Below are 72089 nucleotides of genomic sequence, written 5' to 3'. Positions count from 1 at the left end.
CAAAAACCTCCCTACCAAAAAAAGCCCAGGACCAGATGGTTTCAATGCAGAATTCTACCAGAACTTCCAAGAAGACCTAATACCTATACTCCTTAATGTATTTCACAATATAGAAACAGAAGGGTCATTACCAAATTCCTTTTATGAAGCTACAGTTACTCTGATACCAAAACCACACAAAGACTCAACCAGGAAAGAGAATTACAGGCCGATCTCACTCATGAATATCGATGCAAAAATCCTCAACAAAATACTGGCAAACCGAATCCAAGAACACATCCGAAAAATTATCCATTATGATCAAGTAGGCTTCATTCCTGAGATGCAGGGCTGGTTCAACATACGAAAATCTATCAATGTAATCCAGCATATAAATAAACTGAAAGAAAAAAACCATATGATCATTTCATTAGATGCTGAAAAAGCATTCGACAAAATTCAACATCCATTTATGTTAAAAGTCTTGGAGAGATTAGGGATACAAGGGTCATACCTAAATATAATAAAAGCTATATACAGCAAGCCGACAGCTAACATCAAATTAAACGGAGAGAAACTCAAAGCCATCCCATTAAACTCAGGAACACGACAAGGCTGTCCACTTTCGCCATACCTCTTCAATATAGTGCTGGAAGTTCTAGCAATAGCAATAAGACAACATAATGGGATCAAGGGGATTCGAATTGGAAAGGAAGAAGTTAAACTTTCGTTATATGCAGATGATATGATAGTGTACATAAGCGACCCCCATAACTCCACCAAAGAACTTTTACAGCTGATAAACAGCTTTAGTAATGTGGCAGGATACAAGATCAACTCCAAAAAATCAGTCGCCCTCTTATACACAAAGGATATGGAAGCAGAGAGGGAAATCAGAGAAGCTTCTCCATTCACAATAGCCACAAACAGCATAAAATATCTTGGGGTAAATCTAACCAAGGAAGTGAAAGATCTATTTGACAAGAACTTTAAGGCATTGAAGAAAGAAATTGATGAGGATACCAAAAAATGGATGGACATCCCTTGCTCTTGGATTGGGAGGATCAACATAGTAAAAATGGCAATTCTACCTAAGGCAATTTATAGATTCAATGCAATCCCCATCAAGATCCTATCAAAATTCTTCACAGATCCGGAGAGGACAATAATCAACTTTATATGGAAAAACAAAAAACCCAGGATAGCCAAAACAATCCTATACAATAAAGGATCTTCTGGAGGCATTACCATCCCTGACTTCAAACTCTATTACAGAGCTACAGTAATGAAAACAGGGTGGTACTGGCATAAAAACAGAGAAGTCGACCAATGGAATCGTATAGAAGACCCGGATTTTACCCCACAAACCTATGAACACCTCATTTTCGATAAAGGAGCTAAAAGTATACAATGGAAGAAAGAAAGCATCTTCAACAAATGGTGCTGGCACAACTGGATGTCAACCTGTAGGAGAATGAAAATAGACCCATATCTATCACCGTGCACAAAACTCAAGTCCAAATGGGTTAAAGACCTCATTATCAGCCCGAAAACACTGAACCTGATAGAAGAGAAAGTGGGAAATACCCTACAACAGATGGGCACAGGTGATCGCTTCTTAGGTATAACCCCAGAAGCACAGGCATTAAGGGCAACATTGAATAAATGGGACCTACTAAAACTGAGAAGCTTCTGTAAAGCAAAGGACACTGTCACTAAGACACAAAGGCAACCTACTGACTGGGAGAAGATCTTCACCAACCCCGCAACAGACAAAGGTCTGATCTCCAAAATATATAGAGAACTCAAGAAACTAGACTTTAAAATGCTAATTAACCCAATTAAAAAATGGGGCACTGAACTGAACAGAGAATTCTCAACAGAAGAAGTTCAAATGGCCAAAAGATACTTAAGGTCGTGCTCAATTTCCTTAGCAATCAGGGAAATGAAATCAAAACAACTTTGAGATACCATCTTACACCTGTCAGAATGGCTAAAGTCAAAAACATCAAGGATAGCCTTTGCTGGAGAGGCTGTGGAGGAAGGGGTACCCTCATCCATTGCTGGTGGGAATGCAATCTTGTGCAACCACTGTGGAAGTCAGTGTTTCGGTTTCTCAGGAAATTCGGGATCAACCTACCCCTGGACCCAGCAATACCACTCTTGGGAATTTACCCAAGAGATGCTCTATCACATGTCAAAAGCATTTGTTCAACTATGTTCATAGCAGTATTATTTGTAATAGCCAGAACCTGGAAACAACCTAGATGCCCTTCAATGGAAGAATGGATGAAGAAAGTATGGAATATATACACACTAGAGTACTACGCTGCGGTAAAAAACAATGACTTCTCGAATTTTGCATGCAAATGGATGGAAATAGAAAACACTATCCTGAGTGAGGTATCCCAGACCCAAAAAGAAGAACATGGGATGTACTCACTCATAATTGGTTTCTAGCCATAAATAGGGGTCACAGAATCTACAATTGGCGAACCTAAAGAAGCTAAGTAAGAAGGTGAACACAAGGAAAAACATATCGTTATCCTCTTGGATAAGGGAAGTAGACAAAATTGCCGGGGAGAAAAGTGGGATCTTGGGGGTGGGGTGGGAAGGGGGTAAGGGGAGATGGGGAGAGAAAAGGTAGAAGGGAAGGAGGGGGGACTTGAGGAAACAGGAGGATCGGGATAAAGGAAGGTTGGATAAGGGAGCACGGAACCACAGTTCTTAGTTAAGGGACCCACTTTAGGGTGGGCAGGAGAATTGACCCTAGAGGGGCTCCCAGGTGCCCAAGCTGAGGTCCCCAGTTAGTTCCTTGGGCAGCTGACGATAGGGAACCTGAAATGACCCCATCCTAGCGCAATACTGACGAATATCTTGCATATCATCTTAGAACTTTCATCTGGCGATGGATGGAGATAGAGACAGAGACCCACACTGGAGCACTGGACTGAGCTCCCAAGGTCCCAAGGAGGAGCAGAAGGAGGGAGAACATGAGCAAAGAAGTCGGGACCACGAGGGGTGCACCCACCCACTGAGACAGTGGAGCTGATCTACTGGGAGCTCACCAAGGCCAGCTGGACTATTACCAAAAAAAGCATGGGATAAAACTGAACTCTCTGATCATGACGAACAATGAGGGCTGATGAGACACCAAGGACAATGGCACGCGGTTTTGATCCTACGCAATCTGCTGGCTTGGTGGGAGCCTAGCCAGTTTGGATGTTCACCTTCCTAGATATGGACGGAGGGGGGAGGACCTAGGACTTACCACAGGGCAGGGAACCCTGACTGCTCTTTGGACTGGAGAGGGAGGGGGAGAGGAGTGGGGGGATGGGGAGAGGGGTGGGAGGAGGGGGAGAAGAGTGGGAGGAGGGGGAGGGAAAGGGGAGGCTGGGAGGAGGTGGAAATTTGTTTTTTTTTCTTTATTCTTCTTTTATCAATAAAAAAAGTAAAAAAAAAACCTAAAAAAAAATAATGCTTTTCTCTACAGAAGGAGGCTTTGAATTAGTTAGTCCTTATTGCTGATTATTCTAAGGTTATAAACTTTGACCTGCGGAGTAATTACAGAAGATAACTGGGTAGTTTGCTATTATATTAGCTATGATTGCTTAAATTGATCAGTTAAACTAACAAAGGGTCAATGTCTAGTTCTTAATAACAAACTCAATGTAGATAATTACAATGGAATTCCTAATCACACAGAAATACCCAGTCAACCTTTGTCAATTAATTTAATTTGCTTAGTATAATTTAGGTGACCTTCATCAAATAACCTGTGGTTTCATCTAGATAAATTAAAAATGAAATGCTTAATCAAGTTGCAATACAATGAAAAATTAGTTCTCTTTTATAGAATTTAACATAATTATGCATGGTAAAAAGACACACAAATGCATGTATTAGAGAACTGCTGCTTTCACTTCCTTTAGGGATATATACTATGCTAAATTTATATATAGTGCTGATTTGATTTGTTTGTACACAAAATCTATGAATCAGCATACATGTAAATGAATCACAGAATTTTCAATTAAATCTAAAGTTATCCAGTAAAATGGCTTTCCTGCTTACATAAATTTTACACATTTATGTATGTATGCAAGACATTAAATTATACAATCTCAAAAATTAAATAAAATTTCCAGTTGCTGAAAAAAAAAAAGGAAGAGCCCTGACATGACATAATGAGAAAAGAAACCTCCAAATATGCTGTTGAGTGAGTTTTCTGTTAGCCATCTACTGCTGGGCATACATTCTATCCTTAAGAGTAGTTTATTTCCCCCAGTGAGGAGGAAACTAAGTTTTCATTTGTATGTGGTTATCAATTAGTGATTGATTATGGTTTAGGAATGGAAGCATATGTTCTTTAAGGTGTAGGACCCCAACTGGTACAGACCCATGCAGGCCCTGTGCATGCTACTTCTACCTGAGTTCCTATGTACATCGATCATGTTGTTTAAAGGCCTTATCCTGCTGATATCCTCTATCCCCTCTTGTAGTAAAGAGGCTGCTTGTTGGTTCCTGGATGCTCGACACCTCAGACCTGGAATAGTCACACAGAAACTGTATTAATTAAATCATTGCTTGGCCCATTAGCTCTAGCTTCTTATTGGCTAACTCTTATATCCTAATTTAACCCATCTCTATTAATCTGTGTATCACCACGTGGCTGTGGCTTACCGGGTAAAGTTCCGTCTGGCTCCAGTGAGGGCTACATAGCTTCTCTTTCACTCTGCCTCCTTTCTCCCAACCCTCAGCTTATTTTTTCCCACCTAGCTCTGTTCCCTATAGCTCTGCTATAGGCCAAAAGCAGTTTCTTTATTCATTAACGAATAAAAGCAATACATAGACAGAAGGACCTCCCACACCACCCTCTGGTTCTTACTCTTTTTCCACCGCCTCTTTCTCAAGGTTCATTCAGTTTGCTTTCTCATAGTGCCCAGGGCCTGCCAGATTAGGTGTGGAACTAGCCACAGTGAGTTGGTCCCTCCCACATCAACCGTCAATCATCAAGAAAATGCACCACAGGTATATCCATAGGCCAATCCGTTGTGGGCATTTTCTCACTTGAGATGCCCCTCTTCCCACCTGACTGTAGTAAGTGTCAAACTGACAGAAGACTAGCTGGCACACAACAAATGGCAAAGTATACCTGATGTAAAGCTACAGAGGGTATGAAGACCCAAAAATGTGAGTTTATTCCACCTTGTCTGAAGGCCAGAGAGTTTGAGTTTATTTTGTTTGCTCAAAGATGTTGACAAGTGTAGCTACATATCCTGACCTAGGGTGTAGTCACTTGGTGTTTTGGACATTAAGATGGCCTCTAGAGGTATATCTACTCCACCGTGACCAAAGGTAAGAAAATTCAAGCATACTTCTGCTCCTTCTTTTGAAATAGGAGGTTTGATGCAGGTAATGGCTGCCTTCAGTATACTTGGTCTAGGGTGTGTTTGCTGCCTAGACAACAGAATGCTTAACTCAGGATATAGTTTGAGGCACGATTAATTAAAAACGCAGAGACAGATATTGCAGTACAACCTGAAGATCAGAAAAACAAAGAAACCAGCCATTGCCTCTTACCTCATCCTCAGTCCTGAAATGGTGATCCTGCCACCAGGAAACCTCAAAATGAGACTGAAACTGAGAGCTGTCTCCTTCAGTTTTATAATCCTCTCTAGTTCTTGGATTAAAGGAGTGCACCCCTACTGGCTGGTTTCTATGGCAAAGTAGTGTGGCTACTGGGATTAAAGGTGTGTCATTGCTGCCTGGTCTGTAAGGCTTGCCAGTGTTTCTGTTTTACTTTTTTGATCCTCATTAAAATACAAATGAAATGTCACTACAATTGTTGCTTGATGTCTCAAATATCAGGGCAAGTAACTGTTCTGGTTGTTCTTTGTATTTTCTTAAAACAGTCTTTTGCCTTCTTCCCCCCTTTGTATTAGGGTATAAAAGTGTATGGAAAATTAAACACGGGTGAACTCAGAAGTCAGAACTCAGTAGGCAGCAGGCACTGAGTTGCCTTCACATACTATCCTATGTCTCTGTGTTTCTTTCTTATCTTTCTTCCTCCTACATAACATTTTCTAATTATCATGCCCCTACACTGGAACATACAAACCTGCTGTGGCTAGGACCATGGTAGAAGTCACCCCCAAAAGGTGGCTCCCACCAAGAGGGTTCACTTTTGTGGGAGTGGAGTACTTACAGAATCAGTGCTTCATCAAACTTCTGCAACTTGGTTTGATAGCAATCACCTGTAGTTTTGCACAGACCTGAAGGTTCCAGACATAAAGTAGCAGATTTCTAGGTTTCCACAAGATTTCTTCCCTTTTGGATGGAGTTTGGTTCAATTCCCTCCCCAAACACCACCACTATCACCGAAAAAATATAAGGATCCACTATGTGCTTAGGCAGTTATCATATCCTGGCTACACAGAAAAAAAAATGCTTTCAGAATATTCTGTCTAGATCTAGTGACTTAAAGGTCCCCCTTTAACTCTGTTGTAGAGATTGCAAAATCAAAATCTGCTGTACATATTGCATAAAACTTCCGCTTGGCGCATGTTTGGTGAAAAATGCCTGGCTCAACCTGCATTCCATTCCTCAGCTTGAGAAGAATGGACAGGAATTTTAAGAGTGTAGCTTTGAGCAACTCACCCCCTCCCATACCTGGGAGAGTCCACCCTTCACACTAACAGGATCCACCAGCCCTTGAACTTTAGTGTTCCCCCTCTTCCTGTCTGAGCTTTTATAAACATACTTTTTTCTTGCTCCTAAAATCAATTCTTTTTGTTCTTTCTCTGTTTTTTCCATTTTGGTTTCTTTCTTTCTTTCTTTTTTTTTTTTTTTTTTTACATTTTTGGGTTTTTTCCCCCTCTTTCTTCTCGTTTTATTTTATCCCCATTTTCTGGCCCTGAAGTTTGAACCCAAGATCTCACACACATTAGGCAGATGCTCTGCATCTGTTCAATACTCATCTTCCAGTTCAGCTCAAAGAAATGTGTGGGGGCTGTGCACCCCCAGACCCTGAATTTCCTGTAAAAACTTGTTTTCCTGTGTTTGCAGCTGCTCTGAGCATGAGACCTTCAGGAGTTCCTGATGGCAGGGGAGTGGTTTTTGGTGGGTTTGGCTGGGGTGTGGCTATCAATTAAGGATACCTATATAAGCTGCCCTGGAACACAATAAAGAGGGTATTCTTGGGGAATTCAAGGATGACCTGTGTCCCCGTGTCTCTGTCTGTGGCTGCGTGTGTGTGTTTCTATCTCCAGGCCCTTGCCCGAGATTCGCAAACCATCACGTAGTACAGGCACATACCGTTTGGTAACGCATAGCGAATAGCGCAAAGAGCAGGCGTGGCATTGTGCTTTACAGAAATGAAACCTAACTCTGGTCAAAACCCAGTACTACTGAGCCCTGGCACATATTTCTACCTAAAGGAATGGGAGACTATGGGCTTCCTGGTGTGTTGCCATTCACAGGTCATGTTCCTATTCCCCGATTCCCAGGTCCTGTTCCTGTTCCCAGGCAGTGTTCCCATTCCTAGGTCTTGTTCCTGGTCCCAGCAGTGTTTCCATTCCCAGGCAGTCTCCAATAGCAATTCTACTTCTTAACAATTCCCTCCAAAAATACAGGAAGAAAAAAAAAAGGGTGCTGATGCCACCTCTAATTGGACTATCTATATTGCCTGCAATCTTACCTAACTGGGTCTCATAGGACTGTTAAGACTGTAGGCGACTCCTCTAGATTCCCGCCATCACCCTTCCCTATAAAGCACCCAGATCTGAGCCAGGCTTTATTTACAGGACAAACACATCAGGTCCTTCAGTGGGCAAGGAGCAACCTCCACCAGAATCACTTTCAAGAGTCAGAGCTACTATTAGCAGTGACAGTAGAAATTCCCCCAAGGATACAGAGGATTCATTCTATGCACTCTGTTGCCTATAACACATGTACCTAAAGTACCAGAAAAGACTCTCAGTCCTTTTCAAAAAATTACTCTGTGCACAGTTATCCATGTGTGTATGCCATGCGTGCGTGGGTACCCACAGTACACAGAAGAGGGTGTCAGATGCCCTGGAACTGGAGTGACAGGCAGTTGCGAGGTGACTGACATATGTCCTGAGGACAAAACTTGGGTCCTCTGGAAGAGAATAAAGTGCTCTTAACCACTAAGCCAGCTCTCCAGCCCCTCAGTAATTCAATATTATAAAACTTAGAGGGATAGTAGGTCTCTCTGACTTTGAGATGATACATTCTATGTCCAACACACAAATAACAGTAAGGAAGAAACTACAGGGAAATTACAACATGGAGTCCAGTTGGAGGTAATCTAAGCATTGCTCGACAAGTTGACCTGTGAAGATATGTTGGTAAAATACCTCACCTCACCTGAAAGCAACAACTAAGAAGTGGATGATTTATCTATGCCAATGGATGTGCCAATCACATGAATAGAGGTCAGTAGTAGAGCGTAGGCCTAGCATGCAGGAAACACAGGATTAAAATTTCAGTACTGTGGAAAACCACACTACCAAAAAGGATTGTGCAGCTCACAACACAAAAATAAATACAAAATAAATAAAAATGAAAAAAGATAACATGATGTCTCTCATGATTCATAATTCCATAATAACCAGAAATACCAGAAATATTGGAATGGATAAAATGGCACCAAATAATCTGAAAAATAATGTTTTTTAGATACAAATAACAATTGAGTAAATTAAAGAAGGCAATTCACAACCCAAATGAGCAATTCAGTAAAGACACATAAAGTCTAAAAGATAATAAAATGGAAATCTTGCAATAAGCCAGATTTAAGACACAATTGAATGCCTCAACAATAGGCTTGATAAAGCAAAAGAATTTCAGAGTTTGAAGAAATTTGCCAAAATATTACATTTAGATGGCAATAAGAAAAAAAAAACATTGCTATTTGGCCATAAAAAGGAAATCCTATTCTTTTTAAGAAAATAAGTGGAATTGAAAGACAATTTGCATGAAATAAAGCCATAAAAATAAACTTTAGCATCACAGACTTTCCTTCACATATGGTGGAGTTAAAATCAATGATCTAAAAGTAGAAGAGGGACTACTAGAAGGACTATTGGAAATTGGTGATTCCAGAGGATGTGGAAGTATGCAGGGGGGTGAAGAGACAGTAGATACAAACGCATTATAGATACATATATGGAAATGTCTAAGGCAACCAGATTAATTTGTACAACTAGAATATACTAAGACATAATAAAAAAGAAACATATCCTTGTATGCAATTGTTATGAAGTCCACTTGTATGTTAACAACCATTTCATCTTTCATTTGTCTACTGATTACATAGCATATAAATGTCCATGAATAGTGTCTTCAGAAATATTGTCTTATGTTCAAGTTCTCTGAGACAATTAAGGGCAACAGCAGTAACCTATAATTGGGGGAGGGATGGTTTCGAGACTTCTCTAATCAACAGCTCAAGGGGGAGAAGGATTTCCCATACCTGGCACTGGGAACTTTATTATATAGTTTATGGTTCTTAGGGGAGTATTAACATTCCAAAAGATGTAACTAACATTGTGTGTGTGTGTGTGTGTGTGTGTGTGTGTGTGTGTGTGTGTGTGTGTGTGTGTATGTGTGTGTAAAGCTATATACTCACATCTAATGGTCTCTCACTGAACCCAGAGCTCACCAATTCAACTAATCCAGCTGGCCAGCTTGCCACAGGGAGACCCTGCTTCTATTTCTCAAGTCCTAGGATTACAGGCAGGCTGCTAGAAATACAGCTTTTATATGCATGCTGGTGATCCAAAATCTGTTTTCACACTTGTACAGTAAAAGCTTTATGCATTGAGCCACCTCTTCAACCCCCATTTGTCTAAGTTTTTGGCATAAACACTCCTAGCTTTTCTAGCAGCTCCCTGAGTTGTAGTCCAGAGGTTCCGGTATGACGGGATTTAATTTTTATTTGATGCTATGGAGCTCTAAATTACTACTCGGACTTTTTCAATAGACCCCCATCCACTGTATGTACTCTTCATTCTTCAAATACTTCTGTAACGTCTATTACTATTGATTTCCAAACTTATATCACTATGACCTTATAAAACATTCAACATTATTTCAGTCTTGTGTTTATTAAGACCTGCCTCGTTAGCAAGTATGTGTTCTGTTTTAGGGATTTTGTAGGCTACTTAGATGAACATGTATTTAGTATCTGGAATATTCTGGATCCATTAAGTCCATTCCTTCTATATTGTACTTTAACTTTGCTAAGTCTAGATTTTTAGATTGGTTGAATGGAGTGGATGTTTTCTGGTTCATTGAATTACGTGTTATAGATTCACACCTGTTCATCTTTCCTTTTAATTAAATTTCTTCTTTCCTGGGTTGTTGTGATTGTTTCCACTCTGGATAAGGCTTTAATATCATCTTAAGAATAATTCATCTTAATTTGTACTTGTCTTTAAACATTTCCATTTTTGATAGTTTTATTTTTTAACAAAATAAAACATAATATAGTTATATAAAATGAAAACTATCATATCAAAATTGGACAAGACAAGCCAACAGAAAAATAAGAGTTCCAAGAGAAGGCACAAGAATCAGAGAACCACTTGTTTACACATTCAGGAGTCCTATACTAACTGTAAGCTATTGTATAAATGAAGAGGACCTGGTTTTGCTAGTTTTAAAAGATAGTCTTGTTGGGGGTATAGCAATCTTGGTTGACAGCTACTTGCTTTTAGAGTTTAGTATGTATTTTTCCGTATCTTACTGGCTTTTATTGAGATACCTGATGCTACTCTAATGTCTTTTTAAACATTTTTTTAAGTTTTCCATTAAAGTTTTGGTATTGTTATTTAAACTGTGTTCAGTATTGACATCTTGACTATGATGTGTTGTGGAGAGGTTCTTTTCTGATCTTGTGTAGTTGAAGGTCAAAATGTTTCCTGTGATTAAATGTCCAACTCTTTTTTTAGATTTTGGAAATTTCCAGTATTATTTCTCCTTTTTTCATAATTTTGCCAAATAGCATCCCTAGATCAGGACCAAATGTTCAAACAAATGAATCTTTAGTGGATATTTCACCATTAAAAACACAATACAACTTCAGTGGTAGTTGCCAGAGATGGAATGAATCTTCCTGAGTACTGGCACTATAGAAACAGCAATCCAGAGAGAGACTGAGTAGGATGTAGACTTGTGACCAAGAACTCTATACAACAATGAAGAAGAGATGTTTTGGGGCAATGTGGAGACTGTAACAAAATGTAGTATAGCAGCTTAATGCTGAGATTCTCCATGTGTGCCTCCAAACTAGTTAGATTGAAGAATGATAGAAGGCACCACTGCCATCGACTAGGTGAGCAGTAAGCCTAAGTTGAGAAATGTGCTGAACGTGGAACAATCTCTCTGGTACATGCAAGTATATTCTCAGACAAGAACCATGGAACATTGGTGAAAATATCCAGGATCCAGCTGGGTTTGAACATACAGTGACAAAGGTAAATATAAATATGGGCACACCTTCCACACCCTATCAGAGCACCAAGCACAGGAATCCCCAACATGGAAAGTGTGATGACCAGTACACCAAAGAGAAGGCTCTAACAGCTAAGTTCAGACTTAAGAACTAACTACCATTAGTTCTCAAAAATGCGCGCGCGCGCACGCGCACACACACACACACACACACACCCCACTATAAATTACATTCCTCCCCCAAAGTACCTTAGTGCATCTGTCTGTGTAAGTCTCTCTCTCTCTCTCTCTCTCTCTCTCTCTCTCTCTCTCTCTCTCTCTCTCTCTCTCTCTGTGTGTGTGTGTGTGTGTGTGTGTGTGTGTTGGAATCTTTGTGTATGCACAAGGCAAGTGCAGAACTCAACATTGAGTGTCCTAGTTGAAGAGCTCTCACTGAAACCAGAGCTCACTGATGTCGGTGAATTTCATTGGCCAGCTTTTCCTAGTGAAATAAGTGACATACACAAGTAACATTTTCTGTATGTTAGTGCCAAGATTGCTGTCAAACTGATGATTCTGTTTTCATGGATTCAGATTCCCTCCTAAATAGTAGTGAGAGCCATAAACTCAAAGAATGATAAAGTCATAGAAAGACACATAAAATGAAACAAACAGTGGACAGGAGGGAGGAAATTAAGAACTGGAGGACATATCCATCTCAACAGCTGTGTAAGACACATGAAAGAAGCACACTCACAAAATGAGAAAAGAAGCTGCTATGAGGGCCTCATAAACTTACAGTTCCTCAGTACCAGAAACTAAAGATGAGATAGTTAAATACAAGAGAAAATTAAGAGAAAATTTCAGGATCCTACTTTTATTAAATTTTCAAAGTAATTTATGCAGACAAAACACTCATTCACATAATATAAGATAAATTACTTTGAAAATTTAATAAAACATGTATGAAAAGATTGGCATTGTGGGAGAACAAATTTAAAACAAGGAAGATAAATTAACAAGGAAATCAAGACTCTGAAAAAGACCCAAACAGAAGTGCTGGAAATGAAAAAGTTAATCAACACACACACACACACACACACACACACACACACACACTGTAGAGAGCACCACCAACAGACAAGACCAAGCAGAGGAATGTCAGGAATGGAGGGCAAAATTAAGTTGAATAGGACAAGGTTGAGTAATGCATTCTGACTTATATAAACAAAAGAATAATAAAGTTCCATGTCCAAAACTTTTAAGAAGTCTGGCATGCATTCTGATTGTTATTCTAAGAATACATGGGGTAGAAGGAGATAAGATAAAAATCAAAAGGTATAAACAATCTAGTTAATGTAACTTTATTGGAAACTTCCCCAACTCTACAAAAAGAAATGGTGACCTAGAGGAAAGAGACATGTAAGGTTTAAACCTCTGCATAAGTACAATTAGAAAAACACCTCTCCATACAAATAGTAAGAAAGCACAGCTTAAGGCAATTCATACTCAAAGATATAGGGGGAAAGAACAAAGACAGCTTTAATTATGATAGCACAAGGAAAAACATTCTTCATGAGAGTTATGAATGAACAAAGGAGAGATGGTAAGAAATCCATACTGCTCAAATGTTAAGCCAACAAACTATTAATAGTAGAAGAAAAGAATAATGAATAAGAATGCAACCAACCAGAAAAAATGATCAATAAAACTATAAAGACAGACAACCCTCTTTTAAGAAAATACTAAAATATAAAATCAAATCATTTCTTCTTCATGCTTTCTCCCTTAAACCCCTCCCATGTATACCCCCTTCACTCTCCAAATCATAACAGCCTCTTAAAAATAACCTTAGTTTCAACTTGTCAATTAAAAGATGCATCAGATTAGATTAAAACCTAGAATCAGGCCAGCAAGATGGCTCAAAGTGCAAAAGTTCAATCATCAGAACCAATATTAAAGAGCCAGATGTAATGGCATATCTCTATAATTCTATCACTCCTATGGCTAGATGGGAGGTCAAAACAGGAGAATCACCCAGAAGATCATGAGCCAGTTCTCCTGGAGAATGTAGTGTGGCAGAAAGAACTAAGTAAAACCTGCCCCAAAAAAGATGAAAGGAAAGATTCAACTCCTGTTTTTATTATTCTTTATTGTAAATAATTACATATGTGTATAGAATTAATATAATCATACCCTCCAATGTTCCCAATGTACCCCTGACAAATCTCCCTCACAACTTGATGTTCCCCTCCTGTTGGAAATCCATTAAGTCCTACATGAGCATGGCTGTGGGGCCAATCACTGACTCATGGGAAGCCTCCATACATGGGATCCCCAACGCACATCATGTACATACATAATAATAATAAAGAAAGAATTAAAGGAAAAGAAATGTCTGGAAAGAAATGTTATACTCAGCTATCTCACCTTCTGGTGAAGTGAGAATTTCCAATAATACACTCTATTTTGTGGTCATAATCTCAAATAGGATTTACTATTTTTATTTATTATTTATTTATTATTTCAGATGATTTTAATATAAAAAGACAAAGTGATTAAACAATTCCAAGGAGTGGATGAATCTTAAAGACTTCTACACATGAAACGAACTAACTACCTGAATGAAAGAAACCCCTATTTTTTCAACTATACCTCGGACAGGAGATTAACACCTCGAATGCACAATATAAATATAAAAATCCAAATCATTCAATTAATGACTAAGCCATTTAAAGACTAAATAGTTCAGTGAAAAATATAAATGTTTAATATTTTTAAGAGTCTTCATCATCCTTAGGCATCAGGAAAATGCTGATTAAAATATATTAATATTCCACCTTACCCTAGTCAGAATGGGTATTATCAAGAAAACAAGTGACAACTGGGGTTACAAAGGATGTAGGGAATATGAATGCAAACTTGTTCATCTGCTATGAAAATTATTTTAAAAAAACTACATGACCCAGAAATTCCACTGTTGGGTGTGTGTGTAAAGGGTTGGAAGTCAACATTCCCTATCCATGTTTATTTCTGTGCTATTCATAGTACATAGGAAATGGAACCAGCCTGGATGTCCAACAATAGATAAATGAATTTTAAAAATGTGGCACACAATGAAATTTTATTTAGCAATAAAAAATGAAATTTGCCACTTGCATGAAAATAGATGGAAGTAGAAATCATTATGAAAGTGTAACAAGCCAGGTTCATAAAAAAACAGGTGGTGCGTATTCTCAATCAAACATAGAATCTAGATTTAAATGTGTGTTAATACATTTTCTGAAAGTATCACTTGCCTTCAAAGAAGACGAACTTTTTCTAAACATTGCAACTAGGTTAATAATATGCTTCTGAATTATTTAAGATTATATGCTTACTTACCCTGCTATGCTACTGTGTTCTCAGCCTGTTTAAGTTTAGCCTGCATTTAAAACTATGTAACAAACCTTAGTATGTCTTAGATTTCCCATACAATCAGTTTATAAATCCTAAGCTAAATCTAAAGCATTAACCTTAAGTTATATACTCTTCCATGCACTTAACCCAGAATAATATATGTGAGTATGTGTGCATGTTGTAGTAATCATTTGCTCAAAGCAACCAACAGAATGAAAGCAACCTTAAACAAAACCCATTATGTTGGAGGCACCATGTGCATACATAGGCTGATAACATCTGTTTGCAGTTCTGATTGCTATTCTGGGTCATTTGAGGGTCAGAAAATAATCTCTTCCCTTGAAAAATTCAGTTAAAAATTTCTGGTTTGTTTATTTTTTTTAAATCCTTCATTCCTTTCCTGAATCATGTTTTCTGTGCTGTTCAATAAATACAAAGCAAAGCCCTTTGTTGGGCACAGGCACAACACAAAGGCACTACAGACAAACAATAGGGACAGATAAGATAAAACACAATAGATAGATTACAAACAGGCCAGTAACCACAAACTACAGACAAATGGCACACAGGGAGAGAAGTGCAGAATTCAAATTTGGGGTCACTCTTAGTCAAATCACCTTAAAAGGAAGTTTCTGGCTTCATTCCTTAAGGCAAACTAGATACATGTGTAGAGGTAATGAAACTATGCAGGTGTAGAATTGATTTGGAGAGAAAACTAGGGCTAGGGGAAGCCAAGAGGGTAAGGACACACATGCGACACGAAAACAGAAGAGCATGGAAAAAGTCTGCCAAGTGTGGGGACATTAGAGACGGTAGAGGACACTGGAGGGATGGGACCAATAGAAACAATTGTTATACAATATCTGTATGAAAATAGTATCATAAAGTTCACTACTTTGCTAATTTCAAATAAAAAAGAGTTTGCTTCCAATATGGTCTTGTCTGTGCAGTGGAGCAGGTTGGAAATCAGTCTGCAGATAACACCAATGTCACCTAGGCCTCCTTTTGATGGTAGTAAAACCAGAGAAGTATATTCTTTCTAATATCCTTGATTTCCCTAGACTTCTTTAAGTGGGCGATTAGAAAAGCTTTTAATTTGAACCCTGAATATATCTGCTAAAAGTAGTATTACATAGACTTGACTACCTTAAACTTTGACCCTGTCTTAGACTCTTGGTAAATGTAAATGCTTCACATACATGATTCTATGATAAAATCAATTTATCAGCATATGGAAATCATGATGTCTTTTGGAGAATTAAAACAATCTATGACTTTTTGTAACTGTGTATGCATGTGAAGGATAAGCATCCCCACTCGTTTTTTAACATTACCAAAGTCTTCCTTATCCTGAATAGTCAATAGGCAAGGAACATGGCTACTGTATCTAGTCTTTATTCCATTGACAAGTAAATTTTCCATATCATGATATAACCTGGCCTTCTTCTTTATCACCACAATGAACTGAACTGATGTTGCTCACAACTGTACCGCATCCCAGCTTTGCTCCTATTCCTTGAATATGAATGGAATTCTTAATTGAGAAAGTCCTAACACCTGAACTTTAACTGGATGTTCTAGTTTCTTTTCTGTAGCTGTGATCAAATATTTTGACCTCTTATTCCTCTACCAGAAGAAAGATTTATACAGCTACATGACCAGGTCAAAGTCCATCACTGAAACAAGGCACAGGTGAATAGAACTTCAAGATCCCAGGAAAGATGTTTCTTATGATAACGCTGTGGTCAAATGATTGTAATCAAGTCAATTCAGGGTTCAAGATATTTTTTTTCTGTGAAAGAAGCACGTTTTTATATAAACTGTTCTCATTATTGTTTGCAAAATCATGAGTTTTCTTGAAAAAAACGCATGCTGGTGTTTTTACAAAGGAGCACAGTTTCTATAAACTAAGCCGATCATTGTTAGGGGAATTGTGAGTTTTCATGCAAAGATCACATACTGCATTCCGTGTTAAAAAGCACGTTTTCATGAAAACATTTTAGCTCTCTTAGTAGAATCCTGAATTTTCTTGTAAGAAACTCATGATGTTTTCTGCTTAAGAAGCACAGTTTTTTAACTTTTCTAAGCTTTGTTAGCAAAATTTTAAGATTTCTTGAGAAACGCACATGTGTTTCTCTCTGAAAAGAAGCAGGGTTCAAGCTATTTCTGTGTCTGCAACTAACACCATTGTTGGATTCCCTGCCACCTACGTGAAAGCTGCCTTCTCAAAGCAGCCACCCTCAGCTGTTGACTGCATCATTGGTCTCGGCCTTTTACCTGAACCTACAACACAGAAATCCACTTTGATGTTTTGATAGCTACCAAATTCTCATCGTTGTTGAGGGAAGCTATTGGCAGAGCTGTTCTACCCTCCTGCTGACACCACTGCTACATATGTAACGTTCTAACAGACATTGTGTCCCACTCTTTAAGGAATCTTCTGTCCCTCATTCATAAAGCAATCAATCAAAATGATATTTCCCCCACCAGGCCCCATAATGATGGAAACACAACCATTGAACTGTATAGTCAGAACATTCAGTGTAGTGTAATAGATAGTTGACATAGTCACAATGCAGGTAGAGTCAACATTAATACTTCTTAAGTATATGTATTTCTGACCTTGACTAAGGTATTGTGATTGTGTGGTTCATTTAAAATGTAATGTATAATTATGAAATATAGGTTGTTAATGGATAATCATCAATAATAGTCAAGCTTGTAATCATGTTAGTTGAATTTTCTGGATATATAGAGATATATTTCAATTAGATAGGCATTCTTCATATCTTTCAAAGACTACAGAATATGGCATTTTAAATGTTTTAATAACTTAGGGCTTTTCATGACAATGAGATACTTCTGCTCCTGGCAGCACCAATCTACTTCAAGAGGAAGATGGGCATCAAAGAGGCTCCTAATGGAGTTTGTTAGCAATTTGGGCAAGAAACAGCAGAAAGTGACTGAACTGTCTTTGAAATTTCCTGCTTCATAAAAATGTCTACTAGATACTATGGGCCTGTAGGCTGAAGATGGATACCCCAAGGGTACAGAGGAACTTTGGGTGACTGTCCAGGCAGCAAGATGTCTCTGACATTTCTAGAGTTTGGAAGTTGCTTACTTCTTGTTTAATTAGGTAATATTATATCCTTCTGGAGTCTTTGATGGAGTTGAAGAATGGATAGTTATAGTTTTCCTTAGTTATGATAAAAGATAAAGTAGATATAAATATTGTAACTGTAATTCTTGTTTGATAACTGTTTTGTTATATGTAATTTTACTAAGTTAAAGTTAAAGTCTTTCTTTTTTGTTTAAACAAAAAAAGGGGAAATGATGGAGGAGGGTCATCTGTCTATGTGTTACTTTCATTAGTTAATAAAGAAACTACCTTAGCCCTTTGATAGGACAGAAAATTAGGTAGGCAGAGTAGACAGAACAGAATGCTGGGAGGAAGAAGGGAAGTGAGGCTGATGCCATGCCTCTCCTCTCTGAGACAGACACAGGTTAAGATCTTTCCCGGTAAGCCACCACCTCGTGGTGCTACACAGATTACTAAATATGGTTTAAAGCAAGATATGAGAATTAGCCAATAAGAGGATGAAACTAATGGGCCAAGCAGTGTTTAAATGAATTCAGTTTCCGTGCAATTATTTTGGGTAAAGCTAGCCCGTGGCCAGGAGCCGGGTGGCAGGAAGTGGCCCGCAGCTCCTTCTACACTTAAGCTAACTAATATGATAATTTTAGAAAGATTGACTCTTCTTTTTTTACAACTTGTTTATTTAGTGTGTGGGGCACATGTGCCATGTTACACTTACGAAGGTCAAAGGACAACTTTACAGGAATCAGTTCTCTCCTCTCCCTCTCCTCTTTACCTCTCCTCTCCTCTCTCCTCTCCCTCTCCTTTCTTCTCTCCCTCTCCTCTCCTCTTTACCTCTCCTCTCCTCTACTCTTGTCTCCCTCTCCTCTCCCTCTCATTTCCTCTCCTCTCTCCTCTCCCTCTCTTCTCTTCTTTCCCTCTCCTCTCCTCTTCTCTCCCTCTCCCCTCACTCTCTCTCCTCTCCTCCCCAGTCTTCTCTCTTCTCCCTCTCCTCTCCCTCTCCTCTCCTCAACTCTCCTCTTCCCTCCTTTCTTTCCTATCTATTCCTCTATTTGCCCTCCTCTCTCCTTTCCTCTCCCTCTCCTCTCCCTCTCCCCCTCCTCTCCCTCTCCTCACTTCTCATGTCCTGTCCTCTCCTCTCTCTCTTGTAACACAAGGGCCAGGCTGCTTGTTTGTTGTTGGGGTTTTTGTCCCACCCGGTACCCCACAACTGTTTAGCCCCAAAGAAAATCACACACAGGTCTCCATAAATTATAAGCTGATTGGCCCATTAGCTCTAGCCTCTCATTGGCTAACTCTCACATCTTGATTAATCAATTTTTTTAAATCTATGTTAGCCATGTGGCTCAGTACGTTTTTTAGTGGGGGCAGATCACATCCTGCTGCTTCAGTGGTCTGGACAGGAGTGGGAGAATCAGCTTCCTCCTTTCCAGAATTTTTCTGTGCTCCTTGCATCATTTTTACTTCCTGTTTTTTTTCCTATACTTCCTGCCTGGCCAATCAGCATTTATTTAAAACATGATTGACATAATACAGACAATTCTCCCACACCACTCTCTCCTCTCCTCTCTTCTTTTCTCCATCTCTTCTCCTCTCTTTTCTTATCTTCTCTCCCCTCTGCTCTTCTTACTCCCCTATACTCTCTGCTCCTCTCCCTCTCCTCTCTTCTCCTCTCCTTTCCTCTTCTCTTCCTCTGTTCTCGCTTCTCCTTTACCTCTCCTCTCCTCCTCTCCTCTCTGCCCTCTCTTCTACACTCATCTCCATCTACTCTTCCTCTCTTCTCCTCTTGCTTTCCTCTCCCTCTCCTCCCTCCCTTTCTTCTTCTCCCCTCTCCTCTCTTCTTCTATCCTCTTCCCTCTTCTTCCCCTCCCCTCCCCTCTCCTCTTCTATCCTCCCACTCTCCTCTCCCCTCTTCTCCTCTCTTCTCAGTCCCCTCTCCTTTCCTTTCCTCTTCAGTCTTCTCTCCTCTCCCTTTCTTCTCTCCCCTCCTTTCCTTTCCTCTTTCTTTCTTCTCTTCTCTTTTCTCCCTCAACTCTCTACTCCCCTCTCTTCTTCTTTCCGCTCACATCTCCCTCTCCTCCCCTTTCCTTTCCCTCTGTTCTCCTTTCCTGTCCTCTCTTCTCCTCCCTCTCTGCTCTCCTCTCATTTCCCTCCGCTCACACCTCCCTGTCCTCTCATCTCCCTCTCCTCTCCCCTCTTCTCCTCTCCCTCTCCTCTGTTCTTCCTCTCCTCTTCTATCCTCTTCCTCCTCTCCTCTCCTCCCCTCTCCTATCCTCTTCCTCCCCTCTTCCTTCTCTCCCCTCTTCTCCTCTCCCCTCTTCTCCTCTCCCCTCTTCTCCTCTCCCCTCCTGTCCTCTCCTATCTTCTTTCTCTCCTCTTCCTCCTCTCCCCTAATCTCCTCTTTCTCTCTTATCCTCTTCTCTCCTCTTCCTCTCCTCTCCTCTCCCCTCCTTTCCTCTTCCTCTCTTCTCCTCTCTACTCCATCTCCTCTCTTCTTTTCTCTCCCTCTCCTCCCCTTCGCCAACAATACAGACTATTGGCAATGCTCTTGAGTACCTTACAGAACTTAGTCTTAAGACCCTTACCTTGATGTGAACCCTGAGAACTGTGGTAGAACCCATGCTTTAACAGATAGTCCTATACCTGTATGCATACAAGCATCACTGAGGGTAAGTTGCTTAGGTAGAGGAGGAACTGGAGGGAAGGACTGAGGATATATTTGATCAAAACAGTTGACATACCTATCTGGAATTCTTAGACAATAAAAATAAGAAATAAAATAAAAAATTTAATTCCATATGCATTAAGTGCTCCCTTTTAAAAATAAATGTTGAAAGAATTAATATCTATGTAATATTAAGCCTTCCAATAAAAACTTTGAGAATCTCCCTAACTTATTTTCTTCTTTGTGCTCATAATTATTTGTGCAAATATGCACTCATATAGTCTCGCATTTCTCTTCTAAACTATTTTCTGATGTGTATATTGTTGATTTATTTCAAGTTTATTCTCTAACTAACAAAGGTCATAGAATTTGTCTGACAGGAAGGACCCTTTGTCTAGAAAAGAGCAATGGGTCTTTTAATTCTACAATGACAAGGCTTCAGACACAGCATAGAAAGGAAAGATTACAATAAATAGACAATTTGTCTGGAGTAGAAGTACTGCTGCCACATTTCCAAATTTTCTGCTTCTTCCCATGGATTCCTGAAACTACAAGAAAGAAAATAAGATTTCCTTGTAGACAGTGACCCTTGGCAAATGGCAATTGAGTAACATGTAAAGATGGTCATAGCCAATAGTGAGAAATGCTGCGCCATGGTTAATTTTAGATGTCAGCTCAATTGGTTTTAGGAATACACAACCAGCAGATAAATCACTAAATCTGCTTACCTCTGTGAGAATTCTTTCAGTAAACAAAGACTGACCTTTGATTTAATGTACTAAATACAGATGATTTTCCCTAATCCAATATCATTTCAGGGTCCAGAGAGAACAAAAATATCAAAGAAAAACAAGCTTTCTGTCCTCTGGAGCTAAGGTATGGTTGACTTTGGACAGATATCTGACTTTGGACAGATGAGCTCTAGATTTTCTAGCCTACATGTAATTCCATCCTCTTGGTTCATTCCTATGGAGAATATTAATTGGTACCAAGCATGGTCCCAGAGAAACATAATTTTAAGGATATCCTGAGGTAGCCAGCAGTCATCTAATTGGACTTAAGACCTGCTCAATAGAAGGAAATTTATGCCTGACACTGTAAGCTACCTATAGCTGGTGAAGTTGTGGAACCTAGAGAAGAATCTCCTTCTTCTTCTGTACTGGCTAGTTTTATGTCAACTGATACAGGCTATAGTCATCTGAGAGGAGGGAGCCTCAACTGAGAAAATGACTCCCTAAGATCTGGATAGAAGCCTGTAAGACATTTTCTTAATTACTTATTGATGTGGAAAGCCCATCCCATTGTGGGTGGTGCCATTCCTGGTCTAGTGGTCCTAGGTTCTATAAGAAAGCAGACTGAGCAAGCCCTGAGGAGCAAACCAATAAGCAACATCCCAGTATGGCCTCTGCATCAACTCCTACTTCCAAGTACTCAACCTAGTTTGAGTTCCTAACTTGACAGAATGGAGTGTGATTCAGGATATATAGTCAATAAGCCCTTTCCTCCCCATTTTGCTTTTGGTCATAGTGTTTCATCTAAGACAGCTATAATTTCATTTTTATTGATTTTATTGAGCTCTACATTTGTCTTTGCTTCCCTCCCTGCCTTTTCCCTCCCCTTCAACCCTTTCCCATGTTCCCCATGCTCCCAATTTACTCAGGAGATCTTGTCTTTTTCTATTTCCCATGTAGATTAGATCTATGTAAGTCTCTCTTAGTGTTCTCATTGTTGTCCAAGTTCTCTGGGATTGTGATTTGTAGGCTGGTTTTCTTTGCTTTATGTTTAAAAACCACTTATGAGTGAGTACATATAATAATTGCCTTTTCAATATAATGTTTTCTAGCTCCATCCAGAATATCTAACCGCATTCTAAATATTTATCCTTATATTTACTAATAAATGTAGCTTTTACCCCTCATCAAGGAAGCTTTATTAGAGATTAGAGATTAGAGAAAGCCATAACTGGTCAAAATGCAGAAATCAGCCGACCAGGGAGGGCCTGCCTCCAATTAATGCACATACAACACAACTCAGGGAATGTTGAGGAAGAGGGAGTGGATAAGTTTGAAAATCCAGAGGACCAAGAGAGCTGTTGAGAGATACTACATTCTAAAAAAGCGGGGATGGGGCAAGAAGGATGGGAAAAAGAGGGTAGGTGTTGGAATAATTGAGGGGAGGAGTGGGGATAATTATAGTCAAGATACATTGCATTCTCTATAAATTAACAGAAATATAAAAGACATGAAATTGGGAGGGAGACATATTGGGGTAGTTAGAGCATGGAGTGATTGGTGTGATTCAAAAATACATTGAATGTGTGTGAAATTTTCAAAGAACAAATTTAAATTATTATTTAAAGTAAAATTATGTACATAAAAAGATGAGCATCTTGAATTGGCTTCTATAATTCACTTTCCAACTTGATTAGATTTTAAATGTTAGACACTCCAAGTAGATTAAAGTCCTCAACAAAAATCCAGTTACACCGAACCTGATAGAAGAGAAAGTAAGGAATAGAATTGAATGCATTGGCATGGGAGACAACTTCCTGAACAGAACACCAATAGCACAAACACTAAAACTGACAATAAATAAATGGGACCTCATGAAACCAAAAAGCTTCGGTAAGGCAAAGGACGCAGTCAATAAAAGAAAACAGCAGCCTACAAAATGGGAAAACATCTTCAACAATCTCACATCTCACAGTCAGCTGGTCTCCAAAATCTATAAAGAACTCAAAAAACTAGACATCAACATACCAAATTATTGAGTTAAAAATGGGGTACAGAGCTAAACAAAGCTTTTTTTTTGATATTTCAAGACATGGTTTTTCTGTAGCTTTGGAGAGCCTGTCCTGGAACTAGCTCTTGTAGACCAGGCTGGCCTCGAACCTTATACCAAATTACATCAAGACTGGATAAACAAATTAAATAGACTCATAACTCATAAGAAAGTAGAAACAGTCATCAAAAGCCTCCCAACCAAAAAGCAGCCTGGTCCAGATGGCTTCAGCACAGAATTCTACCAGATTTTCAAAGACAAGATAATACCAATCAATACTCCTCAAATTATTCCACAAAACAGAAGCAGAAGGAACACTGTGAAACTCTTTTTATGAGGCTACAGTTATCCTGATATTGAAACCACACAAAGATGCAACTAAGAAAAAGAATTATGGACCAATCAGCCTCAAGAATATTTATGCAAAAAAATTCAATAAAATACTGACAAACCAAATCCAAGAACACATTAGAAACATCATCCACCATGATCAAGTAGGCTTCATCCCAGAGATGCAGGGATGGTTCAACATACAAAAATCCATCAATGTATTCCACCATATAAACAAACTGAAAAAAAAACCACATGATTATCTCATTAGATGTTGAAAAAGCCTCAACAAAATCCAACCACCCTTTCATGTTAAAGGTCTTGGAGAGATCAAGAATACCAGAAACATTTCTAAACATAATAAAGGCAATATACAGCAAACTTACAGCCAACATCAAACTTAATGGAGGGAAACTCAAAGTGATTCTACTAAAATTAGGAACAAGACAAAGCTGTTCACTCTCCCCATACCTATTCAACATAGTACTTGTTCTAGCTAAAGCAATAAGACAACAAAAGGAGATCAAGGGGATACAAATTGGAAAAGAAGTCAAAAATTTTCCATTTGCTGATGATACGATAGTATACAAAAGTGACACCAAAAAGTCTACCAGAGAACTCCTACAATTGATAAACACCTTGAATAATGTGTCAGGATACAAGATTTACTAAAAAAAAATCAGTAGCCCTTTTATATACAGATAATAATTGGGCTGAGAAAGAAGTCAGAGAAACATCACCATTTACAATAGCCACAAGCAACATAAAATATCTTGGGGAAACTCTAACCAAACAAGTGAAAGACCTATGACAAGAACTTTAAGTCTTTGAAGAAAGAAATTGAAGAGGATATCAGAAAATGGAGAGATCTCCCATGCTCATGAATACTTAGGATTAATATAGTAAAAATGGCAATTTTACCAAAAGCAATCTGTAATTTCAATGCAATACCCAACAAAATCCTGGCCCAATTCTTCACAGACATCAAAAGAACAATACTAAATTTCATATGGAAAAACAAAAAAACCTAGAACAGCCAGAACAACCCTGTACAATAAAGGAATATCTGGATTCATCACCATTCCTGACTTGAAGCTCTATTATATAACCACAGTAAAGAAAACAGCTTGGTATTGGCATAAAAACAGACAGAAGGACCAGTGGAATTGAATTGAAGACCCTGATATTTAATCACTTACTTATGAACACCTGATTTTTGACAAAGAAGTTAAAATACAAAATGAAAAAAGAAAGCATCTTCAACAAATGGTGCTGACATAATTGGATATCAACATGTAGAATAATGAAAATAGATCCATATCTATTGCTATGCACAAAACTCAACTACAAATGGATCAAAGATCTCAGCATAAATCCAACCACACTGTACCTCATAGAAGGAAAAGTGGAAAGTAAATTTGAACACATTAGCACAGGAAATCACTTCCTAAACGTAACACCAGTAGCACACACACTGAGAAAAACAATTAATAAATGGGACTTCCTGAAACTGAGACGCTTCTGTAAAGGATACAGTCAATAAGATAAAATGGTCTTCACCAACCCCACATCTGACATAGAGATGATCTCCAAAATATATAAAGAACTCAAGAAACTAGACATAAAACTCCCAAATAATCCAATTAAAAATGGGGTACAGATCTAAAGAGAGAATTCTCAACAGATGAATCTCAAATAACCAAAAGACACCTAAGGAAATGCTTAACATCCTTAGCCATTAGAGAAATGAAAATCAAAACAACCCTGATATACCATCTTATATGGATCAGAATGGCTAAGATTAAAAAAAAACACTGATGATAACTTATGCTGGAGAGGATGTGGAATGAGGAACACTCCTCCATTGCTGGTGGGAATGCAAAGTGGCACAGCTGTTGTGGAAATCAGTATGTCAATTTCTTGGAAAATTAGAAATCAACCTACCTCAGGATCCAGCAATACCACTTTTGGGCATATATCCAAAGGATGCTCAACCATACCACAAGGACATGTGCTCAAATATGTTCATAGCAGCTTTATTCATAACAGTCAGAAACTGGAAACAACCTAGATGCCCCTCAACCAAATAATGGATAAAGAAAAGATGGTACATTTAAATAATGGAGTACTACTCAGAGGTAAAACAAATGATGACATCTTGAAAATCGAAGGCAAATGGATGGAACTAGAAAAAAAAACTATCTTCAGTGAGGTAACCCAGACCCAGAAAGACAAAAATAGTATGTACTAACTCATAAGTTCCTATCAGACATAAAGCAAAGAATAACCATCCTACAGTCCGCAACCCCAGAGAAGCAAGAATCCTCATCCAGAAACAGATGGAAGCAGATGCAGAAATCCACAGCTAAGCATGGGCCAAGCTCCCTGAGTTCAATTGAAGAGACGGAGGAGTGATAATATGAACAAGGGGGTAAAAACCATGATGCGGAACCCCACAGAATCAACTGACCAGAGCTAGTGGGAGCTCACTGACTTCAAAATGACAACTGGGGAACCTGCATAGAAATGAACTAGGCCCCCTGAATGCAGGTGACAATGGTATGGCTTGGGTAATATATGGGGCCATTGGCAGGGAGACCAGGATCTAACCCTCATGCATGAACTGACTTTGTGGAGCACATGTTTTTCTCTATGGAGAGATGCATCTCTTCCTGAGTCTAGACATGTGAGGGAAAGGTCCTTGGCTCTGCTTCAATGAGCTGATGGGAGAAACTTAGTTGACATGGAGAGTCCATACCTTCTCTGAGGAGTGGATGGGGGTGGGGCAAAAGGAAGTTTGGGGGAGCAGAAGGAGAGGAGGGAGGGGAAACTGGATTGGTATGTAAAAATAAATAAATAAATAAATAAATAAATAAATAAATAAATAAATAGAAAAGTATTAAAATAAAATGGCCTTATTACCAAGGGTAGTATTGATATTTCCACTTATTTCTAAGGGAAATGTTTTATAATTTATTCAGAAAATGGTGGAAAAGGAATGATGCCATAAAACAGAGATCACATGGAAGGATTATTGGAAGAGGAGAAAGGGGGCAGTAGAAAAGAGCACAGAGAAGAAGACAGAAACAGCGCTGTGAGACTGTTCCCTGTGGACGAGAGTGGCAAAAGAGAGAGACAGGAAAGGGGAGGAGAGGAAGAGGAGGGGGAGAGGAGAGGAAAGGAGAGGGAGATGAGAAGAGAGGGAGAGATGATAGAGGGGGGAGGGTAGGGAAAGAGAGGAGAGGTGAAGAGAGGAGAGGGAGAGAGAGGAGAGGGGAGGGAGGGGAGGAGAGGAAAGGAGAGGAGAGGTTAGGAGAGGAGAGGGGAGGGAGGGGAGGAGAGGAAAGGAGAGGAGAAGGGAGGGAAAGAAAGGAGAGGGGAGGGAGGGGAGGAGAGAAGAAGAAAAGGAAAGGAAGACTAGAACAGAGAAAAGGAAGAGGAGAGGGAGAGAAGAGGAGAAAAAGAAAAGAAAAGAGGAGAGGAGAGGAGAGGGAGATGAAAGGAGAAGAGAGGAGAGGAAAGAAGAGGGAGAGGAGATGAAAGGAGAGGGAGAAGAAAGGGAGAGGGAAATGAGAGGAGAGAGATGAGAGAGAGGGAGGAGAGGAGAGGTGAGGAGAGGAGAAGAGAGGGAAAGAAAGGAGAGGAGAGGGAGGGGAGGAGAAGAGAGGGGAGGAGAGAAGAAGGAGACAGGGTGAGGGGAGGAGATAAGAAGAAAAGGAAAGGGAGACAAGAAGAGAGAAAAGGAAGAGGAGAGGGAGAGGAGAAAACGAAAAGAGGAGAGGAGAGAAGAGGAGGGGAAGAAGAGGAGAGGGAGAGGAGAGGAGATGAGAGGGAGAGGGAGAGAAGGAGAGAGAGGAGAGAAAGAAAAAGAGAGGGGGAGAAGAGGAGAGGAAAGGAGAGGGAGAGAAGAGGGAGTGGAGAGGGAGGGGAGAGGAGAAGGAGAGAGAGAGGAGAGGAAGGAGAGGAGAGGGAGAGGAAAGGAAAGGAGAGGAGAGGGAGAGGAGAAGAGAGAGGAGGAGAGAGGAGAGGAGAGGAGAGGAGAGGAGAGGAGAGGAGAGGAGAGGAGAGGAGAGGAGAGGAGAGGAGAGGAGAGGAGAGGAGAGGAGAGGGAGATGAAAGAAGAGACGAGGGGGAGAGGAGAATAGAGAGGAGAGGCAAGGAGAAGAAGAGGAGAGGGAGTGAGAAAAGCAGAAGAAAGGGAGGAGAGGAGACTGCAAGGAGAGGAGAGTAGTGGAGAGGATAGAGATGAGAGAAGAAGAGAGGGGAGGGAGAAAGGAGAGGGGAAGAGAAAAGAGGATAGGAGAGTGAGAGGAAAGGAGAGTGAAGAGAGGAGACAAAAGGAGAAGAGAGGGAGAAGAAGGGAGAAATAGAAGAGAGGGAGACATGAGGAGAGGGAGGGGTGAGGAGAGAAGAGGGAAAGGAGATGGAGAGGTGAGGGAGAGGAGCAGAGGAAAGAAGAGGAGTGGTGAGTGAGAGGAGATCAGAGAAGAGGAAAGGGCAGGGAGGGAAGAGGAGCAGAGAGGGAAAGGAGAGGAAGAGGTGAGGAGAGGAGAGAAGTGGGAAAAGGAGAGGAGAGCAAAAGAGAAGAATAGAGGAAGAGGAGAGGGAGTGGGGAAGAGAGGAGAAGAGAGGAGAGGAGAGGGAAAGAGAAGAGGTGACAAAAGGGGAGGGGATAGGAAGGGAGATGAACAGGAGAGAGACAGGAGAAGAGAGGTAAGAGAGAGGAGAGCAAGAGGAGAAGTAGAGGAGAAGCAAAGGAGAGTTAGAAGAGAGAAGATGAGAGCAGAGTAGTGGAGAAGAGGAGAAGAGAGAGAAACGAAAGGAGAGGGGATGGGAGGAAAGGAAAGGGAAAGAAGCGGAGAGGAAGATGAAAGGAGAGGAGAGGAAGAGAGGACAGGCAGAGGAAAAATAGGTGAGAGGAAGAGGAACGAAGATGAGAGGGAGGTGAGAGGAAAGCTGATGAGAGGAGAGGAGTATAGAGCAGTGAAGTAGAGGAGAGAAGGAGAGGATAGGAGAGGTGAGGGAGATGAGAGAGAGGAGAAGTAGAGGAGAGGCAGAGGAAAGAAGAAGAGAGAGAGACTAGAGGAGTTAAGAGGAGAGGGAAAGGAGTGACGAGGGGAGAGGAGATGAGAGGTAAAGAGGAGAGAGAAATAGGAAATGAGAGGAAGAGGAAAGAAGAGATAGAGGGAGAGCAGTGGGGGAGGAGAGGATTGGAGAGAAGAGGCAGTGGAGAGGAGAGGGTGAGGGAAAGGAAAGGAGAGGTGAGGGGAGAAAAGAGGGAGAAGTGAGGAAACGAGAGGGAAAGGAGAAGAGAGGAGTGGAGAGGGGAGAGGAGAGGAAAGGAAAGGAGAAGAGAGGACAGTTGAGGAGAGGGAGAGACGATGAGTTGGGAGACAGAGACGAGAGGAGAAAAGAAGAGGAGACGGTGATAAATGGAGAGGTGAGGGAGAAAGGGGGAGAAGAAAGAGGAGAGGAGCGGAGTGTAGAGGAAAGAGAAGAAAGAAGAGGAGGGGAGAGGAGAGGAGAGAGGGAGAGAAGAGGAAAGGAGAGAGGAGAGAGCTGAGAGATAAGAGGAGAGGAGAGGGAGAGGAGAGGAGGGGAGAGAGAAAAGAAACGAGAAGGAGAGGAGATGATAGGAGAGAGAAAGAAGAAAGAGAGTAGAGAAGAAGGAGAGGGAGAGGAGAGAAAAGGAAAGGAGAGGGAGAGGGGAGGAGAACAGATGAGAGGTGGGGAAAGAAAGAGGAGGAAACAGGAGCGGAGAAGGGAGGGGAGAGGAGAGAAAAGGAGAAAAAGAGGAGAGGAGAGGAAAAAAGTGGAGAGGGGAGGAAAGGGGAGGAGAGGGGAGCAAAGGGAGGGACAAGGGGAGGGGATGGAAGAGGAGGGGAGAGGAGAGGAGGGGAGGGAAGAGGACGGGAGGGGAGGAGAGGGACAAGGGGAGAAAAGAGGGACTAGGGGAGAGGAGAAAAAAGGAGAGGGGAGGGGAGGAAAGGGGAGGGGAGCAAAGGGAGGGACAAGGGGAGGGGAGGAAAGGGGAGGGGAGCAAAGGGAGGGACAAGGGGAGGGGATGGGAGGGGAGTGGAGAGGAGAGGAGAGGGATGAGGGGAGAAAAGAGGGACTAGGGGAGAGGAGGGGATAGGAGAGGAGAGGAGAAAAGAGGAGAGGGGAGGGGAGAAAAGGGGAGGGGAGCAAAGGGAGGAACAAGGGGAGGGGAGGGGAGAGGAGGGGAGAGGACAGGAGGGGAGGGGAGAGGACAGGAGAGAGGAGGGGAGGGGAGAGGAGAGGATAAGAGATGGAGAGTAAAGGAGAGGGAGAGAAGAGAGGGAGAGAGTATAGGAGAGGTGAGGTTAGAGGAGTGGAGAGGAAGAGGAGAGGACAGGAAAGGGAGAGGAGAGGGAGAAGGGAGGCGAGGCGAGGCGAGGCGTGGAGAGGAGAGGAGAGGAGAGGAGAGGAGAGGAGAGGAGAGGAGAGGAGAGGAGAGGAGAGGAGAGGAGAGGAGAGGAGAGGAGAGGAGAGGAGAGGAGAGGAGAGGAGAGGAGAGGAGAGGAGAGGAGAGGAGAGGAGGTGGGCAAGGCCGGCCTTTTATAAGGTAATGTAGCCAATGTGCACAAAAAGTGCTCATAGTTCCTACAGCTGAGGATTTACCCTGTTAGTACCCCAAGTGCAGGCCAGTACAGATGCCTGAATACTAACTAATTTTGATCTTCCATTCCTTGAAAAAATGGTAATCTCAAACAAGACAACACTCGTTTCCCTAAAGGTATAGCCCTATTACCCATCTCTTTTTCTAGAGGGTTATCCATAATCAAATTCTACCAAGACCCTACAAGTGAAGTAATTGACAGATAAAGTATGACTGGTGGTGCATTGTAATAAACTATGAAATAACTACTAGAGCTCTATGATTTCTTCAAGTAGAACTACACATAGAACTTGTGAACAATGGGTATTATGGTTGTAGGGTATAAAGGTGGAGGTGGGAAGAAAGCATAAAGTTGGATGGGAAGATGAATAGTTTAGTTGTTTGACTAAATATGTATCAACAGATCAATTTTGGGAAGATTGTCAAGACACACTTGCAGGAATGAATGAAATTTCATCTGGTTCCTCTAGGAACCAAAAAAGGAGAGCATGCCTCATGATCTCATTGAGGTGTTGTAGGCAAAATATTCTTTATCAAAATGTATAACTCTTTCCATTTAGTAAGTATAATCCAAGGAGTTTCTGGCTTTGTGTTGACCAAAGAAAGGCTTTAAAACAGACATAGATTGTTTTACAAGTTGCTCTGCTATGTGAACCTTATTCATCATAATGAATATGGTGCTTGATGAAATTCTCTATGATTGGAAAGGATGCTGTTTGAAGTCTTTGGCAGGTTTTTATATATGTCCCATCGTGGAGAACCTTTGAAACAAGATAACTATCCATCTTTCTAGATATAGTGCTTGGCCTGCATTCATTGAAACTGAATGTATAAATATAGGCCACCAAGTTTGATGTGATGAGTTTCTTGTCATGAAATGAATATATGTACATACACAAAACTGTCTATCATCAAACGGAAGTAAGCATATGCATGGTGGGGTTCACGCAGATTTAAAATGCATAGGCAAATAACGGGAGTCACCCAAATAGTCATGGTTCCTACATCTAATAAACTAAATTTTATCTCTTAAAATGAGGCTATTGCTTTAAGAAGTGTACCCTACAGTGAACTGGCATAGAAAGATAAGACTCTGGACCCATTTAATTACTCATTTTGAGATTAAATACCATGTTCGCTATCTTATAGCCAATGTCCTCCAACATAGGACAATGGGATATTATTTTGAAGATTCAGTTGCAGGACCATCTAGGTGGCAGTAACATGCAGTGGTGGAATGGGGTCCTCCAGAAGACCACATATGCTCCGAATCCATGGCCATCATATAGTGTTACTTCTCTGAGTCAGGATTTGCAGGTTCAGAAATAAAGGGCTGGAAATGATAGTGGAACCACCTGTAGTGATCCACTTAACAAATGTTTTACTTCCTATTACCATGTGTTTTATATCCTACTGGCCTAGAAGCTTTTGTTTCTAGAGAAAGTAATAGAATGCCTTCTACTAAGAGATACTATAATCATTCAATTTGAGTTCCTCATGCCTCTGAACTAACAGTGAAAGAAGAAAGATATTATCCTGGCTAAAGCCAGTGATTCTCGCAGACTCGACTGCTAGGCTATAATTCGGGTACAGAAGAGCTTGTGTAAAATATTGGAAACTTTTTTAAGGAAAGCGACTTATAATTAAATTCAGGGTAAAAGTACAAGCCAACCCAAGCAGGACTACTCAGACATTTTGAAATGATATTTTATGTCAACCTACTAGTTTAAGAACTATGACCAGCTATTGTGCTTGATGAAGACTAAGAGGATAGGTAGTAGGTGGTGGTTACAAATGTTAGCTGCAACTTCAGGAGTAGTTAAAGAGCAAAGTGTAACTTAATGAGTGTGATATTGTGATATATATATGTGTGTGTGTGTGTGTGTGTGTGTGTGTGTGTGTGTGTGTATTCATATAACAGGAAGACCTTTCTTTTTTCTCTTCTCTTATTCTTTTACTATGAAAACTAAGATGTGCTTACTTTGTATACGCAGAGGGCCTGGTGCAGAGATCCGTGTCAGCCCTGTGTTTGCTGCTTCCAAGAGGTTCTCAGATGTTTCACAATGGAAGAAACGTCTGCCGTGCCCTTGTGTATGTGAGCCTGCATGCAAGTCACAAGTTTCTTGGGGCCCACACCCTCAGCTTAGTCTCAACCTGTAAAGAGAGGTGGTTGGGACTTGGAGGCACATAAATGAAAGTACCTCTGATCCTTAGGTTTGATGGTAAGACCCCTCTTTAGGATTCTGTAGCACTGTACCAGCGAGCAAGCAGAGAGTTCAGGGAACTCCTCCAGTGTTCGACATCTATGTAGGTCACAAGTGCCCAGCCTCCTCGCTGCCTTTTTCTTTTCTTTTTTTTGGTGGGTGGGGGTGGGGGGGTGGAATGGGGTTTCAAAGACAGGGTTTCTCTGTGTAGCCCTGGCTGTCCTGGAACTAACTCTGTAGACCAGGCTGGCCTTGAACTCACAGAGATCTGCCTGCCTCTGCCTTCCGGGTGCTGGGATTAAAGGAGGTGCACCACCACCTTGCCACCCCAACCACTAGTGGCTCATTTTGTTTTTCAAACTGTATTTTTGCAGAATGCAAGAACTGTGAAGTTCACTGGGACACTTCAATTTACAGCCCCACTGTCCCACTGAAGAATATTTTGAACTTCTTGCCTAGGTTGTGATCAAACGTCAATGCAAGGTTGTCCCCCCCAGCCCCGGTTTTCTGAGACATCGTTTCCGGAACTCACAGAACCTATCTCTCAAGTGCTCGGATTAAAGGCATGCATTAAAGTTGGTGGTGGCAGAGGCAGTGGCGTACACCTTTAATCCCAGCACTCGGCAAGCAGATCTCTGAGTTCAAGGCTGGTCTGATCTACAGAGCGAGTTCCAGTACTGCCAAGGCTACACAGAGAAATCCTGTTTCGAAGGGGTGGAACGAGGAACGCGTCACCACCCCTAGTCTCTATTGTTGTTTCTTTTATAAATTTAACATCCAATATCTCTGGATTTCCTGGCCTCTATTCTTGCTCAAGTACTCAAGTACTTTTCCACGTCACCACCTCTCCTTGAAGACAAACCTCTGCTTTATTTTAATATAGCAGATATAGGAAAATGCTAGAAGTCTCCAACCCACCACTTTCCTCTCCTCATTGTGCTCTTTGAAATAATCCTTTAATTTTTTGACTAAAATAACATATGTAATTATAATATCAAGATTACTCACATTTCTCATTGTAACTTGTTCTTTTTGCACAAAATCTAAAATAGATAATTTGAGCTGACAAATACACCTGTTTCTTTCCAAGAATTTTATAATGTAGCCATTGGGCTGTTGTCTTTGATATATTTGAGGTTAAGTTTTGAATGCGTGTCAGGTGGGTATTTAGCTTCATTCTTTTGTATGTGGATGGTCACCAGTCGCAGCACCATCTGGTGAAAACACCATTCTTTTTAGCCTTCCTTGGTAACCTTTCAGAAATTGTCCATAAAAATGACAGCTTGTTTCTAGGTTGCTGATTTGATTTCATTAATCAATATGTCTATCATTCACCATTTTGCTCATTGTACTTCTGTACTAAATTTTCATATCTGGAAAAATAAGATAACCTGGAAATGTTTTGGCTTTTTGAGTTCCATCACTTTTCTATGACCTTCATATCATCTTGGAACTTCTGAAGGCAACGTGAACTCGGATACAGATTACACTGCATATTTCAGAAACTGGCATCATCTGGACACTGTTGAGTCTTTGGCCCATGACATGCCTATCACCAGTTATCATTGGGTTCAAGAAGTCCATGATTTCTGTTTGTAGTTTTTGTGCTCCTTCAACAGTTTTAAAGCTCTAAAGGGCAATGAGATACAGGGTTTTTAATGTCCTTGCTCAGAATGTATTAATTGTGCATGGAATAGAAATAATTATCAGTGTATTTGTGATTTTTTTTTCAGATCCCTTGCTTCTGGGGCAATGACTGATTTCAGTGTTCAGAATCAAATACATTTCACACCTTTTCAAAAATATTTTTCAGCTTTAACTATTACTTGAATAAATTATGTGATCATTATATATACTAACCTATAGGCATGTTTATATGTTGCTTTCGGATATGCTGTGTACTTAGAAAAAAGTACTTTTCCATTATTATAATTCAGAAGACAGAATTCTCCTTCTTATACCTCTGTCTTACAGTTGTTATAGTACATACACAATTTTCCTGTGACTCTCTAATCCCTCCCCCAAACCCTTGTTGGCAGTATTCCTAGTTTAGGCTCTGGCACTTTGGAGGACTAATCCGGGGACCTGCTGTGTTAGGCAAGTGCTTTAGCATTCAGCTACTTAAACCCCTAATCATGAATAATTAATGAGCAATTCATTAACTATGTCAAGTGTAAAAATATGCAATTAAAGTTTTACCATATTATGTGTGATTTTACCACACAATGCCTATAAATATTTGTAATTAGGATACTCACTGTATTTAATTCTGGCCATTTAAGAAGTAGCAAATTAGAAAAACAAGCCCACAAACCATCTTGACGAAGAAAATAGTTAAAATGTGGACTCCAGGCATAATACGGCATAAATCAACTGTCAGTTAATGTAGCTTACTGGCAAGCTAACTCTTAAGTTTTTACCTACCCATGCCTTTCCTGCCATAGTCATACTACTGTGATGATTAGATGGCCATCTGTAGAAAAAGATCAAATTTGGGGACTAATTTTAGAACTAGTTTATATTTAGAATTTTCACATGATACTTAATTCAAACTCAAAATTTAGTGATAATTGTCACATAGCTATAACACAGCAACAAGACAAAATTTATTTGGACATCAATGCATTTATGAAGCTTTAATGCAATAGAGCAAAGACTGGGTGTCAACAAAAGAGAGCAATGATTGGCTTCTGCAGGACCATGTCAAGGGCTTGCTTTGGTGAGTTTACCATGATCCACACACACCATGGCCTTCAGTCCTAGAAGTATACAACCCGATCTTGCCCACGTCCTAAATTCATCCAAATTCTGGAGGTGAAATCACAGTCATTACATCATAATACTGAAAGATATAAAAAGAGAAACATATTCATTTACAATGAGAAATGCAATTATACAGGTCAAACACGTGTTCAGAAGGCAATGCTTCAGATCCCCTTCTAAACAGGCTATCGGAGAAACAGATCATAGGGTCCTGATAATCTGCTAGTGCTCGGTACCTAATGTGTTTGAATGTAAAAGAAAGCTTTTGTGTCAACGAGATCAGATGTCTCTACTACCCTTAGTGAAATTTTCTCCCAGAGAATTGCTGGAATGCCTATTTCAGCGGCTCTTGCTTTCCTAGGACCAGTGCTGCTTCACCGCTCTTGACTACCTTCTTATGTTCTTTAGAAAATTCATATTTAAACAATATAAATAGAAACTTTCTTGTCACCAGACTTTTACCATTCCTCAGATTTCCCTGTATCTCCAGATAAAAACATCAGCATCAATTACTTCTTTACCATTGTCTATGTATGTTTGTATGTATGTACATATACATACATGGTGGTTACAATACAGTATTTTAAATTTGGAGTTTGGAATATGAATTACATCATCAATTTATATACTTCTTCACTAATTTTTTACCCATTTAAGTTCTAGCTGTTTTTCTTTTTGTGATAATATTTCACTACCACTGTACAGCCAGGGCTAGTCTCAAACTCAGAATTTCCCCCCTGCCTGTTTCCCAAGTGCAGGGATTATGGGTGTGTACCATTATGCCCTGCTCCCTTAATAATATTTCGTTATAAAAATTAACTTGTCTCACTGTTTCAGTTGTCTCATTCTATTATATGGCAATATTACCTATTAAATTATTCCTCTGTTAAATGGCATTGAGTGTGATTGCAACTTTTACTTAGGAAAAACAATAAAGTCGATTTATTCTTACATAGGGTCACTTTCATCAACTCCACAAATGAAAGACAGGTCAAAATACATACCTGGAAAAATGCTGATGCTGTTAAAAAATCTTTCAACTGTTTATACTTTCATTGTATGTAATTCACATATTATATATTTGGCATCATTTATAAATCTGAGGATTATGGAGAATTCATCTTTTGTGTGTTAATAGGGTGTGTGTGTGTGTGTGTGTGTGTGTGTGTGTGTGTGTGTGTGTGCATGTGTGTGTATGCATTCACATGTGGGTGTATATGTTCCATGATGTGCATATGGATGTCAGAAGATAATCTCAGATGTTGGTTCTCACCTTCCACCTTGTCTGACACAGGGTCTCTCTGTTGGTCACAGGTGCGGAGGCCAGGCTAGCTGGCCCACAAGCTTCCAAGGATTCACCTCCCATCTTGGCGTAGGAGTGCTGAGATTACAGATGTGTGGTTCCACACCCAGTTTTACCTGGTTTATGGGGACTCGAACTCAGGGCTTCACACTCATGCAGCAAGCACTTTACCCACTGAGCCATCTCCCAAGAATTTTGACTACTACAAATAGAATGAACTAATAGTGAATTTGTAAAATTGGGGATTTCCCTCTTGTCTCTGTTTCCCAAGTGCTGAGATTATGGTATACACCACCACACCCACCAAGTTCACTTCATAAACATTCTTTATAAAAACTGGCTTACCTCAATATTTTATTGGTTCACAATGTTACTTTACATTATATCACAATGTTAACTTCTTTAATCATTCAGTTGTTGAATGGCATTGAGTATGATATAGTTAGTACAAATGAGGAGTTCCACAACGGTTGATTTATGACAGAATGGGGGTGGCTCCTGTTTGTATGTTCAGTTTTGATTTCAACAGATTCAACTGCCTTTTGACTTCCAGTAAAGAATGCACAAAGTCATTCATCGTGGTTGACCACATACATTCTGTCTTCCATAACCTGTCCATTCTTTTAATTCATGTTTTTTTTACTAAAAGACAGGACTATTTGATAAGTTATTAGGAGTAATTAATGAATTATTCATTATACACATTTGTATGTGTGCATTAATGTAACCGGAGTGTGTATCAACTGACTTCATATTGTTTATGATTTCTTCCTTTATATACAAGCTTAAAAGTTTCATTAAAATTATTTTAAGATAGGTATAGTAATAAGGGATAAAATATAAAATGTATAAAGACAAGATTAGAAGCTGGGTGTAGTGCATACATGCCTGTAATCTCAGCATTTGGGAAGTTGAGACAGGATAATTAGGCTGGCTAAGTAAGACCCTATGTCTAAAAAAACAAGAGAAAGAAAAGTTTAGTAATTTTTTCCCAATAAGTCCCATTTCTAATCTTTGCAGGTTGACAGATGTAGTCTAGAGAACATGCTCCCATTTTTATAATCATCATAAACAGATATATTGACAAATATGTAGGTTTCCCATTTGTTATTAAAATGAGTTTATATAATATACATTATTATGCAATGTTTTCATTACTTATCATTTTACATTTAGTATATATTATAGATTTAATATGCTCTTTTGAATATGTATATAATAGTATACCACAAGATTTTACAACTTAATAATTCTCTAAATGAAGGGCATGGAGTATCTTTCCAATTGTTTTCCTTTTATTGTTTTTTGAGACAGGGTTTCTCTGTGTAGTCTTGGCTGTCCTAGAACTCACTCTATAGACCAGACAGGCCTCAAACTCAAAGAGATCCATCTGCTTCTGCCTACTGATTGCTGGGAGTAATGGCATGTGCTATTACCACCTGGTTCCAATTGTTTTCATAAATATCCAAATATATTCTCAGCCTGTTGGATTATGAGGCAAACCAAATTTCAAGTTTCCCCAATTATCTACCTGCCAGGAAATGGATCCCCAACTCTGTTAATATTTAACTCCCTTGTATAAATTGGCATCATATTTCCATATAAATGACATGCATGCTTACATTCTCATATATAAATATCATAGATTACTTGCAATGCCTAAAACAATATAAATGTTATGCAAATAGTTGTTATATGGTTTAAGTAGTCATATAAAAAATTCTACCAGCAAAACAATCAAAGATTTACTAATACAGTATAGGACAACCATAGCAACAAAAGGACATTTGAGCTAACCGGGGCTGGAGCTAACTGAATCCATCAACACAGAGCCTTTGATGGAGGGCCAACTGTGCTCTCTTAAAATAGGTATAATAATTCATTCTCTACATGTCTCTACATGAGGCAGACCTCAGACAGAACTAGTGGCTCTTTTACTTAAAATTTATGAAACATGAAATAAACATTTGATAGCTACGTATCAGCACAATTATGAGGTTATATAAACAATTTTAAAAAAAAATACCTTTAGCTCTTTTAAATGTAGTATTTCATGTTCAAAAACAAATTATAAGCAGGATGTGGTAACACATGACTGGAATTCTAGCACTTGGGAGGTAAATGTAGTCAGATCAGGAGACTGAAAGCAACCCACTGTGATGAGTTCCAGGCAAGCCTGGGCTCCATAGCAAGAGGCTATCTAAAGAATTTATACTTAAAATTCCATTGGAGACCTTAGTAAAAGCTACACTAACCTCCTAAATAGATTTAAATTTTCCTTCCAAATATAATATTTTACAATATAATACGCTGGGTCTTGTATTTATTTTAGGAGGTGTTTTGGTGCTATGAAACAAACCCAGGGACTCTTACAAAATAGGCATGTTTTCTATCAATGAACTATATGCTTCATGTATGATGCAATGTTTTATGAACTAGTATTTTGCTTTGTTTTCCAAAACAATACAGAAAACAAGCAAAGACAAAAAGTGTTAAGAAACACATTGTGGCTGATGGACAAGTGAAAAACTTTCATTTGTACCAAGTAATGTCAACTTACACAGGCAATATAGACAAGTCAGAGAAAGTAATCCTTTCCTCAAGTAGGAAAAGCATCAATGCACACAAAATATAAGGAGCAAAGGAAGTAAAGAATACGATGCACACTTTAGTATGATTTGAAATGGTAGAACAAAAACCATAAAAAAGATGCAGAGAGATTACAGTTAATTATTTTTGAAAGAGATTGTGCGACATTGAAAGCGGGAATCCCACCATTCACTTGTCCAGATCTCTGCACGTCTCTCCCTCCTCTTATCTTTCCCAGCTGAAGTGGTGGCCTTGTATCTAATACAAGACTTAGGAAAAGTCTCTCAGTGGTTGATGAATGACAGACATTTGCTACTATTTGTGAGTCTGGTTTTGGACTCATCATATTTAACTGTTGTTCCAGTAAAGAATGTGCAGAATGCTTATTTCTCAATTCAGTCCACAGAAAAATGCCAGAATGCCTTGGGAGGACAACTTTCAAATTTGTCAAGAAGCTCTGTGCATTCCCAGTGTGGCCTATGCCTCTAAGGAGGTACAAGTGAAGAGAAAGCATTGGTCATATTGAAGAAAATACCAGCATTGCCTGGCATAGTATTCTATATGCACTTAGTATTCTAGAGACCCATCACCTCCAAAGGTGAAACCCTAGGACAACACAGGTCGCAGCATGGAGGCCAGTGAACCTTAACATTAAATCATGTGGGGTTAGGTCATTGGCCAGTGACGTAGGCACTGGGCCATTGATACTGGTATCCTTTGTGAAGATCAACAGGTGTGACCAATCCTGAGAGCTACAGGCATGCTGGGCAGGGTGGCTCCTTTCCTCACAGGAACACCAGTGGGGGGCAGGGACACAACAGTAGCATTGCTAGGCATTTGTACTTGGAAGTTCCAGGCCTCTGTCTCTGGGAGCCTACCACCATATCTGTCTCTCCCTTCTCAGAGTGCTCCCAAGCAGTGGAAGCAAGGTGTCTTTCCTTCTTGTGGTAAGTCCAGTTAAAGTGTCAGCCAGAAGACATATGCTACTGGCATTTCCTCTGTGCTTTCCACTGATGGGCACCACTTACACTTTCCTCTGGATAGTCACAGATCACAGCTACAACTCCTTCCCCGCCCATCTGTTGATGTGGTCCTCGAACCATTCCAACTGCTAGCAAAGACCAAGAAAGTGCTGAACAAGAGGCTAAGAAACTAGGGACTAGTTGGGTAAGGGGCCTCACAGGAATCCTGTTCAAGCAGCAGCTTGACTTTCCCCTCCCTTTGGCCTTCTGAGTCTCCCTTGGTTCCTGCTCTAACTTACAAGAAGAAAAAATTTTTTTAAAGTTAAAACACACACATGTAGTTCCCTGTGACCCCATAGGAAGCTCTCCACAGTAGAAAGTGCTGGTCACAGTACTGGCTTGATCATAATTTTGCTGCAGGATTACTTTCTGACAGGCCTGTGAATTCAGCTGGAGACCATACTGTAACCTTGAGCCCAGCCAAGCAAATGGCCAGGGAAGACATCCACAGGGTAGAAGACACGGGTGTTTCTTATATGAGCACCAGGTAGCTCACCCATGTGCAGAAAATGGACTGACCATCAACAGAGAGCCCAGAGAAGGCCACCAGATAGCTGAAAGGCCCAAGATCTCTCTTTAGAGCATTTCCCCTGCCCTGTTCTGTTCTCTAATCAATTAGGAGTGGGCCAGAAGGGAAAGAATGGGACACGGAAGGTGAAGAGGGGAAAAACTTGGTCAGCTCATGCTAAGGGGATGTTTCCTTGCTCCAGAGCTTTGGAATGGACGGTAACTCACATATCTAGTGAAGAAACAATAGGAACTCCCTCCTTCCTGGGAAGGGTCATAATACCAAAAGGCCTCTTGTTGATCTGAGAACCCTCTAATAAGTACAAGGGCATTGATCCAGCAGTAGGCCTAAAGGACCTAAAGATGGTAAAAGATGAGTCTGCATTGTACCCTTATTTTGTCACCAGCACAGTTTAATGGGACAGAGATGGTCCCAAAGCCAACTGTGCATTTCAATATAATAAAGAAATGTAGTATTTTATTTTACCCTAGGTCTCTGGGTTATCTAGTCTCAAGTCACCCAAAAAGTATTGGGTATGGGTTCCATCTCATAGAGTGGGCCTTAAGTCAAATCAGACACTGGCTGGTTACACTCAGAAGCTTTGCCATAAATGATTGCACTAGTGTGTCTTGAAGCCAGGACAGATTGTAGATCAAGGATTTGATGGCTGGGTAGTGGCTGGGTTGATTTTAAGTTTCTCTTTTGGTAGCCTGTAGAGTGTGCCTTCCTATATCAAAGACACTAGAATGGAGGCACCAGCTAGACCTCTCCATGTTCAATGAGTCGTGTATGTTGTCTTCAGCAATAGGCCCCACTGTCAGTTTGTGAAGAACAACTTACTCTCTTAGCAACAGCCTGGGTTGTTCAGCGATTTCCATGGGACCTCTTCTACTGGTCTCTTTTTAAAGTAGGGATAAAATGACTCCTAATGGCATTCTGCTACACTCATAGATCAATACCTTACTCAGCCATCATCAGAAAAGCTTCTTCCTGCAGCAGATGGAAACAAATCCGAGACCCACAGCCACACATTGTGGGGAGAGGGGCGTTGAATGCACAGCTCTAATGGGATATCTCCATCAAATCCCTCCCTCAGAGATCAGGGAACCCCGTGAAAAGAGGAGGCAGAAAGACACCAAAAGAACAAAGCCCTCTAAATCAAGTGAGCAAAAGTCATCTGAACTCACAGAGACTGAAGCAGCACGCATAGGGACTGCACGGGTCTGCACCAGATCCTCTGTGTATATACTATGGCTTCCAGTTTAGTGTTTTTATGAAAATCCTGAGTCTGTGAACTGGTGGGTCTCTGACTCCTGTGCTTTATTTCGGGATCTTTTCTTTCTGTTGATTTGTCTTATCCAATGTGGATGTGATAGCTTTGTTTTTAGCTTATCGTATTTTGTTTTGTTATGTTGTTATCTCTTAGAAGCCTGTTTATTTCTAGTGAGAGAAAGGGGGTGGGTCCAGAGGGGAGGGCAGGTGGCGAGGAGCTAGGAGGAGTAGAGGAAGGGGAAACTGTATTAGAAAAAAAGTCTATTTTCAATAAAAAGGGGAGAAGTAAGTAGACCCAGCAAAGCTCTGTTGTTCACAGTACTGTTCACACCACCGTTCACAATCCACAAGGTGGAACTTAACAACACCGAAATTTCTGAGTGTGTCTACTATTTTGATATCTGATATGTGCAAACAAATAGAAATACTGGAACCAGAAATAAAGATGATTACAAAGATGCAATAATAATGGCTTCTTGAAGAAGAGGTCAGTCAGGGAATTAGGGTAAAATCCCCCGAGGTCATGACAGATAGGCAGCTTTGTAAGGCAGACTGCAGAGACATCAGAGTTCCAAATGTAATATGAAATGAGCCTGAAGTAACAAGAAGTTCAAGAGAATCATAGTGGGATAAGGAATCCAATGAAGCTGGGCAGCTTGAGGCCAGCCTGGTCTACAAAGCAAGTTCCAGGCAGGTCAGCCAGTACTACAAAGAGAAACCCTGTCCTGAAAAAAACAAAACAAAACCATGAAAGGAAAAAGAAAAAAAATCCAACGAAAGGCTTTTGTGCCGTTGGTATAAGATGAAATGCTCCATGGTAATACATCAGGCTTGAGAGACATGGCATATGTAATCTTGCAAGCCATTTAAGATTTTATTGTAGATATGAGGAAATCAGTAAAGAATTTTAAGCAGAGAAACATTGTGGTTATATATATATTAGAGACATCATTCTCAAGGCTGTGTTAAAAGTGAAAAGGCAAAAGTAAAAAAATTCCAATATATTAAACCCTTTGCCATATATGACAGTTGCTTCCTGAATTTTCTTTCAAATCTGGACAGCAAACTCTCCCAGGACCTGCCCTCTACATCCCCTTCGTTCGTCTTTCTCAGCTGCTCTTGAAATGTCGGTGATTTTAGAGTTGATTTCAGACAGTTTTCTCTATGGATTTGTGCTTTAGAGTATCTAATTTGCTCCCTTGCCCTAAATGGTCACTCTTGATAGCAGATTTTACCCTACTTATCAAAAGTGCTCTTGTCACCTCAGAGCTTTACCAGCTTGCCAGGAATCTCTCTGCCTAGCGAGCTTACTGAAAATAGTGAAAATTATTCCATGTATTGCATTCTGTCCCTCAGACAGTGAATTCACACAATACTAAATTCAGAAACTTGAGAACTGCCTTCCTTCATGCAGAACTCTTATCTGTCACGAACATTTGTTGCTAGTTGGCAAGCTTAGAATCTACGGTCCCAGGGCAGCTGTGAAGGTATTTTGCTTTTCTTGTGGCTGACATCTACAACCAGCTGGCTTTAAATAAGGAGCTGGGAGATAATCTTGAGAGATCTGATTTAGTCAATTGATAGGCATGAAGAATAGAGATAAAACTTCTCTGAAATATGTATCTTAGTTGTAGCCTGAGCTGGAGAATTTCAGGGGGCCATCCCATGAACCTACTCTACAGATTTCAGACCCAAGTCAATACACCACAATTGTATATCATTTCTTATTACATATTTCCTACTGATCATGTTTCACAGGCTAAATCCTGATTGATATACTATCTGATCAATATTTCAAAAATCATTCTTAATCCATTTCTCTGTATTTCATTTCAACTATCAATGGCTAAGCTCGGAGTTTTATTGCTTGAAGGGTTTTCACATTATTAACTATCTTTTCAATCCAGTATCTTCCTGTGCTATCTTCTGCATGAAGACTGGTATATGAACATAACACTCTCCTTATAAGAGACCCTGTTTTAAGGCAGGGTCTGACTATGTAGCCTGGGCTAGCCTGGACATTGCTATGTAGACCAGTTTCATCTTGAACTCACAGAGAGCCACCTGCCTCTTCCTTCCAAGTGCTGGGATTAAAGGAGTGTGCTACCACATTTGGTTTTCCTTAAAAGTTTGTAATGACTTTATATTTCTTATTGATTTATCTGGAAACCATTCAGTAAAGAGCACAAAATTTGCATATTCACCCTACATCCTAGGAAGTTACATGACTTGCAGACGTAGCTACTATTACCTGTGTCCTCTAAAAGAACAGGCTGGCCTGAGCTCTGTAGTTTTGGTCATTACAGTCTCACTACTTATTCTCTACTTGACCTTATGATGGTTTGAATGAGAAATGTCCCCAATATTTGACCCTTGGTCCCCAGTGGATTAGTGCTGTTCGGAAATGTTATGGACGTGGTGGCACATGCCTGTAATCCTAGAAACTTGGGAGGTTGGGCAGGATTGGTGCTTAAGAGTTCAGGGCCAACCTCCTGGATTTCAGGAAATGTTATGGAACCTTTCTGATCTAGAGCCTTTCTGGAGGAAGCAAGGAAGTGGGGGGGAAGTGACCATTGGGGGTGTAGAGCCTTGCCCCACTTCCTGTTAGCTTTCTCTGCTTTCTGTTCCTGGATAAAATGTGATCAGCCAGCCTCTTGCTCCAGCTGACTGCTGACAAGCCTTCCTCACCATTACGGATTGTCTCTCTGGAACCTTAAACCAAAATAAACCCCTTCTTCCTTGGGTTGTTTTTGATCATAGTATTTTATCAGAGCAACAGAAAGTAACTAATACATTTTACCACTCCCCAGCCTTAATACCCAAGAGTACTCTTTAAGTCCCAGCACAGACATCGATGCACACAAAAATCCATCCTGGTATTTCTCATCTAGGCAGTACAGCCTCTTGCATTCTCTTAAACGGCAGTATGTGCTAATTCCTACGAAACTTACCAAACTGGTTTATGGCTTTAGTGGGTGAGTTAGACATCTTATTTTGGCAGTATGGGCACCTGGTACAATGTCTGTAATATAACAGATGTTTGCTTTAATATATGTTTAATATATGTTTTAAAAAATATTTCTGCTGGTTGAATGAAAGAATGGATTATCAAACACTGAATTACGGTTGTGGTTAACTGCAATAATGGGATGTGTGGAAAGCAGAATAATAGGTACATAAAGGGGTTCACATCATAATTCTCAGGACTGGCGACTATATCGCTTTACATGGTAAAAGAACTCTGGTAATGTAATTCGGTTACGGATTTGAAGACAGAAGAATTTCCTCTGGATTAACTGGGTGGCATACTTTGGCTGATTGTATATTAAACATAGAAATCCTTTTCCTACCTGAGCAGAGAGAGGGTGGATGAGAAAAAGAAACAGAGAAGTTTTAAGTGTGCGAGGGACTCAACTGAGAGTTGGCTTTGAAGACAATGAAAGAGGGTCACAAATGAAGGGCTTCTAAAAGCCGAGGACACCTGTCAGCTGCCATCCAACAAGGAAATGGGGCTCTCACTCTTAGCTTTGTAAGGAACTCAGTTCTACCAACAACCTAAGGAGCAGAGAACCAGTTGTCTTCTGGAGCCTCTGGGAAGAAATGCAGCTGGCCAGCACTCTGATTTAACCAGATCTATAGCAGTGTAATATAATAAAGTTGGTACTTTGAGCCCTAAATTCACAACAAACTAAAGAATGCAAGAAAACAGGATTTATAGCAAAAAAAAATGAGTGAGGCAAGGCATGGTGGCACACGCCTTTAATCCTAGCACTCAGAAGGCAGAGGCAGGAGGATCTCTGGGAGTTCCAGGCCTCTCAGGGCTATATAGAAAGACCCTATCTCAACAGAAAGATGACTAGATTAAAGAACTGAAAAGCAAATGCCATTGCCACAATGGAATCTTGCAAACAAAATAGATTCTAAGGAAAGATTTAAGAAAAGGGTCATAAAAAGGATAAAAGTTGTATCCTAGACTTTACTAAGACCTAGGAGACTTATACAACACGGTAACACATTTAGCAGATATTTATAGACCCCTATAACAGGCTGAATATACAAACCTCTTACAAACATACAAGCAATAGTAATCATTAAGTTCTCTAAGACATTCGGCAAATTTCAACAACTATGAAACCATGTTTGTACTCTAAAATTAAATGTGAAATAACAAAAGATTAAAAAAAAAGATCCATAGATCCACACCTCAGCTTGCAAATATGATCTCCCAGGAACACAGTCAAATAGAGAAATGGTCAATGGGGTAGAAAATATAAGATGAGCCTGAAAGTAAGGAAGAAAAGAAATGTTAAAATAAATATCTCTCAAAGAATGGTGCCATGCCAAAGGGTAGAGAAAACAAGCTGAGTAAAATAATTATGATAGCAACAAGCTATTTATAAAATAACATAAAAATTTAGGTGTTTAAATATAATAAATAAATACAGAAAAGCTTTCTCTTCAAGTAGAATATACACTAGTAAATGCAATAAAAATGATGGAGCTTGAAATTCATTATTCTGTAGTCATAGTAAAAACATTTAGTCAAGAATAATCAACAGATACAAAAACTAGTAGAAGATAGTTTGATAAGGAACAGAAAAGATACACAATCTCCAAGTATTCAGAGCAAAATTATTGGGGGATGGAGAGATGGCTCAGAGGTTAAGAGCATTAGCTGTTCTTCAGGAGGTCCTGAGTTCAATTCCCAGCAACCACATGGTGGCTCACAACCATCTGTAATGAGATCTAGTGCCCTCTTCTGGCCTGCAGGCATACATGCAGGCAGAATATTGTATACATAATAAATAAATAAATCTTTTAAAAAAATTATTGACTGTAACGAGAAAACAAAGGGTTAATCCAACAAAATCCCAGCAACTTAATCAAGAAGTCAATGTGGATATGACATCTGCATCATGAGCAAATTATGACTATGATGCCCAGAGAAAAACTTAATATAATTCTGAGGTCTTCCTGCCAACATACATCATCAAAATATAAAAAGGAGGAAATGATACTGACACCTAAATTGAGGAGCATTCTATAAAATAATTATCTTATATTTTGAAAAATTGTCAATGTCAACAAAGACAAAGAAGATTGAAGAAACTGAAGAAACTTCCTGATGAAGGACTAGAAAGACACACACACATACACAAAAAAAAAAAACTAAGTATAACACATCATCCTGGACTACAACTTCAACCAAAAAAACAGATAATGTATGAGAAAGTATTTATTCCAAGTGAACACAGTGAAGTATTAAGAAGTAAAGCAGAAATATAGCTGCAAATTCCTTTTAGATGGCAGAAAGAAAGAATGGTAGGGCAAATGTGGCAAAATACTTGCTGATAAATGTGGAGAAAGATATGGGAGGTTTTCTATAATATCCTCATGGTTTAACTGTGGATTTCAATTAAACATCCTAACCATGATCTTTGTATTGAAGAAAGAAAAAAAGCTTTCAGTTTTTGTTTTGTTTGTAGACAAGGTGTCACTATGTAGCCCAGGCTAGCCTGACTCACTCTATAGACTAGGCTGGCCTCAAACTCAGAGATCCACCTGTCTCTGCCTCCTGGATACCGGAATTAAAGGTGTGCGCCACCATACCTAGCAAAAACAGCTTTATATTATCAAATTTTATTGAGATGTACAGCATATATGTAAATTTCTTTTCTGTTGTTGCTGCAAGGAAGTTTAAAAATATGTTAAAGTGGCAGAAAATAAAACTTAACTTATAGCTTGGTGAATGGTTTCATCATACAATTATTTAAAAAAGAATGCATAAATAACTGGAAATTTAAAAAGCAAAACTCTTCAGCTGAGGCTGAAGAGATGCTGGTTCAGCGGTTAAGAGCACTTGTTGCTCTTGCAGAGGAGCCGAATTCAGTTCCCAGAACTCACATGGCCACTCACAGCCATCTGTAGTTCCAGTTCCAGAGGATCCAATGCTCTCCTCTGACATCCCTAAGCATTAGGCATACATATTTACATGCAGGCAAAACACCCACACATATAAGATTGCCAAATTAAAAAATCATTTAGACATCATAAAGCAATAATTGTTAAAGTATAACAAAATAATAAGCAAATTCTTACAAACTGGTAGAGAATAATTTGTAGTTTTTCACCTTTTTAGAAAAGAAATACTAATGAGCTAGAGTTCAATTCATTAAATCAGAAAATGAACAAATGAAAGGGAACTAGAAGAAAAAGAAATATAGATTAAATAATTAAAGGAGAAAGCAGGGCTGGAGAGGTGGCTCAGTAAGCAAACTGCTCACTATTCAAGCAAAAAGACCTAAATTCTAACTCTAGCACCTAAATAAAAGCTGGGCATGGTGGCCAGGCTAGTAATCCCAGTGCTGGGGAGGTAGGGACAGTGGTCACCTGGGCTTACTGGCCAGTCAGCCTATCCTCATCAGGATCCAGTAACAGCTCTTGTCTCAAAAAACAAAACAAAACACAAACACACAAAACACACAAAAAAGCGGATGATTCCTGAAGACCAATATAGGAGGCTAATCTCTGTCCTATCCCCATCCCCCAAAATAAAAAAGCCTTGTGAAAACCAAAAGAAGGAAATTCATTAAAATTATTGTAACTTATCACATTGTCATATTGTCATATAAATGGGGAAAATGCTTATGCAAGTAGATATAGACAAAATATTTGGTGGGGAAAAAACTCCATAACCATTCACAATAAGTCTTCTCAGCAAACTATGAAAATTGAATTGAATAAAATGTATGCTCTGGCAATGCTGAAGCGTGCATGGGCAGCCCGTATATGGCGGTTCTGTTGAACTTGTCCATATTGGGTTTCATGGTCTAAGCTGTGGAGGACGACTGACCAGGGCACCAGATCTCATTACAGACGGTTGTGAGCCACCATGTGGTTGCTGGGAATTGAACTCGGGACCTTTGGAAGGGCAGGCAGTGTTCTTAACCATTGATCCATCTCTCCAGCTAACTGTGAATACTAACTAATTTTCAGCTGGGTGGTGGTTGCCCACACCTTTAATCCCAACACTCAGGAGACAGGAAGTGCTCTGTGAGTTCAAAGCCAGCCTGTTCTACAGAGTGAGTTCCAGGACAGCCAGGGCTGTTACACAGAGAAACCCTGTCTCAAAACACCCCCTCCCCCAAAAAAAATTTTCTTGGGCAAACTAAAACAATGCATTTTGGTAAAAAAGACAGTGCCAATACAATATAATTACAAATAGCCCCAAACAATCTACAAATTACTAGAAAAATATAATTCAGAAAGGATGCATGTTATAAAATCAATATAAAAGTACAAATCATTTTCCCCTTCACTAGTAACAATTACAAAATGGGCTTTAAAAAGACTCACTTTGCAGAAACGATAAACTAATCAGCAGTAAATTTACTAAAGTGCTTCACAGATTTACCTGGCTAGTTTTTGGTGCATATGGTTTCAATTTTATCGTTAATGCTAGCTTTTGGGGTTTTGTCAGTTATTTTGAACGTGTCATTTTCAATTCCTTTCTTCTTTCTTTACATGCATTTTTAGTAAAGAAAAAAAAAGAAAAACAAAACAAAAAGATTACCTTTAGCAACACAACTTCCAGCTGCGGGACACCAGCAAAAGCAGGGTAGCGTTGGCAAGGATCTTCATGGTGGTCAATGGGTGAACTGTGTTACAAACGCACCAGGGAAATGGAATCATACTGCAACCTCTCAACGACTGGAAAACAGGAAGCAAGGTGAAGTCATTCTGTCTGCCACATTGAGTCTGACTCATCTTCCCTCGACTTTTCCAATTCCCTACGTTCCTTTCAGCTCCCAATTCAATGACACAATTCTTATTAAATATTAGGTATGCAGTATAAGGGGGCATGTTCAGCACAGCAGCTTACAGCATCAAGTCTCTGGAACCAAGCATTTTCTTTTTAATCAAATCTCAACGTGTCTCATCACTGGTAGTAACTTAGGAACTTACTGGCCTTATTCAGACATCCTTTGGTGGCTATGTGATTAAACTCTAACACATCAAACCCTTTAGAAAATGTATGGGACACAAAAAAAATTCACCAAGTATTCACCATTACAATTTTTTATGATTTAAATCACTGGGGAGAAATTACGTAGCTCCTACACACTTCTTGCCCTGAATAGCTTCCTTTGTTTTCTAGGTGAGCATCTCCCTCCCTATAGCCCGCATTATCACATTTTGCCTTTGAATAGAGGTTTAAAAAAAAAACCCACATGGGAGGAAAAGCCTATGGAATAACTAACGATCAGCTGCTTTCGGATGAAATGGAACTCCTTCCTTTCTTATGCTTTAGCAACAAACCTAAACCCAGAAGATCCACAGTTGCCAATGTTATTCATAACTTGCTTAAATATCTATTTCACTCCTGCTACGCAACAGCCACTGCGCCTTCGCCATCTGCCCCCGCATCTCCCTGTGCAAGGCCTAACCACAGCAAGGACTCCAGAAACGCACGCGATGAAGAAGGATTGATGAGACTTGAGTCAAACCTGGGTTCCCCCCGCCTTTTTTTGTTTGTTTGTTTGTTTTTACAATCTATAAGGCTCATTTAAACAGGCTATTACTTTCCCGAAAGGAAGAATTAGTCTTAAAACACAAATGGCGCTTGTTTGGAAATCGCCTATGATATGATATTCCTTGCTTCGAGAAAAAACTGCATACTCCTTAGCAAATGGTCAAAGTCTGTAGCTCATTTCTTTCACACAGTCAGGATTACAGGCAAGCTGCCTCACAACAAGCCTGCCCTGGGCCTTTCATCCTGGAAACACTAGGCCTAAATAGCAGTCCATCTCAGATGGCAGATGTCACTCACCCTTTAAGGCCCACCCAAAGTTTTCCCTTCCTCTTAGATGGCTCTCATTACTAACAAGCGGTCACTTGGTCCATCCATGATGTCTCAATACCTCGGACAAGCACATTTTTATGGTACTTGGGTTTGAGCATCATTTTGTAACTTTTGTTTTCACTTACTAAATCCCATTTTACATTAAAAAAAAAAAACCTAGTTCTCAGAGCTCATCTTACAGGCCATAGGCCTTACGCACATCTTTGCTCTTGAACTAAGCATTTCCATTTAAATGGAAAAAAATCCAATATACACAAAAGTAGAGAGAACAGTATAGTAAATTCCCATTCAGTTTTAATTTATCGAGCAGGGAACATTTTGTTAGTACCTCGCTACACCGTGGCCTGTCACGAAAATCAAAATACTGCAGTTTACTTTAAAAACTCAGTTATCTCACGTGAAATATCTTAACTACTCAATGCAATCAAATAATCATTCCATCCACGCGTACTTTGTAAAAGAGCCATTCAACGCCTATAAGTTGTTTCTTTTTCTTATTCTTTTTTTTTTTTTTTTTTTGAATTTGTGGAAAGAACAGGAAAAGAGAGAACAGCTGGGGAAAAGCACAATTAAGTTCCAGAGAGCCTGGATGTCCCAAATGAGAAAGAAAGTATCTGACCTGATTTAGGCTGGGAAAAATCTATTTCACTACTTCTCCGGAGGAGGAGGGTGCGACTTCAGTCCATCAGATGCAGGAGGAGGCGCCGAGGGGAGAGTGGTACTACCTCCACTGGGAGTCCCTTCGGGATAATCCCACCGCGGAGCCAGGAGACAGCGCTTTCTTGGAGGCTTGGGTTCCCGCGTTTCTCCTGGTGGGAGCGTGGATCCCCCGGAGGCACAAGGTTGGTCCCCCATAGGTATGGCCGGACCAGAGCGTCAGTTTTCTCTGGTGGGCCCTGGCAAGGCCGAGAGATCTGAGATGGCGGATCCCCTCCAGGCACGGGGCTGGCTTCCTCCTGGTTTCGCTGTTACCGTATTTCCTGTATCCCTGAGACGTATATCCCTTCTCCGCCTCCGCAGCGCTCCGTGCCCCATCCCACTTTAACCTTTCTACGAGAACGGAATGCAAAAAAAAAAAAAGCACAGTTAATAAAAAGCTTTTCCACAGCACATCTAGCACATCTCTCCCACAGTTTAATTAACTGCGGAGAGTTTTGTACAGTTTCATTTTTAAAATGTCAATTTGCTTGTAACTTGCCAACAGGGCATGTCTTAATTAATGGGTGTGTGGGAGGGTCGCGGGGGTGCTGTAACCAAAGAAATTAAGCATTTTACAGTGCAGTTTTATACACACATCACAGAATCATGAAAGCGGGTACAACCATCTAAAAAGCTGTATATAAATATGTTGACTAATTTGCTACACTGTTAAATTTCAAGCCGATTATGGAAATTGATGCCCAATAAATTCAACATGTGTCATCCAACCCAGGACCACTGTGGTTCCTCCATCGTTTTAAATTTTTTTGTCATCTTGAAAATTCACTGTATTTTTTTTCTCATTCCAACATCCAAGATTTCTCTGAAAACAGACAACTGGTGGCACTTGGTGTTTGATTGGCAACATTTTCTTTCTTTCTTGGGGCTATGGAAAACAATGACTCATCTTACTATTGTGCCATGTTGACATATTCTATGTTATATGGTAAGAAACCAGAAAGAGTAACCAGAAGGTGCCACAAAACTGGGAAAAAGCTTCTGCGTTTCTTTGATCTTCATCTCTCAATAAATTTTATGTCTCTGTCCCTTTGTTCACAAACTAAACCACACTTTCCCACTTCTAGCCTCATTAATGAAGAAGCTTCAACCCATAATGTTACGAGCATTCCCTTTTAACAAACTTTCCTGTTCTCAAGTTCTGCAGTATATAATTAATTAAATTATTGGAATTTGTTTTCTAGCTATGATTATTTATGTGCAAAATTATGCCATCTTCAAGATACTTACTTAAAGCACTTACTGCCAGAGCTCCCTCACACCTCAAAGATGGCTACCTTCCTCCAACCATTCTGCACAGCCTATTACATAAGTTAGGTACCAACAGAGATTTGGTAAAATTCAATGGCCCTATGTTTTTTTTTAAATTAAAAAAAATAAGATTAAAATCTAATGTCATCATTTCCCCTTTTGCCTTTCCTACATTCAATATGTCCCCCAACTCAGCCCTATAACTATAGATAACCATATCAATCACTACTAATAAAAACAGAAAATCTTATCCAAAAATAAGAGGATATTGAGAGATAGGTTAGAACCAGAACATTTTTACCAAAATGTAATAATACAGGAGTCAGCATTGTACAAGTAATAGCTGAAATTATGGGTGTGGGTGCTCTTCCAAGAGAAACTAGAACTGGCAAGAAATGGAATTTAATGGCAGATGGAAGAAATGCTGCAGCCAAGTTTGAGAAAAAGTGAGCAAAATCAGAAGACTCCGGCCCGAGATTTCTGAAACTTGATGTTGATGACCTCTGCAGGTGGATTTTTGTTGTTGTTGTTGTTGTTTGTGACTGTGACCTGACAGTAGAATATTTAGTGATATCCTAAACTAGGGCTATGGGGAGTAGCACTCTCTACACATCAGTTGTGATAACCAAAAATACCACAAGACATTGCCAAATGTCTTCCGGGGACCGAGTACTCCTCAGCAGGGGCTGGACAGATGATGCAGCAGTTAAGAACACTAGCTGCTCTTCCAGGGAACCTGAGTTCAGTTCCCAGCACCCACATGGCAGTGCACAGCTCTCCGTAACTCCAGTTCCAGGGGATCCAACACCCTCACTATGTGCAGGCAAAACACCAACTTACATAAAAAATAATGAAAATGAAGACAATTTAGTCCTCTATTCAGCTGTACACTACAGCTTTTATATCATTCAAACTAAGGACCATATCATTTGTCAAAATAATTAACACTTTCTTAATCTTTTTATACATATTTCTATAAGTGTGTAAGACCAAATATATCAGCATAAAAATTAAGATTAAGTTGTTTCAAAGCTATATTTAGCAAGTTTAGAGAAATGACTGATAATTTCTGTAAAATGACAGGAATTAAAATTTCCAGTAAATTCAGGAAGGTTTGATTTATGATAAACTTTACTTGAGGTAATAAAGTCTTAACTTAGACTGCTACCATCCCTCTGGACCACTTATACTACAACTAGATTGGTTTTCAGTTTTGCCCATTTCTTTGAGACAGGGTCTCAGTGCGGCTTAGAGAACTCTTAGCCTTTGCTTCCACCTCCCAGGTGCTGATATTATACGTATTTGCCATCATTCCTGATTTCTCCTTAGACGAATTGAACTACATACCCACCCCGTTTGTTTATATTTGATTATGGTAAAATGCACACTCCATAATTTCTATTATCTTAACCATGTCCAAATATGCACTAGGTCTATAGTGTTACCATATATTCACCTAATTATACAATCTCCCAACATTTTTAGTCCCATTAAACATATACTCCCTTCTTCGCTTTTCTCTAGAAACCACCATTACACTCAAAACCTGTTTTTTAAAATTCATTGTTTGTTTTGTTAGGGAATAAAGCCCTTTTTTCCTTAGAGGTTTCAAAATGATTTTTCCCCTCATTCTTCAAGTTGGTCTTTTTTTTCCTGCTCATAGAACCCGCGCAGTACGGACCACAGAACCAGTAGAGGGCGCTGTTGTGTTGATGGCCTGTTAGGCCAGTTAAAAAAAAATAAGCCATGGATCCAAATTGCTTTCACACTCAACAGTGCTCAGAGGATGAGAACAAGAGGGCAAAGTGAGCTCACCTTTGGGTGATATTTGCTTGTTTTAATATTTTACTTTATGAAGAAGTTGGTTAATTAATTGGATTCTTTTAACAATCACTTTTCATTTCAAGTCTAAGAACTGATCTTACTTGCATATATAAAAGATATTTGTTTCTGTTCATTGCGTTTGAGTACAAACCAAAGGACAAAAACCATGGAATTCATGTAACAGTCTCATAAAATAAAATATAAAAATTATCCAGAGGGACACAACACAGTTTTTCTTGCTCTTTGCTTTATTTTATTGAACAAATCTGACTAGGAATGTTTTATAAAACTAAGAGATACAAGGAAGAAAACTATGATCTTGATCAACCTCTAAACCTTCCCCCCACCCCATTTTTGGGTTTTTGGTTTTTGTTTTTTTTTTTGTTTTTTTGAGACTGGGTTTCTCTGTGTAGCTTTGGAACTGTCCTGGAACTCGCTCTGTACACCAGGCTGGCCTCAAACTCACTAAGATCCACCTGCCTCTATCTTCTGAGTGCTGGGATTAAAGGCATGTGCTGCCACTATGGCCGACTTTTAAACCATTATTTTACTGTTTGTTTTTAGAAACAGGGCCTGACTATGTAGCCCAGCCAGGCTGGCCTGGAACTCATTGTGTGGATCAGGGTGGCTTCAGAGATCTGCCTGCCTCTGCCTCCCAAGTGCTGGGATTAATGTCGTGCACAACCACAACCTACATCTAAAACCTTTTAGAAGTCTAAATAAATGAGATATAAGTATTATAAGACTAGAAAAAAACCTTTATTTTGTCTGTATGGGTATTTTGCATATATATATATATATATGCATTATGCCACTTCATTGCCCACAGAGGCCAGAAGAGGGCACTGGATGAGCATTGTTAGCCACCACGTCGGATCCTGGACTTGAACCTAAGTCTTCTGTAAGAGTAGTGTATATTGTTAACTGCTGGTCTCTCCAGCGCAAAAAAAAAAAACCATAATATAGCAAAAATATATGAATTGAAAAGTCTATGGTTAGTCACTATGATGGCTTTTTAATGTTGGGGTTTTTAGAGAATAGGGATATATACGTGTGCACACATACACAGATACTTGTGTGCAAAATCCTTCGCCCAATATTTGTATTGCCTTTTATTCTTAACAAATGTTTTTAACAATGAGGTACCTTAGCACTTTTTCACATGGCATGTCCTGTCTCATCACTGTTTAATGGTTCTTTAGTGGCTGCTTATAATGCTATTATGTAGACCTCCCATAATTTTTCACATAACTAATTTTTATGAAAGGGTATTTATGAACAAGTAAATTGTTTCTAGGCTTTTAAATTGAAAATTAATCTACTAACAATTCATTTTAATAGTACACATTTAGATTTTTAAAGTATATTCAGCTAGATATATTTCCACATTATTTAATCTAAGAATATTGTTATAGCGTCAAGTAGAGGATGTACTCATAAATATCTCTTATAATATTCCATGACCCCTAGATTCTGGAAAACAAGTGTTCTCTGTCTGCATGGGTTTGCCCATCCTGACCATTTTATATAATCATATTCTGTGCTATATGGTCTGAAGGTTTTATCTTTATATGTCAAAAAATATATATGTATGTATATCTATTCATATATTCCGTGCCTTTGATGTCAGTTTCTTCCCCTATATCTATCCAAATTATTTATAGGTTTGGTCTTTTCATCGTGTTCCAGATATTCTGAGTGTTTTATGCCTTTTTTTTTCAGATTTAACATTGCCTTTGACTGAACTATCCATTGGTTCTATCTTGACTTCAAGACCTGAAATTTCCTCTTCTATGTTGGTCAGTGTGTAGGTAAGACTTACCCCAGGAGCTTTTCGTTGAACTTGCTAAGTTTTTTGTTTCCAATTTATTTTTAGTTTGTTTTATTTTTTGGGGGAGGGGGGGAGTTGGTAATTCTATTTTCTTTTTAAATTCTTTTTGAAATGTTTTCATTATTTCATTTAACTTCTTCTCTGTGTTTTCATGTTCTTTAAGGCATTTATTTGCATCCTCTTTAGAGTCCTTGAACATAGTCAGAATTACTACTTTAAAGTCCTTGTCTTGTGCTTCAGCAGCTATATTGCATTTCTCAGCACCTATTCAATAGAGTGGCTGGCTTCTGGAGGAGGCATACTATTTTTAGATGTTCATGTTTGCGTATTAGCTCCAGGATCTATGCACCTGGAGTCAATGCCAGTTGAAATGTTTCTTAGTCTAGATATTTCATCTTGTCTTTGTTAGGTGTATGTTCTGTTCTTTGGCTACTACTGCCTACTCCGGTTCTTAGTTAAGTGTGACAGCTGTGGGATTCTTGATAGGGAATGGTTCTGTGGGCCAGAAGGAGCCATAAAAGAATGGACACAATCTACAAGAAAAAGATGAAATGGGCAGTGGGAAAGAACTTGGAAAGGAAATTTGGGTCTGGACCAGGAGACTGAGTCCCTAGAGGATGGAGGTGAGCTGGGAGGAGAAGGTTCTGTGAATGGGTTGTAACAGGGCTGAATCTGAAGAGTCAAGAATGGAGCACAGGAAGGATAATAAAGATCACCTATTTCATCTTAAAATTTTTCTTATTTGTAAAATGTTATTACATTGATGTGTGTGTTTGTGTGTGAGTGTGTGTGTGTGTGTGTGTGTGCGCGCGCGCACACACACACCACTGCACAAGCATGGAGGGCAGAAGACAACTTGTAGTACTCAATTGGCTCTTTCTTTCTACACTGTAGTTCTAGGGCTCAAACTCAGGTCTTCAGACTTGGCAGCAAGTACTTTTACCACTGGGCCATCTTGATTGTCTTCATCTTAATGAAATTTTAGTGTCAATTCGCAGTATTGTCTATTGTACTCCTCTCCACTTGTGTTCTCTTGTAACAGGCCCACAGACCTTAGCACAACTGACTCCATGATGGGAGTGCCAATCAGGCTATAAAACTCAGCACAACAACAGGACCACCTGCCTAAATTAAAACAAAGACCTAATCCATCAAATCACATAGTTCTGGGAAAGTATAAATGTACTAACCTTGCTTTTGGCTTCTGTAGTTTTGCTTCTAGCCAGTTCTTGTTAACTGAAGTATGCCAACCCAGAACATGGATTTTGTTCTTAAAAGCTCACCCTGAGAAAGCTTTGGGGCTACACTAAGATTCTGAACACTCGGTGTAGTCAGTGCCCTGCTAATAAAGACTTTCTGTTGGCTTAAACCCAAGTTTGAGCAGTTTTCTCTGGTGAATAGCCTGTGATATTTCTGAAGATTGCACCAAGATACCAAAGACCAGATTTTGAGACACCAAAGGTCTCAGAACCCCTTGAAGTAAGAAGAGTGTGGTGGTCAGGGTACACAGCCTGAGATGTTCCAGGTCCCCAGAGCTCCCTTTGATCAATCACTGCCTAATGCTTCAGAGGGATCTGACACCAAGAAACAAATTAGAAAGTCTCCTGGTCTGTCACCTCTGGAGGTGAATCTGGTTAAAGTGCATTCTGTTTGGACACATAGGAGAGAGGTGGGACCTGGCTGTTGCTCCAGTGTCATGGATCCATGTGAGGGATCACTGGCTCCCTTTGTCTGTTCAGGTGTGCGGGCCACCCCTGGTTGTCTTTACTGTGTCTCTCTGTGTGCATATGTATGTCTGTGTCTATGTGTTCTGTCCATTCTCTTTCACTGTTACTGGTCGGTGGCTTCCTCTGTTGTGAGAACCCCCTGGCTTGGTATCTTTGCCCTCTCCTGGTAGGAACCTAAATCCTTTGGGCTCTGTCAGGTCTCAGAGAGGGGAAAAATACCTTCCACCTAGCCCTCTTCAAGAGCTGGAGTTCTTGCTTGTTGCTCACTGTCAGGTTCGTCCCTGTGTATAGGTGGGGAGGGGCTAGGCCTCTCATCCAGGGTCCCTTTCCATCTAAGCAGAATGCAGACAGGGAGAGGGAAATAGTTCCACCAATGATCATTCCCTCAACTCTGGGCTAGCTCTGCTCAAGCAGGCTCAAGGAAGGGGAAGAGTTCCTCAGGGGTGAGCCAGAAAGTAGAAGAGAAAGTTCCACTTCTTTTTCTTTCATGATTTACTTCTCCTTATGTCTCTATAATTGAAAAAACCCAAAACTTGGGAGAGGAGAGGATGGGGTAGGGCTGGGTGGAGCGGAGGGAGGGAAAACTACAGTTGGGATGTAATGTATGAGAGAAGAATAAAAAAGAAAAAGAAAAACATCATTTTCTGAAAAAAAGGAAGAAAAACTGTCCCTGGTCTGGGCAAGAGGATAACTGGCAGATAACACAGCCTAAAGAGAATAGATTTTCTCTTCTGTCCAGCACTGACCAAGGAGACTTTAAACAACCTCTAGTGGGTCCTTTTTAAAAGATTAAAGACAGCTGCTAAATTCCTTTCTTGCCTTCTTGGCCCCAGATATTATAAAGAAGGTATAAAAGCATTTTTTTTAATTCAAGGTTTAAGTATAGCCCAGTTGCTGGAGATAGCTCAAAAGTATTTAACAGCGGCAAACTGATTGGAAGGAGACCTTTTGCCTAAAATGAAAGCCGCCGTCACCTCCTCTGATAATGAGATGTAGTTAGACTTATAGACACCCAGCAAAATTTTGATGTCCTACCCTTTGTCAGAAGAAATATCTCCTAACAGAAAGTTCTGTCTCCAATCAAAAGGTACAGTTGGGCTATCTCTCAAATTGACAACAAAGATTCCTGGAGTATGGGCAGAATCCAGCCTCCCAGGACTGACCCAATAGCAAGTTCCTATCAGTACAACTACCCCATTCCGGATCAAACAATACCCAACAACCCTGGAAACAAAAGGGGAAATTGTAGTCCATACTTCCTGGCTTGAAGAGACAGGCATCCTGGTGCCCTGTCAGTCACCCTGGACTGCAGCTTTCCTGCCTCTGAAGACACCTGGGACCTCTGATTCTCGTGAGTCTGATTCTCCCACAGAAACAGCTGTATACTTTCTTGGACCTGAAAGATGCATTTTTCAGTCTCCCATTGGCAGAGGTGAGTTAACCCATCTGTGCTTTTAAATGGAAAGACCCAGAGGGAGGTTTTGTTGACAACTGAACCAGGCTGTCCCAAGTATTTAAAAAAATGTTCCGCCGGGCAGTGGTGGCGCACGCCTTTAATCCCAGCACTCAGGAGGCAGAGACAGGCGGATCTCTGTGAGTTCGAGGCCAGCCTGGTCTACAAGAGCTAGTTCCAGGACAGGAACCAAAAGCTACGGAGAAACCCTGTCTCGAAAAATCCAAAAAAAAAAAAAAATGTTCCTGTTTGATGAGAAACTAAATGCTGACCTCCTGCCCTTTGGTCAGAGGTTTCCTGGAAAATGGATTATAAAAGGACTGCTGAGGGAATGCTGCAAGACTTACAGACATTGGGTCACAGAATGTTGGGTAAGAAAGCCCAACTTTAGGCTGGAGAGATGGCTCAGCAGTTAAGAACACTGGCTGCTCTTCCCCAGGTCCCGAGTTCAATTCTCAGCAACCACATGGTGGCGCACAACCATCTCTAGTGGGATGTGATGCCCTCCTCTGGCATAAAGTTGCACATGCAGATGAAAAAGCAAGCAAACAAAAACAAGTCAACTGTGGGTCAAGATCTCATAATCACAGCACACACACACCCTCAATGACACAGTTGAGGCCCTCCTCTGAGAAGGACCAGAACACTGGCTGTCTAATGACCCTGTGACACAGTACCAGGCCATACTACTGGGCCACCCCAGCTATCAATGGGGTTATCCTCTTCCTGATGATACAAGTGCTCATCCATGACTGCCAGGAGATGAAAGATGAAACAAAAAACATAGTTCATTTAACTGAAACAATTTGAGCTCAAGCCAGGTAGCTCAGCCTAGAGAGCAAAGCTGATCGAACTGAGCCGGGTTCTTAGATGAGGAAAAGGAAAGTCCACCACCACATGCATGGACCGCCCGTCAGTGCTTTTATTAGTGGGCATGCCCACAGTATAATCTACAGATGAAGAGAGCTTCTCATCACTGGGGAAAAGGACATTTAAAAAATCCTAGCTTCCTAGAGGCTATTTGGTTTCCCCTGACAAATCGCTGTCCTCCACTGTTGGCTTCTGACCTAGCTGAACCAGTGCTGCCTGAAACTCCATGGTAAAGAAATGGACAGCTCAAACCCTCAGGTGAATGGAGGACACCAGAGAGAAAGATCATTCTCCAGAAACAACTGGCAGGACTCTGGTAACTGACCTTCCCCAGGCTACTCATCCGGGACCCACAAAACTTTCTGAGTTGCTCAGACCAAGGTGTGTTAGTGTGTTATTATGGACAGCCTAGTGTGGGACATCTCAGCCAGATGCCAGCTTTGCGCTCAAGTGAATCTAAAACGAAGAGACCCTACCCAGGAAGGGTCCAACACCCCCAGAGAACTCTGGGAAGCTGACTTCACCAAGATCCAGCCTGCTGGGGGAGGATAAAAGTACTTGTTAGTTTTCATAGATACCTTTTCCAGGTGGATAGAAGAGTTCCCCATCAGGACTGAAACTGCCCAAATAGTAGGTAAAAAGCTCCTCCAGGCAGGAACCGGTCCCTGATTTGGCCTCCCCCTTGCAGTGGGGACTGACAGTGGAGTAGCTTTCATAGCCCAAACCTCCCAATTAATAGCTAAAGCGTTAAACATCGATTAAAAACTTCATTGTGCATATAAACTTGAGAGTTCTGGGCAGGTTAACAAAAATAAACAGGGCATTAAAAGAAACCCTAATAAAACTCTCCTTAGAGTCCAGCAAAGGAATGATAGGCCTTCCTTTGCTTAGCCTGCTGCACCCCATATAGGGAGGGATTTACCCACTATGAGACTATGTTTGGACGACATCCCCACTGCTTCCCAGGCTCAGAGAGCAGCAGTTGGTAGAATTTCCTTAACCATTCCTTTCTCAAGTCACTACAGGCCCTCCAGTTCTCCACTGAACCATCCGAGAGAGCCAATTGATCTCAGAGTCCACTACCACTTTCCTCTTGTTGGAGTCCAGTGATACCATCTGGGCCAAGCGAGTAGCCACAGGGGCAGGGAAACTCTCCTGGACAGGATTCTACAAGGTGATTCTCTCCACTCCACGGCAGTGAAGGGAGCTGGCATCGCACCATGGTTCCACCACACCCAGGTCAAGAAAGCAGAAGCCACAGCTCCTACTACCAAATGGACTGTCTCTGGACTATGGATCCATTGAAATTAAAATTTCATTGGGCCCTAGGTCCTCCCACTCCCTGCCCCTCTATCTCCTCCTGAGACCTGTATTTGGTATGAATACAAAGTCATGGTCTAACCGCCTCTGCCCTTGGACCTGGACCTGTGAACTAGGAAAGACAGATACAGGGAAGAAATTAGCTGGTGTGACTAAGACCAGCAACCCATCTTCATCTTGACCTTTACTCACAGATGCTCACTTTAAAAGTTTAGTTATAATGGAGAACCAGAATAGATGGGAACTTCTTTTCTGAGATAGGAATTCAGAGTTTATAGTTCTATGCATGCCCTGCAGCTGGGCCCCAGGAACAAGGGTGTTTCCTTTACAAAAGTTGGGTCTGTAAAACTGAGGCTTCCTGAAATTTTCCTTTAAAAAGATTCTGACCTTTGGGAAACAGGAAAAACCTGGGGAAACAGACTCCATGCCACAGGAAGGGACCCTGGGGATAGAGTTTATCACTCCCAGCCAGAAATCAGGCAGGACTGCTGGTTAGGCTTAGCATCTGGCCCCTGTAGTGCCAGCCCATTACCTGACAAAATTCACTGTGACTCGGGGCACCTAAATTAATATTAGAGCATTACAAGCGACTGAAACTTGTCTAATCGCCAAAGCCTTTAACCTAGGTTTTTCCCCTTATTCTGATGCCCGTTATTCTGACTTATGGGTTATTTCACCCGGGTAATAGCAATATTAGCAAACCTCTGAGACTATTTCATGGGCATGTACCAATGGTTTGACTAAATCTGTCTCTTCTGATGCTTTTTAAGCTAAGTAGAAAGGTTGATAAGAACCTGGTGGTATTAAAACAAGAGTTAGATTCCCTTGTAGAAATGGTCATACAAAATTGGAGAGCCTTAGACTTACTTCTCATAAGAAAACTGTGTCTGGCTTTGGGAGAAACCTGTTTCTATGCTAATTGGTCAAGGTAATTAAAAAAACCTTGCCATGGTTGGGGAAATAACTAGTACCAGTCTTTTGTTCCTCTGGCTAACTATCATCACAGGCTGAGCCTTTAGTTATCACTCTGATTGGAATAACAGTGGGACCCTGCATCATAAACTAAAACAGAATGAGCCCATGATTTGACTCATTTACTAAGGCCAGTGAAGGAGTGTACCTGGGCCTCAGACTTAGAAGACCCTGAGACCTTAACACAACTGATTCCATGAAGAAAGTACCATTCAGGCCATAGAACCCAGCATTTAGGCAGTACCACCCACCAATTAAAACAAAGACCTAACCTATCAAATTCTAGTTCTATCATAGTTCTAGAAAAGTCCCTAACTGTACTCACCTTGCTTTTTGGCTTCTATAGTTCCACTTCTGGCTAACTGCTCTTGCTAACTGAAGTATGTCATTCAGAATATGTTTTTTTGTGCTTCAAAGCTCACCCTGAGAAAGGCTCAGGGTACACTGGGATCCTGAACACCCAGTGTAGTCACTAGCCAACTAATAAAGACTCTCTGTTGACTTAAACTCATGTCTGAGCAGTCTTCTCTGGTGAACACTCCACAACACTCTAGGCCTTAGCAATCACCATTCTACTTTTGATATTTGCAAACTGACTCATCGGACTTATTGAGAGATGGCTCAGTGCTTGCTGTTCTTCGAGAGGACACAAGTTCAGTTCCCAGCACCCGTGTCTGTTGGCTCACAACTGTGTGTAAGCCTGGATCCAGGAGATGGAGACCCTTTTGTTTTGTCTTCCTCCAGTACCTGCACATATGTTCCATACATTCACATAAACACAGGCACACACATTGAAAAAAAATGAAATAAAAATTCTGGAAGAAATGTGGCAACTGGGGATACTTTGTGCTGGTGGAATTGAAGTCGTATTTGTCTTTCCATGACTCAATTTTTTCCCTGTTTAATATTCTCAGGACTTGTCCATTGCTGAGGCATATCTCAGAATTTCCTTCTTTTGAAAAACTAAATATGGGCCACTGAGATGGCTCCACAAGTAAAAACACTTGCTGTGACTATCTCCATGGTCTGAGTTGCATCCCAGGGACCAGCATGGTGTGGAACGGTGGAAGGGAAGCACCAGTTCCCACAAGTCGCCCTCTTACTTCCACATATACACTGTGGCATGCTCTCTCTCTCTCTCTCTCTCTCTCTCTCTCTCTCTCTCTCTCTCTCTCTCTCTCTCTCTCTCTTGTGCGCATGCACATGCACACACACACAAATATATGTAATAGCAATTTAAAAACTAACTGTATTGTATGCACATTGTACCATGCGCACATCACATTTTGAGTTTCCACTCATCCACGAAGAGATCCTCGTGCTGAGTCTCCCTTTTAGCCACTGTGAATAATGATGCAATGAACATGGATAGACACACTTCTTCAAGACCTTGTTTTCAAGTCTTTCAGACACATACTCAAAAACAGAATTTCTGAGTCATTTGGTAACTTGTGTTTCAATTTTACAATTTTTTCCTGTCCTATTAAATTTTACAATTTTTTTCCTGTCCTGTTAAATTTTACAGTTTTTCCTGTCCTGTCCTGTCCCACCTAAACTTTTATCCTTACGTCAATTGACTGTTTGTGTGTGCATGTGAACTTGTATATTTTTGGAATTTACAGGCCAGCTTTGTAAAGTCTGTTCTTTCTTTCTACATGTGGATTTTGATGATCCAACTTGGGTCTCAGGCTTGGCAGCCAACATCTTTACCAGCTGAGCCACCTCCCTGGGTTGTTGTCTCATTTTAAAGCAGTCATTCCAATGAGTATGAAGTAACATCTCATCTCGGTGTCCATTTTTATGTCCCTAATGCTTTGTGATGTTGAGCCCTTATTCACCATTGGCACAGCTTTCTCTTAGAGAAATATCTATTTTAAAGTCCTTTGCCCATTGTTATTGTCTTGTGTTGTAGGAAGACAAAATAGACAAGGAAAACTAAGAGAACATGAGATGGGAAAAAGCCTTTCACGCTGGAGTATGCTTAAAGCCTCTCACTAGACTCAGAAATTCACCACAGTTAACATGTGCTATGAAGGTTGCTCACAGAGACAGTATTCCCTCCATCTGGCCTTTATAGAAAGAGAGTTCAAATGAAAATGCTCAGCAGTGGGGACTTGTGCTAACTTGTAAGAGTAAAATGGCCTTTGCCCTTTCTCCTCTGCAAAACTGTTATTTTCCAGGAATCAAACAATAAAATTACAGTACTGGGTAGGTCTTAACCCCCTTGTGAAACCTTTGTGGCCCATGGTTTAGTAAATCAGATTACAATCCTACCCAAGATAACCCCAAAGCCACTTTATAATCTCTTTTATCAAAATATAGAAAAAAGGGGGAAAAGTGAATTTCTTAGCCACTTTTTAAGATCTAACTTGGGAGCTACCAAAATTGGATGTAAGGCTTCTGCCAAGACATTTAAATGTGATTTTTTTCTTTTAAGAAGCTACATTTTGTGCAGTGGTGGCATATGCCTTTAATTCCAGAACTTGTGAGAGGGTGAGAGGCAGAGGCAGGAGGATCTCTGTGAGTTCAAGGTTAACCTGGTCTACATGGCGAGTTCCGGGGCTACACAGAGAAACCTGTCTCAAAAAACCACAAAAACAAAGCTCGACTTGCAATGGGGTGTGTCTTTTTAGTTCCGTGAATGTCTCTGCCGTTAACCCTGTGCCTAGTCTGTGGCAATAGATCTTATAGGTCTCACCTCCGCTGCCTCCACCTACACTGCTTCAGCCTGAAATTATGTCCTTGGCCACAAGGTCAAGAATGCAGGCTTTGGCTATTACAAACAATGCTGCTATGAACATAGTTGAGCATATACTTTTGTTGTATGATAGGGCATCTCTTGGGTATATTCCCAAGAGTGGTATTGCTGGGTCCAGGGGAATTTCAATCCCGAATTTCCTAAGAAAACCCCACACTGCTTTCCAAAGTGGTTGCACAAGTTTGCATTCCCACCAGCAATGGATGAGTGTACCCCTTACTCCACAACCTCTCCAGCAAAGGCTATCATTGGTGTTTTTTATTTTAGCCATTCTGACAGGCGTAAGATGGTATCTTAAAGTTGTCTTGATTGGCATTTCCCTGATCACTAAGGAGGTTGAGCATGACCTTAAGTGTCTTTTGGCCCTTTGAACTTCTTCTGTTGAGAATTCTCTGTTCAGCTCAGTGCCCCATTTTATAATTGGGTTGATTAGCCTTTTACAGTCTAGTTTCTTGAGTTCTTTATATATTTTGGAGATCAGACCTTTGTCAGTTGTGGGGTTGGTGAAGATCTTCTCCCAGTCAGTGGGTTGCCTTCTTGTCTGTGACAGTGTCCTTTGCTTTACAGAAGCTTCTCAGTTTCAGGAGGTCCCATTTAGTCAATGTTGTCCTTAATGTCTGTGCTGCTGGGGTTAAACATAGGAAGTGGTCTCCTGTGCCCTTGTGTTGTAGAGTACTTCCCACTTTCTCTTCTATCAGGTTCAGTGTGTTCGGACTGATATTGAGGTCTTTAATCCATTTGGACTTGAGTTTTGTGCATGGTGATAGATATGGATCTATTTTCATTCTTCTACAGATTGACATCCAGTTATGCCAGCACAATTTGTTGAAGATGCTCTCTTTTTTCCATTGTATACTTTTAGCTCCTTTATCAAAAACCAGGTGTTCATAGGTTTGTGGGTTAAAGTCCGGGTCTTCTATTCAATTCCATTGGTCGACTTCTCTGTTTTTATGCCAATACCAAGCTGTTTTCAATACTGTAGCTCTGTAATAGAGTTTGAAGTCAGGAAAATGGGAGGCAGTGGTGGGGAGAAGGCAGAAATCTTAAATAAATAAATAAATAGATAGATAAATAAATAAATAAATAAATTTTAAAAAAGAATAATAAAAATAATTCTAAATTTTTATAAAATAATAAAAAAAACATAAAAAAATATATGTGATCTCTTCGGCACCATTTCCTCTGTGAGGCAGAGGCCAAGACTAGCTTCTCTGCCCAGGACCTAGACCCTGTTAATAATAACTAAGATCTTCTGTAATGTATCTTCAACAGGTAATGGGGTACATGTAACACCACGTTGCTTGAATTTATTTAAAGATTAATAAAACATTATTATGATTTCTTGTCAAAAAAAAAAGAATGCAGGCTTTGTCTGCGAAGAGGTCTCTGAAGGGGTCTCCATACTGCAGGTGGCAGTATGGAGCTCTCTCAGACTCCTGGTCCACTACCACTGCCAGGAGGAATTCCTTACTTCCTATCTTCCTTTACCACTTTACATGTAGGATTTCCTTCCATGGTTTTCTATTCCATAGCCTGACTTTGCACTCTGTTAATTGTGTCCTGTGGTGTCTAAGTTTTAAATCTTTCTTTCTTTTTCTTTCTTTATTTTTTTTTTGAAACAAGATTTCGCTGTAGCTTTGGAACCTGTCATGGAACTAGCTCCTGTAGACCAGGCTGGGCTCAAACTCACAGAGATTCACCTGGCTCTGCCTCCCAAGTATTGGGGTTAAAGGCGTGCGCCACCACTGCCAGGCTTAAGTTTTTAATTTAATAAAATTCAATTCACCTCTTTTTATTTTTGTTAAGTGTCATGTTGGTGGAGTATCCATGAAATTATTCCCACTTCTTCTTTCCTTCTTGGCCTCCATATTTTCCTCTGAATATTCTGTAAGTTTTAGCTCATACATTTTGGTCTTTGATCCATTGTATGTTAATTTTTGTATTCATTTAATGTAAGCGACTAACTTTCATTTTTGTTTCTTTTCCTTTCTTCGTTCTTTCCTTCCTTCCATCTTCCTTACTTTATTCCTTCCTTCCTTTTATCAGTTGTTTCCACAACACAGTTATGGGAAATGCACTCCTTTTCTTATTGAATCTTCGTAAAACACTTGTCAGAATAATTTTGTTATTAGGATTATTAAGGGTCACAGAGACTTGGGCCTGGATAGTTCAATAAACCAGGTTCAGCCATTCATCCTTAATAAGCCAATTAAATAAACAAGTAACAGGATTACATTTTTAAAAAATGAGATTTATCCAATGTGGCTACACTGAGAAATGGAACAAAACTCCAGCGACATCACTCACTCTGCGTATATGTTGGGGGTCCTAACATTAGGGTTAGTGGAAAGCTCTGCATAATGATGCCGTCTTGATGAAGGGGTGGTCCCTCCCATCATTCTTTCCTCTCCAATCTCTCCAGCAATTACTCTGACTATGGCGTGTGACACCACATCCTAGAGGCAAGCTCCCCTCTGACTGACACTCGGCTTCAACCTCTTTCTTCTCCTGGGGAAGTTCTGATTCCCTTGCATGCTTTGTTTCATAGTCCACATAGCCAAAGTAAAGGATGCAAGGGTCTCTTTAGGGCATTCACATACTTTGCAGACATGTGGTTACTATTTGACCATATATGCAAGGAATGGCATGGGGAATTTCTAATAGATAAATCTGTGTGTTGCCAGTATTGTAATTTGAAGTGCTGTAGCTTTACAATGAGCTGATTTTTTTTTCTTTTGCACAATTGTGCCTGTGCAGGTTTACCTATTTCTGCAAAACAAAAACAAAAGGTCACTCAGAATTTATTAAGAACTATATTATTTGGTATGTTGATCACGTTCAGCAGCATTGATATCTTTTTTATTGATTTTATTGAGCTATACATTTTTCTCTGTTCCCCTCCCTTCCTCTTCCCTCCCCTTCAACCCTTTCCCATTTACTCAGGAGAGCTTGTCTTTTTCTACTTTCCATGTAGATTAGATCGATGTATGTCTCTCTTAGGGTCCTCATTGTGGTCTAGGTTCCCTGGGATTGTGAGTTGTAGGCTGGTTTTCGTTGCTTTTTGTTTACAAACCACTTATGAATGAGTACATGTGATAATTGTCTTTTTGGGTCTGGGTTACCTCACTTAAAATGATGTTTTTTAGATCCATCCATTTGCTTTCAAATTTCAAGATGTCATTATTTTTCTCTGCTGTGTAGTACTCCATTGTATAAATGTACCACATTTTCCTTATCCATTCTTTGGTCTAGGGGCATTTAGGTTGACAAACAATGATGCTATGAACATAGTTGAACACATGTCCTTGTGGTATGATTAAACATCCTTTGAATATAACACTCAAAAGTGGTACTACTGGGTCTTGAGGAAGGTTTTTTCCTGATTTTCTGAGGAATCACCATACTGATATCCAAAGGGGCTGTACCAGCTTGCACTCCCACCAGCAATGCAGGAGTGTACGCTGTACCCCACAACCTCTCCAGCATAAGCTGTCATCAGTATTTTTGATCTTAGCCATTCTTACAGGTGTAAGAATCTTACAGGTATGGAATCTCAGAGTTGTTTTGATTTGCATTTCTCTAATGGCTAAAGATGTTGGATAAGAGCCATCCCACCCCACCCCCAACATGCCGATCCGTGCAAGCTCTGTGGAGACCAATCCTTGGTGGACATAAGAGGTAAGACAACAATGGCCCTGGGACCCCGAGCTCTCCACTTCCTAAAAACTCCACGTTGGAGAAAGGCCAAAGCCCCCCCCCCCCCAGGTGCCTTCAGCATTCCCAGCAGCCAGCATGGAGCTTTTTTGCTAGACATCCATCTATCCCGCTGCCAATGCGACGGTTCCTGCAAGCTCCATGGAGACCAATTCTTGGTGGACATAAGAGATATAAGAGTTGAAGGAAGAGATGGGAAGGCGCCAATACAAGAACTCCTCCAACATCCTAAAAAGCAACATGGTACCACCAGAACCCAGATCCTAGCTCTAGAAAAAAAAAGCAGATTCATTCAAAAGGAGAAGACAGGAAACAATCAAGTTGAGGGCTGAAATCAACAAAATAGAAACACAGAAAACCATACAAAGAATCAATGAAACAAATAACTGGTTCTTTGAGAAAATCAACAAGATTGACAAACCCTTATCCAAACTAATCAAAAGGCAGAGAGACAACATCCAAATTAACAAAATCAGAAATGAAAAGGGGGACGTAACAACAGACACTGAGGAAATTCAGAGAATCATTACATCCTACTACAAAAAATCTGTATTCCACAAAACTGGAAAATGTAAAATAAATAGACAATTTTTAGGTAGATACCACCTACCAAAATTAAATCAAGACCAGGTGAGCAATTTAAATAGACCTATAAGCCGCAAGAAGATAGAAGCTGCCATCAAAAACCTCCCAACCAAAAAAAGTCCAGGGCCAGATGGTTTTAGTGCTGAATTCTACTAGAACTTCCAAGAAGAGCTAATACATATGCTCCTCAAAGTGTTCCACATAATAGAAACAGAAGGCTCACTGCTAAACTCTTTTTATTAAGCTACAGTTACCTTGATACCAAAACCACATAAAGACTCAACCAAGAAAGAGAATTACAGACCAATCTCACTCATGAACATGGATGCAAAAATTCTTAATAAAATTCTGGCAAACCAAATCCAAGAACATATCAAAAAAATCATATATCATGACCAAGTAGGCTTCATCCCAGACATGCAGGGTTGGATCAACATATAAAAATCAATCAATGCAATCCACCATATAAATAAGCTGAAAGAAAAAAACCATATGACCATTTCATTGGATGCAGAAAAAGTATTTAACAAAATTCTGCACCCCTTCATGATAAAGGTCTTGGAGAGAATAGGAATACAAGAAACATATCTAAATATAATAAAAGCAATATACAGCAAGCCGACAGCTAACATCAAATTAAATGGAGAGAAACTCAAAGTAATTCCACTAATATCAGGAACAAGACAAGGCTGTCCGCTCTCTCCATGTCTCTTCAACATAATTCTTGAAGGTTTAGCAATAGCAATAAGACAACATAAGGAGATAAAGGGGATTCAAATCGGGAAGGAAGAAGTTAAACTTTTGTTATTTGCAGATAATATGATAGTGTATATAAGTCACCCCAAAAACTCTACCAGAGAACTCCTACAGCTCATAAATACCTTCAGTGAAGTGGCAGGATACAAGATCAACTCAAAAAAAAAAATCAGTAGCCCTCCTATACACAAAGTATAAAGAAGCTGTAAGGGAAATTAGAGAAACATCACCTTTCACGATAGCCACAAATCACATAAAATATCTTGGAGTAATACTAACAAAGGACGTGAAAGACCTATTTGATAAGAACTTTATGTCTTTGAAAAAAGAAATTGACGAAGATACCAGAAAATGGAAAGATCTCCCATGCTCTTGGATACGAAGGATCAACATAGTAAAAATGGCAATCTTACCAAAGGCAATCTGTAGATTCAATGCAATACCCATCAAAATCCCACACAGTTCTTCACAGACCTTAAAAGACCTCAACTTCATATGGAAAAACAAGAAACCCAAGATAGCCCAAACAATCCTGTACAACAAAGGAACTGCCAGAGGCATTACCATCCCTGACATCAAAGCTCTATTACAGAGCTACAGTATTGAAAACAGCTTGGTATTGGCATAATAACAGAGATGTTGACCAATGGAATCAAATTGAAGACGTGGATATTAATTCTCACACCGATGAACACCTGATTTTTGACAAAGAAGCAAAAAAAATACAATGGAAAAAAGAAAGCATCTTCAACAAATGGTGCTCCATAACTGGATGTCATCCTGTAAAAGAATGAAAATAGATCCGTATCTGTTGCCATGCACAAAATTCAAGTCCAAATGGATTAAAGACCTCCATACAAATTTGACCACACTAAACCTGATAGAGGAGAAAGTGGGGAGTAGCCTTCAATGCATGGGCACAGGAGACCACTTCCTAAATATAACCACAGTAGTGCAGACAATAAGAGCATCAATAAATAAATGGGACCTCCTGAAACTGAGATTCTTCCGTAAAGCAAAGGACACAGTCAATAAAACAAAAAAGCAGCCTACTGAATAGGAAAAAAATCTTCACCAGCCCCACATCAGACAAAGGACTGATCTCCAAAATATATCAAGAACTCAAGAAATTAGACAATAAAATTCTAAATAACCCAATTAAAAAGTGGTGTACTGAACTAAACAGAGAATTCTCAACAGAATTTCATATGGCCAAAAGATACTTAAGGATCTGTTCTTCTTCCTTAGCTATCAGGGAAATGCAAATCAAAACAATTTTGAGGTACCATCTTATACCTGTCAGAATGTCTAAGATCAAAAACACTAATGATACCTTATGCTGGAGAGGTTGTGGAGCAAGGGAAACATTCATCTTATTTCTGCTGGGAATGCAAACTTGTGCAACCACTTTGGAAATCAGTGTGATGGTTTCTCAG

The 72089-nt window shown here is 40.1% G+C and overlaps 1 protein-coding gene across 5 annotated transcripts; it reads right to left on the bottom strand.

Moving 5' to 3' along the window:
- Nucleotides 1–35137: 35137 nt before the first annotated feature.
- Nucleotides 35138–51857, bottom strand: Nbdy (negative regulator of P-body association). Of its 5 annotated transcripts, XM_075957196.1 has the most exons (5): nt 51495–51857; nt 49586–49722; nt 46216–46293; nt 44964–45034; nt 35138–35397 (listed from the first exon to the last, which is right to left on the bottom strand). In XM_075957196.1, exon 1 carries the CDS (start codon nt 51728–51730, stop codon nt 51524–51526), a length of 207 nt encoding a protein of 68 aa, XP_075813311.1. In that variant the 5' UTR covers nt 51731–51857; the 3' UTR covers nt 35138–35397; nt 44964–45034; nt 46216–46293; nt 49586–49722; nt 51495–51523. The 5 variants fall into 5 exon arrangements, with proteins under 5 accessions (XP_075813311.1, XP_075813313.1, XP_075813314.1 ...); XM_075957198.1 differs by lacking the exon at nt 44964–45034; XM_075957199.1 differs by lacking the exon at nt 46216–46293.
- Nucleotides 51858–72089: the final 20232 nt, after the last annotated feature.

This window comes from Microtus pennsylvanicus, chromosome X (genome assembly GCF_037038515.1).
Source record: "Microtus pennsylvanicus isolate mMicPen1 chromosome X, mMicPen1.hap1, whole genome shotgun sequence".
Classification (NCBI taxonomy): Eukaryota; Metazoa; Chordata; class Mammalia; order Rodentia; family Cricetidae; genus Microtus; species Microtus pennsylvanicus.
This window is presented reverse-complemented; position numbering and strand designations above follow the sequence as displayed.

What these genes read in the sequence shown, in the direction of transcription:
- Nbdy (XM_075957196.1), bottom strand. Translation starts at nt 51,730, where the DNA reads ATGGGGGACCAACCTTGTGCCTCCGGGGGATCCACGCTCCCACCAGGA.